Raw genomic sequence first — 72,089 nt, forward strand, 5'->3', positions numbered from 1 at the left:
AGCAAAAAAAGCTCAGGATTTGTTTTTGGTACCTTTGCATTCTGCCTAAAACTTGTTGAATACTGTACTCATATATTATAATATCAGAATTATTATTTTATGAGAATATTATTCATTTGACATGGTTGGGTTTCTCATAGATTCCTTTTATTTTTATCCTTCTCCCAATTCTTATTGATTTAACATTTTTAAAATACATTCAATATTAACATTTCTCAAAATTCAAATGAGATAAAAACCATAGATTTAGAAAAATGTCACTTCCTCTTACTTTACAGATGTCTTCCTCTTTGTGGGTTTCACATCCACAATTCAAGCAACCATGGACTGAAAATACTCAAAGTCAAAAAACAATAAAAGTAACTACAATAATAATAAACAAAACCAGAGTACAACATCTATTTACATATTATTTACATTGTATTAGGTATTACGAATAATCTAAAGATGATTTAAAGTGTATGAGATGTGTGTATGTTATATGCAAATGCTATGCCATTTTATGTAAGGGACTACAGCATTTGCAGATTTCAGTATCCTCAGGGGTACCTGTAAATTGGTCCTGGAACAAATCCCCCATAGATACTGTAGAATGAATATTTTCATCTTTCTCCATCCGACCCCTTGTAAATGACCAACTTCATTGTCTTCTGGTTTCCTAAGTTTCTTCTATAGAGATAAGCAGATATGTATATTTCTTTATTTCTCCTTTTTTTTTTACACCAAAGTAGCATACTATATATGCTATTTTGCACTTTGGTTTTTCTCCTTAATATTTTCTGTAAGTAATTTCATATCAATTTATAAAGTGCTTCCTCAATTTTTTTCAACTGCATAATTATTCCATTGTGTTTAAGTATCATTATTTCTACAATAATCTCTTATGTTTGAACATTAGGGTATTTTCCAGTATTTTACAATTACATATAATATTATCATTTTTTAAAAAAAATTTATTCCTTTTTGGTGTTTCTATGTGTGTTTTTGGCCCATTTTCTATAGGATTTTTCTGTTTTTATTTCTCAATTTTTTCAAAAGCTATTTTATAGTAAGGATATTAGCCCTTTATTTATTCCAACCACTTTTCTTTTGATTTTACTTATGATTTTCATTTGTTTTGAAAATCATGCAGATAGTTTAAAAATCAATTTTTGTAGTCAAATTAGAAAATCTTTTCCAACACCCAGTTTATTGAGGAACTCACCTGTGTTTTCTAGTACTTGCGTAGTTTTGAGTTTTACATTTATAATAAAAGGAGGGTAGAATTGAAGGAGAAATTTCAAGTTCACTTTTGGCATATTGAGCTTCAAATGCCTATGAGACTGTGATGGTTAATTTCATGTTAGCTTGATTGGACCACATAATGCCCAGATATCTGGTTAAACACTATTTTTAGGTGTGTCTGTGAAAGTGTTTCTGGAAGAAATTAGCATTTGAATCAGTAGACTGGTAAAGTAGATTGCCCTCCCAATGTGGATGGGCATTATCCATTCCACTGAGGGCCTGAACAGAACAAAAAGGTAGAGGAAGGGAGAATTCACTTTCTCTGCCTGACTGGCCTGGGACATGAGTCTTCACCTGCCCTCAGACTGGCACTTATTCCATCAGTGCTCCTTGTTCTCAGGCCTTTGGACTTGGACTTGAACTACACCATCGGCTTTTCTGGGCCTTCTGCTCACAGATGGCAAATCATGGGACCTCAGGCTCCATAATCATATTGGCCAATACTTCATAATAAATGTCTCTCTTTGTCTTTCTCACTGTCTTCATTTCTCATTTCTCTCCTTCTTTCTCTCTCTCTCTCTCTCTGTGTGTGTGTGTGTGTGTGTGTGTGTGTGTGTGTGTGTGTGGTTTGGCTCTGTGTCTCCACCTAAATTTCATCTTGCAGCTCCCGTAATTCCCACATGTTGTGGGAGGGACCCTGTTGGAGATAATTGAATCATGGGGCAAGTCTGTTTTTCCCATGCTGTTCTCCTGACAGTGGATGGGTCTCACGAGATCTGATGGTTTTAAAAAGAGGAGTTTCCCTGAACAAGCTCTCTTTTTGCCTGCCACCATCCACATAAGATGTGACTTGCTCCTCCTTGCCTTCTGCCATGATTGTGAGGACTCCCCAGCCACATGGAACAATGAGTCCAGTTAAATCCTTTTCTTTTGTAAATTGCCCAATCTCGGGTATGTTTTTTTTCAGCAGAGTGAAAATGGACTAATATATAGATACACACACACACACACATATATGCATATATGTATTGGGTTCTCTTTCTCTGGAGAACTCTCACTAACACACAGATACACACCTTGAAATGCTCCAGCTGCAAGGCCTCCTTTGTGCTGCCTCAGGCTTTTACCCTTAGCATTCCCTCCTCCTGGAAAGCTGTCCTTCTAGGTATTAGCATGGCTCACTTATCCTCATTATTTGGCTTACTGCCCAAATGTCAGGGCATCAGACAGGATATTCCTAATCATCTAATGAAAAAACAGCAGTTAGTCATTCTCTACCCCAAACCTTGCTTTTACCCTTGAGGATTTAATGTTATCTAACATTCTAATACATAGCTGCATGCTTGTTATCTGTCTACAGACATAGAAATGTAATTCTGAGTCAATGATGTGACCTTTTAAATATTTGACAGCTCCAAATATTTCTCCTTATAAAAGTATTTTTCCTAATTTCTGCCTCCATCAACAGCGTATGAGAGTGGCTGTTTTTCCCATGTTTGTGCCAAAACAAAGTTTAGAGTGTTTTAATCTTTGTCAATCTGATGTGTTGAAAATGTAGTTTCAGTTTCAATTATGAGTAAGATGTTTAAAATTCTATCCAACCATCTCTCAATAAATCGTTTATTCATGTTCTTTCCCAATTTTTCTTATTGAATTTATAGCATTTACAATCTATGTTGTGACTATAATGCCATTCATGGACTACTACCTTGGCATTAAAAAGTGGCGAAACCTTGCCTCTTAATTCTTCCTTACCTTTTTAATGCTCATGACTTTTTATACTTTGTTGAGATTCTGTTGTAGTTCTCAATGTGAGGTCTACTGCTACTAGAAGTCCTAAATTTTATTATTATTATTATTATTATTATTATTATTGAGACAGAATCTCATTCTGTCACCCAGGCTGGAGTGCAGTGGCATGATCACTGCATACTGCAACCTCTGACTCCCAGATTCAAGCAATTCTCATGCCTCAGCCTCCCAAGCAGCTGAGATTACAGGCATGCACCACCACACATGAATAATTGTTTGTATTTTTAGTAGAGATGAGGGCTCACCATGTTGGCCAGGCTGGTCTTGAACTCCTGGCCTCAAGCGATCTGTGTGTCTCAGCCTCCCAAAGTGCTGGGATTACACGCATGAGCCACCGCACCTGGCTAAATTTTATACGCTTGTAATTTGGTGTTCACTTTCAAACCTTTGATACTAATAGCAGTACCTAAATTCTGAACTTATTATTGCTTTATCTCTACTTTGGATAGATTTAATTAACACATTTTTTTAAGAAACGCCATAAATTGTAATCCTCATATTCTTATATGGCTGGGTAGTTTTTCTATTGCTTTTACCTTTTAATTGCAATGTGGCTAAGTTGAAACTCTTTGTTTAGGTATTATTTTGTTGTTCTTGTTAGGATAAATGCTGTTGTGAAGATGTCCAAGTTTATCCTAACTTTTCATGGACTTCTTGGTAAATTTCCTTAAGTTAAAGCAGCTTTATTAGACCTCAGTTCAGTGTTGATTTTTTCCAAGTAGATACTTATTTATTCAAGTTTATATTCAATTTATCATTAATGCATTTAACAAATCTCTTCTAGGTGATTTCTTTTTATCAGGCATTTTTCTAGGCACTTAAAATATATAAGGACAATATCTCTAATAGAAATTGGCATCTAGTTGATTGAGATAACTAGTTGGTATTTTCAGTCAATACACAACAGTCATCTTTTCTTTGCAAACTAAAGAACCAGTTGCTTTAAAGTTTACTTCTGTTATATATGTTTGTATTTTCTCTACTGTTTAGTTTTCTTATTCAGAAACCATAATTAGATGCATTTTTAATTTGTTTTTTAGTCTAGATCTATAATTTCTTGCCAATTGTGTTTATATCTAAGTTCCATTTCTATTTTACTTTTCTTGATTTTTTTCAAGCCTGGTCTTCACATTTATGTCTATGTTTCTTAAGGATTTATTTTAATTTATAATGATAATGTGAAAATTTTTAACATTGTTTTCTTTTCCTTTTTTTCTGAGATCTACCAACTTCTTCATCACATCTTTCAGTTAATATTATTGTTTTTGATTCAATCTCATGTATCTTTTCAATGAGGCTGTTCAATGACACTGTGATCTTCAATTCCTGAGAGCTTTAAAACAAATCATTGGCTCAACGTTTCTGTTGCTTTTCTGTATAATTATTTCTCTGGGTCTTTTGGATATTCTCTCTTTTTGTTTTTCAATTCCGCTAACTATGATCATTGCTTCCTATTTTTACTTTTGCTAATGAAGAAGTTCTATCTAGTCCAAATAATTGTTTTAAAAAATGTATGGTGGAGGCTGGGGACAGTGGTTCACGCCTGTAATCCCATCACTTTGGGAGGTCGAGGTGGATGGGTCATGAGGTTAGGAGATCGAGACCAACTTGGCCAACATGGTGAAAACCCATCTCTACTAAAATACAAAAATTAGCCGGGCATGGTGGCGCGTGCCTGTAATCCCAGCTACTTGGGAGGCTGAGGCAGGGGAATAGCTTGAACCTGGGAGGCGGAGGTTGCAGTGAGCTGGGATGGCACCACTGCACTCCAGCCTGAAGACAGATCAAGATTTAGTCTCAAAAAAAAAAAAAAATGGTGGAATGGCAAGGGCCAAGACAATGAATTTGGTTATGGGGTGCTTGAAGGCAGCTATATGGTTATAGAATTATATATGTACTTTCTTACGAAATTTGGTATATTCCTCATCTAAGTTATGTTGAGGAATAGAAATATAAAAAATGTTATTTTCTATATGGAAATTTAAAGTTTATCTTCCTATAAATGACTTGCTTAGCAGCCACCATATTAACTGTCAGGAAATTTTCACCTCTAACATTCTACTCATTTTGTCTCTTTATTGAAAAGGGGATAAGTTCATATGCCTTCTCCTTCAGCCCAGTTAGTCTGATGTGCTGTGGTATGAAATCAGGTGTAGAGATGTTTTTGTTGCTCAGGCATACCCTAGATCTTACTTTTCTAATAAAGGCATTATTGGTTAGGCTCTTCCTAACCTTACGTCTATTTTGAGAGTACTTTGAACCCTGCATTAATTAAATCTGTAAAATGTTTTGCTTTTCCCTATTTTTACCTCCCAATTTGATACATTCTCCACTTTTTCTTTTTCAGCTAGTCTATGAGCTTGGGATATAGGGTTCTGACTGAAGTAAGGTTTAATCATAATAATGAAATCTGTTTCTTTATACTAACTTTCTGTGGATTTTAGTTCTGGAAAAATGTAAAGATAATTTTGTACAGTCCTTTCTTCCTTTATCACAGGAGGTAATATTTTAAAACAAATTTGATTAATACATATTTTGGGTATAGTTACTACTCAAAGACATTCAAAAAGAATGGTTCTCCAAGTGATTAAATTCTAGTATTGGAGATGACATGTTTGCAAGTAGAAATAATAGCATTATAAGTTCATATAAAATGGGTTCCTTAAGAATGGTACAAATCACAGCTGGGCGCAGTGGCTCACGCCTATAATCCCAGCACTTTGGGAGGCCAAGGCGGGCAGATCACCTGAGGTCAGGAGTTCGAGACCAGCCTGACCAACATGGAGAAACCCTGTCTCTACTAAAAAATACAAAATTAGCCAGACGTGGGGGCACATGCCTGTAATCCCAGCTATTTGGAAGGCTGAGGCAGGAGAATCATTTGAACCCGGGAGTTGGAGATTGCCATGAGCCGAGATTGTGCCATTGCACTTCAGCCTGGGCAACAAGAGCGAAACTCCGTAAAAAAAAAAAAAAAAAAAAAAAAAAAAAAAAAAAAAGAATGATACAGGTCACAATTACCATGTAACTGGGAAGAGTTGATATTTTGACCAGCTTGACTGATTACAGAGCTTTTATGGAGGAGAGAACATTTGACCCGGATTGGGGGAAATGAGCAGAGTTGTAACAGACAGAAGAAAATTATTTGAGCTAAAGAGTATTGTATTACTCCTTTTCTATACTGGGATGTGAAGAATCTTACTGGACACATTTTGAGTGTGACCCTTGAAAGATATCTGTCAGGTATGCATGATGCTTTTTGAGAGTGCACTTAACTTTCTTGCTTTGCTATGCTCAAAATAATAGCTGTGTTTCATGAGCTAGAATCCTAATTTAAAAGAAAACACTAATACAAATGATGCATACATAATAAAATCGTGATGTCTGAAATTTTGAGGAGCAAAATAAGCATGTGCAATGATTTATTTTTCCCCCTAACAAAGTTTCACATGCAAAGCACATATCAAGATTTTTAGTTTGAGATATTTTGATACACGGCCACTTTATTTTTATGTTGGGTATTGTCAGCAATATCATTGCAAATGAAAAATACATGCTTTATTACGGTGGTAGACTGAATAATGTCCCTTCAACCATGTTCTTATTCTAATTCTTGGAACCCCAAAATGTGTTACCTTACATGGCAAAAGAGATTTTGTGATGGTGAGAGTAGCCTGGACTATACAGGTGGAACCAATCTAATCATGAGTCCTTAGAAATGGAAGACCTTTCTTACTTGAAGTCAACAGGAGATGTGACTACAGTGGAGAACCAGAGAGACAAAAATGTGAAAAGGACAGAACCTGCAATAGGTGGCTTTGAAGATGGAGGAAGGGGGCCACGAGCCAATGAATGCAGATAAGGTGGAAAAGACCAGGAAATGGGCTCTCCCCGCAGAGTTCAGAAAGAAATGCAGTCTAACTAACACCTCAATTTTAGTCAGTTAGACCCATGTGAACTATAGAATTTGCAATAATGTTATGGTAGTAATAGAAAACTAATACACCACCTTCTGTAACCTGTCGCTTGACACTTCCATATTGGTCCTTCTTAGGATCCAATGGCCCTGAAAAGGCAAAGAAACATTCTCCATTGCTATGCTGTAAGTCAATCTTCAAAGCTAAGTTACTTTTTTTAAGACAATAAAAAATGGTTTTACCAATCAGTATGCTTTCAGGTACAAGTAAGAGAAAATCCTGCTTCAAGCTGTCTTTAAGTAACAAAATTTATTACTTACATATTAATATGACAAATATTAATTGAGTATCTACCATGCACCCAAACACTAATCCAGGCTTTGTAGATACAGCTGTGAACAACACAATGTCTTTGCTTCATAGAGTTACATTCTAGTGGGGAGGGAGTCAATGTATAAATGAGATAAATGAGTGTAATACTATATTATGTAACAGGAAATCCAGTGTAGAGTAATTGCTTGAGTTGGTTAATTGAGCTGTCAACAATGTCTTCACTTCCCTTAATCTGCTCTGTGATCCTTGGTACTGGCTTTGAATTCAGGCAATAGAAAGATGGATACGGAAGTTTCTGGTGCCTATTCTTCCAGAGGAAAAAGACAGTGTTTCTCTTTGTTGCTGTCATTTGAGAGAAAACTTTTCTCAGATCCCTCAGTTGACTTTTCATTACTTGAGAGATCTACAAGACTTAGTCACACTTCCATTCTAAACTAATTATTGGTGAGGAAAAAGAAGAAATAGTCATGATTAGCTCAGGAAAATAATTTGGGATGGAATAGATGTCTGAGTTCACTACAATGGCTTGACAGTAACATGTGAATAGTAAACATTTTAAATATAAAGTTTGTTTTAATTAAATGGCTTATTAAAAATATTTTCTGTATTTTCAAAGTCCCTAGAGAAGAAACAAAAAGGGTTCAGAAGGTTTCATTACTCTCTTTTATTCATGATAGGCAAAAATTAAATAGTTCTCTTTGAGAAGCTTATTTGTGTCTTATTTTATTACACCCTTCCTGGAAAATTTTGTCTTCCAATTCCAATTAATTTGAAGCAATCTAGGCATAAATTTATTGTGAGCAGAAGTCATAGATTCAACTAATTATATAATATATTTCAAATATTAGAATTAGATGAAAAATACATTCATGTAAGGGAAGTCATTTAATTTCTAATATGTAGACCAAAAGGCAAACTAATTATATTCAGTCTGATAAACCTGAAATATAGCTGTTTTGTAGTAGAAATGAGTAAGTTTTCTGTATTTCTTGCTGACAGTATATCATTTTTTATAGTTGTTTATTAGAGTTCATACCAATTGAAATAGTTGAAACTTCACTTATTTTCCTTAAGCCCAGTCTTCATAAATATCAGAGTTAGTTTCCATCAAATATATTCATTACTAAAAGTAGTGAATATTTTTAGGTAACACTACATAGTTGCTTCTAAGTAATGCTACACTGCTGTTGATTTGGAAGAGAATCAAAGAAAATGTTACTAGTGTTGTCTAAAAACAAAGTAATTAAATTTTCACTCTTTAAAAGAGGGTATCTAGCATAGATATTTAACATTGCCTAGATGTCGCATTTTTAGTTCTGGATTTTAAGTTCATAAAATATGCTGGTAGGCTCAGCTCTAAGTAACATACACATTTAAGATTTGAGAAAAGAAGTAAGGTTGCAGACTATTTCTGTTTCACTTACTAATTATATGCCTTTCAAATGCTATGAGTGAGGGATAGAAATAGACAGCATTTGAGTTCTAAAGGATTACATGAACTATGTATTTCTTTTTAAAATCAGTGGACAAACTGAAAACCAAGATGAGAATTACGTAAGATACAGTCTTCAATGCCAGTAACATTCAACTATCTTTGTTTTATCTTTGCCCCAAGAAAACAAGTATTTCCTGGCTATTGAGTGATGTATTCATTGGTGTTGGACTCATATCCAAGAAATCTAAAAATGGAAAGTTCGAGCTACTGAGCAACATGTTGGTGATGGCCCGCATTTTCAGAGTTTGTTGGAGTAAAGGATACATGACTACCTCCCATAGAATAAAAGTGGGTCACTTGAGCAAGCACTGCAATCTCGGGCTATCTTGGGTCATGTCCATGAGAGGTCTGAGGAGACCCTGGCAGAAGGCAGTGGGGAGAAAGCTGCTGGGTGCCTCGGGGGTGAGCAGATATATACATGACCAATGAGAACAGACAATGCGATGCATTTCCAAGATCTGCAAAAGACAGATTTCCAGAATTCCGCAGTCTCTAGAAAACTCCCAAATCCAATCCAAAAATCAAGAAAAGGTGTTCGTTTTAAACCTCTGCCAGACTAAGAGCACTAACAGCTCACAAAAATCCTGGTCAAGTAAGAATATACCTGCCACTCACCTCTCCTGTGTCTCAGAGGAATTTGAGGGGTGAAATGGGGGCAAAATGCACCATAGGCAGGAAAATAATGATAAAGGCTACTAGGCCTTTCTTTTCCATCGCAGTTAGTACCCCTTATATAGCTATGTGCAACAAGTGGCCAGAAATCTAAGCATGAGTGATCAAATGTAAAAGTTATTTCCAGGAGAAGATAAAACCTCAAAGCTGAAATCAGGACATTAGTGGCAGGTAGCAAAATAGAAATGGAAGAAGACAACTTGTCAAAAATGCCTACTTTGTGCCAGTTTATATACATTATCTGATCTTTATGGTAATTGTAGGAAAAGGATGTTATAGTGCCCATTTTATTATTGATGACATCAGGCCTCAGAGAGGTTAAGTTCCACTTCTGAGGTCAAACATCTAGTGATACAGACAGGATTGAATCCAAATCTGTCAAACATCTATTGGTAGAGACAGGACTGAATCCAAATCTGTCCAACACTTTTTCTTTGAACCCTATAGAGGACCTGAGGCCACTTACTTAGCAAGTCTTGATGACCTTTTTTATTTTCTACATCTTCACCCAAGGTCCTCCTGCTATCTACCCATTCTACAGAATCAGACTTCTACTTTTCCCTCTTTTTAGATGTATTTGGAGAATGTAGTCTATCATCCTGGCCTTTTCCTTTTAGAACAAAAGAAAACAAAGCAATGCAGAAAAGGACATGAACACAGTGTAGGAAAAAAGAATGCCATGGAAAGTTAGCCCTCCCAGTATCTCTTTGACTTTGTATTCAGGTATCTTCTCCTTGATTCACTCTACTCCAGGCACACTGACCCTTACTTGTGAGCCAGTCAAGCATGGTTCCACTGCAGAGTCTTTGCATAGAAAGCCTTCTCTTTCTCCAAATGATCTGCATGCTAATTCTCTTATCTCTTGCCTTGAGGAAGGTGCTATCATCCTCATACCAACTGCTCTTTTAGCCCTTGACTGATCATCCTACTTAAAATTATAACTTGCTCCACACTCAGTTACTCTGATCCCTCTTGCTTTGCCCGATTTTTTTGTCTTATTTTTCCCATAACACTGATCACCTTCCCACAGTTACTTATTCTTTATGTTTTTTTACTTCCTGTTTCTTCCTATCATATGAATATAAGATCTTTCTGACTGTGGATCTGTCATTGTTTTACCTCAAGCATCTAAAAGAGTGCCTAGCACGTGGTAAGTACATGCCACAGATTTATTAAATAAATGAATGACTGAATACTGAGTTTTACTCCCTACCATGGCTGTCACATACTATTTTGACTTCCTGATATATTGCTTTTTGCATTGTTTGCTGGTCTTCCACTAATCATCTTGGAAGGGGGCATTCTTAAGTTTTATCCCATCATACAGGTCTGGGTTTCAGTGGCAGAGTCCTTGAGTTTGCCCACCCCAGCACTGACTGAGCTCCAGCTCTCATTGTAATAATGTTTGTCAAAGTCAAGTGACAAAAAAAAAAATCTTAATTTTTTATACCACTTCGATTGTCAACAAACTTTAGGGATTTATTAATTATGGCCACTGCTTTTGATAAGACACATAAAATTCAATGAAAAAATACTGTTTTACCACAATGAATTTTGATATGTGAGTAAATTCTAGTATTTATTAGGTAAGCTGTTTTCCAAGTTCTACATATTGATATTTGATTTCAATTTATAATATAGGCATAAACTAATGTTTGCATGTAATATATGGTAGCTGATTTTGCATAAAACTCAGAAATAAATGTGTGTCTGAGATTGAAATAAAATAAATTTAACATTGTCTATGGATGTGAAATTCATAATCCGTGATCCTACAATGAAAGATTTGTAGAGAAAATTATCTATTCAAGTCCATTCCCATGTGTATCCATTTAGTGAAACTTTACTTGCAAGAATCTGTAAAAATGCTAATAAACCACATCCTTCACCAGCTTAGGCCTAGCTCTTTATTTGTTTCTGGCTTTGAGATAACTTTGAATAGGCAATATGGTGTCACCATGGGTAATGAATGATGCATGTATAAAATAGTGACCTTAAAACAGCACATTTCTCTTAAAGGAATCAATTTACACACCATTGCTACTTAAATTTTGTGAGCAGTTATGTGTCATGTCTTTCCTATATAAATGATAGAAAATCTATTTTAATCAACATTAATTTCCACGAAATTGTAACTTTGCTAGTGTCCATTAACAAGAATGAACTATATATGGGAAATAGTTTTAAGAAAACAAAGATTAAGGAAAAATGCAGGAAAGATATAATAAAAAATGCATTTTGCTTCAAAGTTAAATGTTTTGGAAAAAATACAGAAAATCTCACCAAAGTGCCTGGGGCATAGTAATACTAGCAATCTCTAGCAGATTCTCCCAATGTAAGTACATTTAGAACAAATGGTTGTAAATTAGAAGAAACTCTAGTAAGTCTCCAATGAAGGCATAGTATTATAGCACAGGTAATTAGCCATGATGCATATTTTTTAGTTCCCTCCCTTTAAATACTTTCTTTCTTCCAATTTTAATATTACAGAATCACAATTTGATGAACTATTAATTTTTTGCTTACCCGTGTAATCTAGAAATTCCTAGTGAACAACGCTACAGGGGTAGATAAAATGTATACATTTAAATTTATACCCTGGATTTGCTATTGTTTGCAGATATCCTCAACTTTCTTACCAAAACAAAATAATGCCAGAAAGACTCTAGCCCTGAATGAACCCAACCATCTACTTTTTGTTTCTTTTGGATTCACATGGAATATTATGAAAGGGATCCAATCACAAAACCAGGTTAACTAGTACCACTATAAACATTGTCTCATAAAACTCAAATGAGTACTTACCACCACGTGAAAATTCCATTGTGTTTCTGTATTTTACTCTGTCATTATCCCTGGCCACTATTTTACTTATTCTTAACTCTCCTCTCATCTCCTTACCCACCACTATCGCTACACATTTCAGGTGATGCCTTACCTTATGCATCCTGTCAAAAGAAAAAATCAGAAAGGGGCTCACTTTCCCTTGCTCTGTACTGAGGCTCTTGGTCAAATCCCAATTCATCACTTACTAGCTATGAGACCTGTGCAAGTTGCTTATATTTTTGTGTCCCTCTATAAAATGCTGATGACAATAGCAGCCTTAAAAGTTATTAGAAAGATTAATAAATTACATTAAAATATTATTAAAATAAAATTAATATACACAAAAAACATATATCAGAAAAGAGTGCAGCACATAGCAAAAACAATGTGTAAGTTATCATCATCATTTATTATTCTTTTCCATTAGAACAGAAAAAGTGATCTTTTGTCAGAAATTCTCCACCTGTCCCCATCTTTTCCAAAAGTTTATGCTTCCTTTATTTATTTTTCCAGATAATCAACCTTCCCCACTTCATGTACCTTTCCCATTATTATATGAACAGGCTCTTCTATGTTCTTTCTCTAAAAAGTAGTTTCCCTAGATTCCAAGTCTTCAATTTTTACCCTCATTCTCAACAAACTTTGTCTGACACGATTTTGAACAGTAGAAAAGGCCTGAAAATTGTTCCTTGTGTTTGACCACATGGAGAACATCACAGCCCACTCTGAAGCAGTCACGACAGCCGACCATCCCATTCTTGAAACCTTCTCCTTTCTTGGCATCCATAACACTAAAACCACCTTTGCAAAAATTATAAAGGTGAGAAAATTATGGCAGTAAATGACATCTAATCTAACCCACCCCCACTGCATCTTCCCTTCCCTTAATCATTCTTGGGCTTAGGCTAACTAACTTTGGAAAACATTTAGTTTACAGTTTAAATGATTACAGGCTACATTTTCTTAATCCAGTCTATCATTGATGGACATTTGGGTTGGTTCCAAGTCTTTGCTATTGTGAATAGTGCAGCAATAAATATACGGGTGCATGTGTCTTTATAGCAGCATGATTTATAATCCTTTGGGTATATACCCAGTAATGGGATGGCTGGGTCAAATGGTATTTCTACTAGATCCCTTGAGGAATCGTCACACTGTCTTCCACAATGGTTGAACTAGTTTACAGTCCCACCAACAGTGTAAAATTGTTCCTATTTCTCCACATCCTCTCCAGCACCTGTTGTTTCCTGACTTTTTAATGATTGCCATTCTAACTGGTATGAGATGGTATCTCATTGTGGTTTTTATTTGCATTTCTCTAATGGCCAGTGATGCAATGTTCATCAGGGATACTGGTCTAAAATTCTCTTTTTTTGTTTCTCTGCCAGGCTTTGGTATCAGGATGATGCTGGCCTCATAAAATGAGTTAGGGAGCCTTCCATCTTTTTCTGTTGATTGGAATAATTTCAGAAGGAATGATACCAGCTCCTCCTTGTACCTCTGGTAGAATTCAGCTGTGAATCTGTCTGGTCCTGGACTTTTTTTGGTTGGTAAGCTATTAATTATTGCCTCAATTTCAGAGCCCATTATTGGTCTATTCAGGGATTCAACTTCTTCCTGGGTTAGTCTTGGGAGGGTGTATGCGTCCAGGAATTTATCCATTTCTTCTAGATTTTCTAGTTTATTTACCTAGAGGTGTTTATAGTATTCTCTGATGGTAGTTGGTATTTCTGTGGGATCGGTGGTGATATCCCCTTTATCATTTTTTATTGCATCTATTTGATTCTTCTCTCTTTTCTTCTTTATTAGTCTTGCTAGTGGTCTATCAATTTTATTGATCTTTTCAAAAAAACCAGCTCCTGGATTTATTGATTTTTTGAAGGGTTTTTTGTGTCTCTATCTCCTTCAGTTCTACTCTGATCTTAGTTATTTCTTGCCTTCTGCTAGCTTTTGAATGTGTTTGCTCTTGCTTCTCTAGTTCTTTTAATTGTGATGTTAGGGTGTCAACTTTAGATATTTCCTGCTTTCTCTTGTGGGCATTTAGTGCTATAAATTTCCCTCTACACACTGCTTTAAATGTGTCCCAGAGATTCTGGTATGTTGTGTCTTTGTTCTCATTGGTTTCAAAGAACATCTTTATTTCTGCCTTCATTTTGTTATGTACCCAGTAGTCATTCATGGAATACTATGCAGCCATAAAAAATGAGATGAGTTCATGTCCTTTGTAGGGACATGGATGAAGCTGGAAACCATCATTCTCAGCAAACTATTACAAGGACAAAAAACCAAACACCACATGTTCTCACTTATAGGTGGGAATTGAACAATGAGAACACTTGGACACAGGAAGGGGAACATCACACACTGGGGCCTGTTGTGGGGTGGGGAGACAGGGGAGGGATAGCATTAGGAGATATACCTAATGTTAAATGACGAGTTAATGGGTGCAGCACACCAACATGGCATATGTATACATATGTAACAAACCTGCACGTTGTGCACATGTACCCTAGAACTTAAAGTATAATAAAAATTAAAAAATTAATAAAAAAGCAAGGAGCATGAAAAAAAATAATTAAAAAAAATGATTACAGGCCTTCCCCAAAACTCAACTGCCTTTGTAAAGCTAATAAAAGGCCAGCAGGCTAGGGAGAGGAGAGGAATCCGAATTCTGCTAAAGTGTAGTCATAAAAGATTGCCAGCCATTCCTACAAATAAAATCAGTATTCTAGAACTTAATATTGGCCTTTTCAGATAACTTTTCAGGTTTTTTTGCATGTCTGAAACCCATGGCTCCACCTGAACCCACCAACTCCACTCCTATGGCCCCACCCAGAAGCAACTCAGCTCAAGAGGACAGCTTTGACCTCCTATGATTTCATCTCCACCACAACCAATCATCAGCAGACATCCATTTCTAGCCATCCCCCTTCCCCTAAACTGTCTTTGAAAATCTCCTAACCTATAGGCTTTAGAGGAGATTGACTTGAGTACTAACTCCATCCCCCACGTGGTATGGCCAGCCTCAAGTCAGTTTAAGTCTTTCTTTACTGTAATGCCATGGTCTTAATTGTGCAGTGGGCAGAAAGCACCTGTTGGGCGGTTACAACATCATCAGTCTGCTGATTTTCTTTCTATGTCTCTGGCTTCTAGTTCTCAGTTTCATTTCCTTTCTCATTTCCTGCTTTCACTGTTTCTCATTCTACACTTTCTCCTTAGGAGAGATCTTTTATTGCCATGGATACCATCTTTGTGCTCAAAGAGCCCACACACATACACACATATATATTTCCATCCAAGTTCTTCCTTTTGAATTTGAAACTGCTTCTCTATAGCATTCCTTTTCTCAGCATATGACCCTCTATTCTCTCCTCACCCAGTTGCTAAAGACAGAAAACTGAAATCGTTTTCATTATGGCTTTGTTCTGATGCCTCCTCTCTCCCTATCACCCAATATGAAGCTCAGACTATTCTGAATCCAAATTTATTTGTTAAATTGCCCTTCATTTCTACATTTTTGTTGCTACTCTTTTAGCTCTAACCATCTTTCTCATTTGGACTACTCCACAACCAAGCTTCTATAGCTATACAATGATCTTTTAAAATGCAAATTGGACTCTGTCTTTCTCTTTCATCTCTGTTTTAACATAGAATAATTACTAAGAATCTTTCATTTTAACATCAAAGACCTCAGAAATCTGGTCAGCTGAATCCAGTACCATGTGGTATCACTCTATCACTTGTTTTCTAAGCTGGCCACATTGGTTTTCTTTCAATTCTTAATAGTACCAAGCATTTTTGTGCCTCAAAGACTTTTCATATGTTAGTACCTTCACCTGGAATGCTTTTATTTCCACCCTTTACTTTGCTAATCTTACTTATACTTCACATCTTAGCTCAAATATCACTTCTGTACATAGGCTGTCTTTGAATCCCAGATCTAAATTAGATTTCTCTTGTTATTTTTGCTCTTATAGCACTTATCACAAATTATAGTGCAGATCAATTTATCTCTTTGTCTCTTAAACTAGTATGTGAACTCCATGAGAGCTGACACCAGGTGTGCTTTGTTCAATCTCAGGTTTCACCCTTTGTAGCCATTTACTATATCAATAAATGAATAATAAATATGTCAATAACTAAATAAATGAGTGTTTGCCAGTAAGTTACCTAAGATGTCTGACTCCCATCTATGAAGTTGATAGAAGAATTTCTTTCTTACCAGGTTGTTTTATTAACTGATAGAGCAAATACTTCTACCCAGCATAAATTCGCCACAAAAATTTGCTTCCTCTGCCCCACCCTTCACCCTATCCACGCCAGCAGCCTGATACAGCAGAAAAAGCTTTACAGTTTGACGTAACTGAATTTGGTTTTTTATTTTCTAGTTATTTCCTGTGTAACCCTAGTCAAGTTGCTTAACATCTTTGAGCCTGTTCTCTCATCTATAAAACTGATATAATAATATCTATCCTTATAGGATTGTGGCTAGGATTAAATAAAGTAACGTGTATAAAGCACCCAGCATGTGCACATTCCATAGATGTGAGTTCTCAGTCTCTGAATACCCAAGGTACTATATATAGCATAATTTTTCAACATTTTCATCTAAAATCACATGTGTTTTTCACAGGTTTAAGCTAAAATATTATTTTAGAAGGCAAATAAACCTGAGAAGCATGTCAAATTGCTGTCTTCAAAAGGCATATGAAGCATCTGGGGAGCTTAATCAAAATGCAAAAATTCTAGGCCCCCACTCATTGACATCTGATTCACTAGATCTGGAGTGAGCCCAGGAATTTGCATTTTGATAAAGCCCACAGAGTGAGTCAGGTGTTCCATTAACTTCATCTTGAAGACCAGTATTTTCATGTATCCAAGTTTGAGACATGGTGATATTTTCAACTCCAAACTCCAAAAGTTTGCATGAGCCACAGTTGATAAATGAGCCTATGTTTAGTCAAAGGGCACATTTATTTCTGTAAGAGTTGTCGATTTATTCATGCTGCTTTATGAAATAAACTTAATGTTGAACTTAGGAGATATAAGAGCAACTGCTTTCACAAAGGCACTGTTTATCAGACTATAAAATAAATTGTACATGAATCTTAACTCTCAAAGCTGTACAAATTCTCTTATGTCTAGCAAGGAACTCTATCTACCAATGAGAATAACAGGCATTATAGATGTACATATGCTTCGGAAACAATGCATTTTCTAGAAAAAAACCTGCTATTACACATTAGCCTGACAGGTAGGCTTGCATTTTATAAAGGACATACTTTAGAAGAATCATTACTATACAGTAGTAGTAATGAGATATAAAAATATCAGAAATAAAACAATGAGTGATATAAACAGAGTTTTTTGTGAATTTAAAAAGAAAAATTAAGAAAGTTACAAAGAACTCTTTATAATAATCAGTGTCAAATACACTACCTTATTTTTTCTCATAAAATGATTGATAGTAAACATTTTAGATCTCAATGGCTTCAAAAGCCATTTAGTTGTCTTTTTTTAAAACCAAAAGTGAAAAAGTAAATTGAGTACCAAGTTACTAAGACACTCAAGGCATGAAAGTCTGTAAAGACTATACAGAATATCCCCAGGCGCCATATGAATGCAACAAACATCCCAGAGTTGCTTCAGCTTTTTAATAACTATATGATTGATTTTTGTATATGCCATAAAATATTTTTTAAAAAATGATTAAAATGCATAAATGCATAATACTTACATTGATAAATATAAATTTACTTGCTAAGACATGAAAGATGAAATTTATATCCTTCCATCTTGCTATGTTGGTGCATTTTCCTCCAAATTTGTGTAAATACTGTTCTGAGTTTTGCATTTGTAACTGAGATGACTCAAAAACACATTGTCCTTAGTTCTTGAAATGTCATAATAAATATTTAAACTTTGAGAAGCTATCTTAGAGTCCTGCTTCTTGCTGTTGAAACCAGGGTAAATTTTCTTTTATCTAAATTGAAGAAATTGAAAAGTAGAGCTGAAAAGAATCTCAGTCATTGAAGTGCCTGCTCCTTTCCACAAAGTCTGGCTTCGGAAATTTACCTGTTTATCAGGATCCAATTTAATCATTCCCGTCTACGAAATTAATCCAGTCAAGAGTATCTCTGACAATATTTTGAACCTTACAAATGCTAACGCATTGTCCTAAATAACCTAAATCACCCTGCCTCCTTCACATACCGTATTAAATTGATCATTGAATCTCAAAATCTCAAAAACATCTCAGTAGCTCATTCTCCCCTTCTCACTGGTGTGACTTTGGCATCAACCCCTTCCATCAGTCTGAAATATTGCAAGAGTCTCTTACAGGATCCCTAGGTTTGGGGTCTCTCATATTGTCTCCTCTGTTCTCCACATTCCAAAGTTGTGTTTAACTTATATTAAAATATAAAAATTGTCATAAAATACAGAATTATGATCCAACCCCTGCTTCATCCATCTCCTAATGTGTTCACATACACCAACCTATTTTGTCATCTCACAGAGCTTCCTGTCTCACAAAAAATCAAGACTTTTTGTTTGTGTTAATTTTTTTTATGAATGACTTCACACATTATATTTATGTTCCTGGAATGCTTTTATTTACATTTTCTTTATCAGCTGCCCCCAACTCCTTGGGAGGTTACAAGTAATATTTCAAGGCAAATTAGTCACATGCCTTCTGAGAAAAGTCAAGGGACACTGTTCAATTAGGCTTATAAACCAGTTGTATCTATACATGTGTGACATTATATTAGAGCTTACCTATTTCTTGCCCAAAAGACCCTAAATTCTCCAAAGATAGAGCAATATTTGATTCATCTTTAGATCTTCATAACCCATCTAGGTAGTGGTATTAATAATAATAATAATAATAAACACTTCTATAATACTGTGTGAGGCACTGTTTAATTTGCAAACTTAGATATGTACAATCGTATGATGTAAATAATTTTATTAGCCAATTTTATAGAAGGTAAAATAAGGTACAGTGTGGTTAAATAACTTTTTCAATGTCACATACCTAGTAAGTTAAAACACCAGAGTTTGAATCTAGTAAGTTAAAACATTAGAGCTTAGTCTGGCTTCAGAACTCATATTCTTGTCTTGTTGCTAACTAAAATATGCCAAATTGCTCAATAAAAAAATGAAACAAAAAAAATTCATCTCACTCTCCATTACTCTGGCCATGGGAAAATCTGACTCTAGGTTTCTCAAAGTGAACCTCAAAGATAGATCCTGGTTAATAAAAGTTGCAAAATATTTGAAGTTACTAGTGAAGATCTAAAAATGGATACTTCTTTGAATATATCACAGAACATGTCAGTGTGCAGATGATGTTGGTAAAATTTTAGGTAATGGAGTTCCAAATATGAACCAATAATGCATAGTATCATGAAATAAAATAATTTAAAACAACAGAAGAATTTCATCTATGAAATGTAAACAGAGGAAAAACTGCATGTTTGAATGTATTGTGGTGATGAAGGGAAAGGATCCTTGACAGAAGGATCACACATTCACTTATATGAGCAACACACAGGTATCATTCTCATTCAAGATCCTGCATCATTTCTACAACTAAGCTTTAAATAGTTAATTCAGATGCCTCTAGAAAAATCAACTCAGAAGAAACTAACACTGTTGTTCGAGTAATTTACCTCATAATGTGCAAAACAAATAAACACTAGCAAATATGTATTAATTCTGCAGCTGGTTAGAGTATAAAGGGTCATAACCCATCCTTGTTCCCCCAGAAATCACTAAAAAATAATAAACTAAAAATTATATATAGACATACACACATTTGTGTATATAGATTTGTAGGTTATAGTTCGATGGTTGGATGGAGAGAGAGAGAAGAGAGGAAAAAGAAAGAAAGAAAGAAAGAGAAGAGATATAGATAGATAGATAATGTTGACACAATGAGGTCTAAAGGAGCTAAATTTCAAATAGGAATAAGGTTTTCCTATATAAATAGAGATCTGTGGCTATCAGGGTCACAGAGATAAATCAGTCAATAGAAGAAGACACATACAGAAGTGTGAATTAACACTTTATGAATTAACATAACAGAATTAACATAACAAGTTAGAATTAACAAAAACTTTAAAGTAAACATAAATATGTGAAACCAATTATTTGAAAAGCTGAACAAAATGAATGGAAAGAAGGATAACATAAACCATGTATAGAATTTTAATAAAAAAATAAACATACAACTAAAACATGCAATATTTAAGAATTTATTGGAGCACTTTAGAGCTCAATAAAAATGGGCAAAAACCATTGTGAAAATTGATTTTATAACTTGGGTCATTCTCGTCATACCAAACTAAATCAGATTTGAGGGTCCAGGGGAAAAAACACTTAGGGGACATAGATAGCACCTGCTGCAAAAATTAAATTTTCCATAAGCCCAGCTGCTAAAACTGCTTGTTATAAGCTGAAGACAGTTTCACCTAATAGCTACTAAAGCATTTGGGTATAACTCTAAGACTAGTTTTACTCACTTTTGTCATTCAGCAATCAGAGTTTGTCAGCTCCCCAAAACATTGCTAGTGTCAATGAACTTTTTTCAAAGCAATACATAACATTTCTCTTTTTTAGAAAACCTCCAACCTTCTCTTTATTTTTCAGACATAACAAAGACCACCTAGTCTTGTATATACGCCATGAAATGAATCTTTGCTGCACAAATACAACTTTCAAATTTTAAAATTTGTCTTTATACATTGTTCGACTTTGACAACCTGTCCAAGCTCAATGGGCCATTAATATGTAAATAGATGCTCAGAATCATTATTCAGCAGAAACTGGAAATTAAAACCCTAATAAGTTACAAGACTGAAAATAGCAAATATGGTTGAGATTGCGGAGCAAGTTAGGCTTTTATACAATGCCATAGATGTGAAAAGCAGTACTATCTCTTTGGAAAACCCTTTTGCAGTTTCTAACAAAATTAAGAATTACTCTTCTAGATATATATCCAAAATAAATGAGTGCTTATTTTTACAAAAATGCTTCTATAATAATACCCATATTAGTTTAATAGCAATATAACAATTATAACAGATAAAATCCGTTAACACCCCAAATACTCATCAACAGGAGAAAGGATAAATAAATCATGGTATAATCACAAAATAAAATATTTAGCAAAAGGGAGAATAAAAAATGAGCTTGTGATATACTCAACAAAATGAATAAACATCATAAACAGTATATTGAGCAAAAGAAAGTAGACATAAATGAATACATACTGTTCAACTGAAATAAGGTTTAGGAATGGACAAATTAACCCATGGCACAAGAAGTTAAGAATAGTAGTTATGGAGAGGGTTATATTGTCAGTCCAGGCAGATAAGGCAACTTTCTAGCCAAGGGATGAAAACGTTTTTTATTTATATCTGTTTGGGTTGCATGTGGGTTGCATGCATATATAAATTATTAAACAAGTCTCTTTAAATGTGTGTGTTTTGCTTCATAAAGTGTACACTCCAATTCAAAATAGCTTTTTTTTTTTTTTTGAGACGTAGTTTTGCTCCTGTTGCCCAGGCTGGAGTGCAATGGCGCAATCTTGGCTCATCGCAACCTCTGCCTCCCAGGTTCAAGCACATCTACTGCCTCGGCCTCCCCAGCAGCTGGGATTACAGGCACCCACCACCACGCCTGGCTAATTTTTTTTTTTTTTTTTAGTAAAGACAGGGTTTCACCATGTTGGCCAGGCTGATCTCTAGATCCTGACCTCAGGTGATCCACCCACCTTGGCCTCCCAAAGTGTTGGGATTACAGGAATAAGCCACAGTGCCTGGTCCAAAATAGCTTTTTTAAAGTCATACTTAATTTTTAAAAAATAATCTTGTGTACTTCTGATGAAGGAAATGTCTGTCAAAACTAGTTGATTGAAATCTTCTTTATTAAAAAATTTAATACGCATAATTTAAATGAATACATCTATGCACCCAAGTTTACTTGTTTGTTGTTATTGTTGTTTTTAAGATAGGGGTCTTGTTCTGTTGCCCAGGCTGGAGTGGTGTCACAATCACAGCTCACTGCCCTCTCCAACTCCCAGGCTCAAGCAATCATCCTTCTGCAGCCTCCCAATTAGCTGGATCTGCAGGTACATGCCACCACACCTGGCTAATTTCTGTGTGTGTGTGTGTGTGTGTGTGTGTATGTCTGTGTGTGTGTGTATGTCTGTGTGTGTGTGTGTGTATGTCTGTGTGTGTGTGTGTGTGTGTGTGTGTGTAGAGATGAGGTCTCACTAAGTTGCCCGAGCTGATCTCCAACTCCTAAGCTCAATTGATCCTCCTGTCTCAGCCTCCTAAAGTGTTGAGATTACAAGCATGAGACAATGCGCCTGGCCTTGATACTAAGTTTAAATCTAATATCTTACATTCTCTTGGGAGGTTTTAGTACTTTTATTTTCAGTCATTCAAAACACTTTTCTTCATTTATTAATTTATCCTGAATGATTATTTATTGGGTTCTATTATGTGGCAGAAGCTGTTATGTAAACAAGACAAATTTTTCCCTTCATGTAGTTTATATTTTAGTAAATAGACTTTAGAAAAATCAGTCACATATAAACTAATATGAAACAAACAACACATAAACTAATAAAAAATTAGATAACATAGTGTTATTTTCCCTAAGTTAGGAAGAAAGATGTTATATAAATGTATTCTAGACATACACTTTAAATAGGATTATTTGTAGAAAAAGAAGGTTTTCGTATAAGTGTAAATGCTGAGAAGGGGTCAGACTAGGGGAAGAAAAAAAGAATAATTCAGTATATGAGAAAGCAGGAGCAAAGAGTCTGAAACAGGGATTTAACATCTTCAAAAGTAAAGAAAGAAGGCTGGTAACACTATTTAATAATAGTGAGCGTGGGTGAGAGTGGGAGGAGGAGTGGGGCAGAAATGACATTTGAAGGAGTAACTGAGTATTGAATACATAGTTTTGCAAATCACTATTTTATTTTTTGATGTATAGAATATTATTACAGACATACCTCATTTTACTTTGCTTCATTTTATTGCACTTTGCACATTATTTTTTCACAACTTGGTTTGTGGCAACCCTACAACAAGCAAGACTATTGGCACCATTTTTCCAACAGTATGTCCTCACTTCAAGTCTCTGTATTAGCCTTTTTCAATAATAAAATATTTTTAATTAAGGTATGTACTTTTTTGACACAATGCTACTGCACACTTAATAGACTGCACTATAATGTGAACATAATTTTTATATATACTGAGAAACCACAAAATTTGTGTAATTTGCTTTAGTGCAGCATTCACTTTACTGAAGTTAGCTAGAACTGAACCTACAATATCCAAGTTATGGGTGTATTATTCTAGGAAACAAGAAGGAGTTGGAGGATTTAAAGTTAGGTAATAATGTGATATATTTGCATATGAAAAGACTAATGTAAATGCTGTGTGTAGGCCTGGTGCAGTGGCTCACACCTGTAATCTTAGCATTTCCAGAGGCTAAGGCAAGGAGATTGTTGAGGCCAGGAGTTCAAGACCAGCCTGAGCAATGTAGGGAGACACTGTCCTAAAAAATAATAGATAGCTGGTCATGGTGGTGCTTGCCTGTGATCCCAGTGACTCAGGAGGATGGGGCAGCAGATCCCTTGAGGCTGGGAGGTCAAAGCTGCAGTGAGCCATGATTGCATCACTGCACTCCAACCTGGGTGACATAACGAGACTCTGTTTCTAAAAAATAAATAAATAAATACTCTGCATAGAATAGATTTTAGGAAACATAGAGGATTGTCAGTGATGAAAAAGGAGAAATCAACAAATAATTATAATTTACGTTATTCATCAATGTCACAGTAGGTTCCAAACTTATCTACAGAAAGGAGACAATTTGGTTATTCAAAACAACAATAGCAAATGAAAAAGTTGTTGCTCTACATCACCAGGTATTACAAAAATGCAAATCAAAACCATAATGACATATCACCTCACAACAGTTAGGATGACTACTATCAAGATGTCAAAAGATAAGTGTGGAGAAAAAAAGGAACCCTTATACATTGCTGATAGGAAAGCAAATTGGTACAACTGTCATGGAAAACAGTATGGAGATACTTCAAAAAAAAAAAAAAACAGAACTCCTATATGATTCAGTAATCATACCTTTGCATATATATACTAAGAAAATAAAATAATCTCAGAGATACCTGCACTTTCACATTTATTGCAGCATTATTCACAATAGCCACAATAAGAAAACAAGGAATCCCATTTACGATAGGTATAAATTAAAATACAACATCTAAGAATAAACTTAATCAAAGAGGTGAAAGATTTCCACAACAAAAACTATAAAACACTGATGCAAGTAATCGAAGAGGACACAAAAAAACAAAAAGATATTCCATGTTCATGGACTGGAATAATCAATATTGTTGAAATGTCCATATTACCCAAGACAATTTACAGATTCAATGCAATTCCTATCAAAATACCAATGAGATTCTTCAGAAAAATAAAAACAATCCTAAAATTTATATGAAACCACAAAACACCCAGAGTAGCCAAAGCCACTCTGAGCAAAAAGAACAAAACTGGAGGAATCATATTACCTGACTTCATATTATACTAGAGTTACTGTAACCAAAATAGCATGATGCTCTCCCCAGTTAAAATGGCTTTTATCCAAAAGACAGGCAATAATGAATGCTGGCAAGGATGTAGAGAAAAGGGAACTCTCATACACTGTTGGTGGGAGTATAAATTAGTACATCTACTATGGAGAACAGTATGGAGGTTCCTCAAAAAACTAAAAATAGAACTACAATATGATCCAGCAAATCCTACTGCTGGATATACACCCAAAAGACAGGAAATCAGTATGCCAAAGAGATATCTGCACTCCCGTATTTATTGTAGTACTATTCACAAAAGCCAAGATTTGGAATCAACTTAAGTGTCCGTCAACACATGAATGGACAAGGAAACTGTGGTATATATACACAAGGGAGTATTATTCAGCCATAAAAAAGAATGAGATCCATTCATTTGCAACAACATGGATGGAAATGGAGGACATTATGTTAATTGAAATAACCCATATAGAGAAAGTCAAACTTCACAGGTTCTCACTCATTTGTGGGAGTTAATAATTGAACTCATGAAGACAGAGAGTTGAAAGATGGTTACCAGAGGCTGGGAGGAGTATTACAGGTGGGGGGAAAGTGGGAGTGGTTACTGAGTACAAAAATATGAGTTAGATAGAATGAATAAGATCTAGTATTTGATAGCACAACAGGGTGATTATAGTTAACAATAATTTACTGTATAGCTAAAAATAACTAAAAGATTCTAGCTGGAATTTTTGTAATACACAAAAAAATGACAAAAGCTTGAGGTGATGGATACCCTATTTACCATGATGTGATTATTATGCATTGTATGCCTATATCAAAATATCTCATATATCCCATACATATGTACAACTACTATGTGCCCATAAAAATTGAAAATGAAAAACAAAACAAAGTACGAAAACAATCTCACTGTCCATCAATGAATAAATAAATACAGGAAATATCACATATATGAACAGACACTGTTCAAAAGAAGACATACACATGACTGACAAGCATATGAAATAATGCTCAACATCACTAATCATTAGAGAAATACAAATCAAACCACAGTGAGACACCCTCTCACACCAATCAGAATGGCTACTATTAAAAAGTAAAAAAGAACAGATCCTGGTGAGATTGCAGAGAAAAGGGAATGATTGTACACTGTTGGTGGGAATGTAAATTAGTTCAGCCATTGTGGGAAGCAGTTTGGTGATTTCTCAACTTAAAACAGAACTACTGTTCAACCCAGCAATCCCACTATTGGACATATACCCAAAGGAATATAAATCATTCTACCATAAAGACACACACACGCATATGTTCACTGTAGCACTATTCACAATAGAAAAGACGTGAAATCAACCTAGCTATGATAGATGGGATAAAGAAAACATGTGACATATACACCATGGAATACTACATAGCCATAAAAAAGAACAAGATCCTGTCCTTTGCAGTGACATGGATGAAGATGGAGACCGCTATCCTAACGCAAGAACAGAAAACCAAATACTGCAAATTCTTACTTATAATTGGGAGCTAAAATTGAGTACACATGAACACAAAGAAGGGAACAATAGACACGAAGGCCTACTTGAGGGTGGAGGGTGGGAAGAGGATGACTATAGAGAAGCTACCTATTGGGTACCATGCTTATTACCTAGTGACAAAATAATCTGTACACCAAACCCCCATTGCATGCAACTTACCCATATTACAAATCTGCACATGTACACCTGAAACAAAAAGTTTTTTTAAAAAAAATCATGTTTGTGTTACACACACTCACACATGCAAGTATACATACACACAAAGGAATCATATTCAACCTTAAAAAAGAGGGAAATCTACCATTTGCAATGACACGGATGAACCTAAAAGATAGCATGCTAAGTGAAATAAAACAGACACAGAAAGACAAATATACGTGATCTCATGTATATATGGAGTGTAAAACATGGAACTCATAGAAATAAAGGGTAGAGGTGAGGTTACCATGTACCACTAGGTGAGGAAAAGGGGGAGATGTTGGTCATAGGGTACAAACTTGCAGCTATAAAGTGAATAAGTTCTGGAGATCTAGGGTACAGCATGGTCACTATAGTAATAATCATGTGTCATATACTTGAAATTTGCTAAGAGTAGATCTTAAGTATTTTCACAACACCACCAACAGCAAAGCCAACTATGTGAGATGGTTAATTAGCTTTCCTGTGGTAATCATTTTACATTGTAGAGTTGTATCAAAGCATCACTTGTACACCTTGAATATATACTATCTTTGTCTGTTATAACTCAATGAAGATAAAAATAAAATGCATTGTTCTAGTATCCTTTTACTCTTTTAATAAAAGTCCTTAAATAATTTTTGTTTTACTTATTTATGTTGGCAGATGGCAGCTACTTCATCTTCAATTAGGATTTCATGAATTCTCACTTGGTGCATGGTTTTGCCCTGGAGTTTCATATAAAAAAATTGTGTGTTTTTTATTGAGTATGTTTCCGAATTATACAATCCAGGGGTAAATTCAGTATTTTTTAAATTTCTAAGTTATGTGGAATTATGAGTTATGAACTTTTTGTCGATTTTGGGAAGCATCTACTTTATTAGCCACTAAGATCTTCTCTAAGGAAAATAAAAGAATTTTTGAGTGAATTCATGTTTTATGGCCAAAACCTTTAAATTGTTCCATGGGGGACTCTGAATAAGTTAGCAGTTTAGGTAAGCAGCCTTTGTGTTTTCAAGCTTAAATTTTTTTTTATTGAGTAAGAAAAATGTAAAGATTTTACATGGTTATTTTCACTAACTTTGAGCTTTCTTTATTTGTACAGCCACTCACTCTTACTTCACCACATTTAGCCCAGTACAAAAAAGCTAGAGAACAAATGCCAGAAATTCTTGGCTTTATGTTTAAAAGTCCTGATTCAGGTTTGAAAAAGAAAAGATTCTGAAAGATATATGATACACTTAGTTTATGTGCTTCCTCACACACTCATATTTAAAAATTTATTATGTATGTGTGTGTTTTTGCTATACCACACAGAAAAAAATGTCTCTCTTTGTATAATGTTATAGTCTACTGTGGCTAAAAATATTGTCACCTTTGTACTGTCTTCCTGCAGACATTATTTTTTCTCCAAATTTCATACTTCATTATGCTCTAGATGACATTCAATTGCCATTATCTGCATGATGTTGCCCCAGAGCTTTCTTAGAAGCCATAAAAGACAATTTTAAACCCCTAACCACAGACCTGAAGTGCCAGGGATTAATACACTTGGAGCAACCCTCAAGCTACAACAATCTAAAATCAGTCATCTGTCATCTTTCAGGTGGGACAGCTCTAAGAACGATGCTACTCGCCTTTTCCCAGACAGTCCTGCAATTGCCCCAATGATAGACTAGCTTGATAAGATGTTTTTTTACATCTTATCAGGAAGGAAGATGGCTTCCTTCCCTTCCCTGTCTCACTATCTCACACCACTACTGAACATACATTAACTTCCTCCAACTACTTAAATTTAAATTCTTTTCCCAGGGTCTATTTTAGGGAAAAACAAGCTATAATACCTACTATATTTTAAGTCTTTTAGAGTTAGGGACATTACAATATTATATTATTCTTCATATCCACAACACACTCACATGAAAGTCTCCTAAACATAGCAAATACTTCAATAAATAATCAATCAAATTGAATGTATGGTTACAATTGCAAATATTCTCATAATGTTGAGAAAATATGTAATCTATCTTTCATAAATCTACTGCACCTTTTATGAACCCCGACCTTCACCTTTTACTGTTCCAAAGAATCTGAATAAGGTTATTTGATACATGTTTTAAAAATGAAATAAGTTCATTAAACACATTTTTGAAGTAAATAAAAAGTAAAAATAATTTGTAATTCCATAATTCTAAAGTAGCCATTGTCAACATTGTATAGCTTCTGTCAGTAGTTTTTAAAATGTGTGCTGAAGTCAAGTTTGGAATCATATGTTTATTATCTTTTGATCACAATAATACCACATAAAAATAGATGGAATTTTGCTTCCAAACAAGGTGGTTAACAGGGACTATCTTCATCCTGCCTCCTGAGAAAAATGAAAAGAACAAAGTACATGAGACAATGGTTTCAACACAGTAGCATTAGACATCAATTAACAAAAGATAATGATGCCTGAGAGTCAGGAAACAATAGAGGTGGGCCCTATGATTGCCCCCATATTATTGTCTAAGGAGAGATTTGAGGCTTCATTTCAGGAAAGAACTTATGCAGAGAAATGCAGTCATTCTAAGTAGTGGAGATACAGCTGTAAGCTCAGGAAGATCAAGAAAGCTGGAATAAACAGAGAAGGGTGCCAGAGAGAAGAGAAGAGAAAAAGCGGGCGGAGAGAGAGAGAGAGAGAGAGAGAGAGAGAGACTGAGAATATAGCCATCTGCAGAGGTGCCCCTCAAGACTTAGCTGTGTATTAATCATTGCATGTGTGTGAATAATCTACTGAGGCTGGTAAAAGGATGACCAGAAAGGATTTGAGAGAACAGCCCCTGGATATCCCATAGGATATAGTAGAAAAGCTCTAGCCAAAATGGCAAACCTTATAATTATGGAATATTAGGGAAAGTATTCAGAAGGGTTTTCCCTCAATAGTGGGAAAAATTAGTTTTACATTAAATATTATTCTTGCCTTGCCTAACAAAGTTTAAAAGTGAGAACTGGGCCTGGTGCAGTGCCTTACACCTGTAATCCTAACACCCTGGGAGGCTGAGGCATGAGGATTGCTTGACCCCAGGAATTTGAGACCAGTCTGGGCAATGTGGAGAGATTCTGTCTCTATAAAACTTAAAATAAAAATAGTAAAAAGCCGAGAGTAGTGGCATGCACCTGTGGTCCCAGCTTCACTGAATGTAGAGGAGGGAAGGGCACGTGAGCTGGGAGGTCTAGGCTGCAGTGAGCCAAGATCCTGCCACTGTGCTGCAGCCTGGACAAAAGAGGGAGACCCTATCTCAAAGAAAAAAAAGAAAAAAGTGAGAAATGAAAGGATTAAACTCTTCCAGATAGCTTATCCCCAAAAATAAGCTCAAATATTATTTATAGGGACTACCTTTACACAATAAGGAGAAATTTACAACATCTGGCTTCCAATTTAAAAAGTAGCAGATATGCAAAGAAGCAAGAAAGTGTGACTTATTATGAAGACAAAGATGAATTCATGAAATTAGACCTATAAATGACTCTGATAATAAAATTAATGGAAAAGGACAATAAATCATCTCTTATAACTGGAAACCATAGGTGAACTTTTTTTAAATAATAGTTTTAGCCTTTGTCTTTCATATTGGCAGGTAAAAAATCAACCACCAAATTTGAAGCATAGAAGAAAATAGTTGCTAAGGTTGCTTATAATCGTTCCTACTCTCTGTATTCCCTTAGATACTCCTATAGTGCTTAATGTGAAGAGTTTGTTAATATTGCTGTGAAGTATTATATTGTATAATTTGAAGACAGACTATACTATTTTATTATACTCCATCAATCTATAATATATTATTAGACTGATGCCCTATCAAAAATGCTTTGTTTGTATAATATATTTTGACAAATTTTACTATCATGTGTTCTGTAATAAGTATGTATTTTTGTACGTGCAGAAACTGCTGCTAACTTTTAAAGTTGTTTGGTTTTCAAGGCACTGATAATGGATATGTATGAAGTCCATGCTGTCTGCAGAATTAACCATCACACCAGAGCAATATTGCTTTTTGTAGAATTGTCCTAGTTAATGAGCCCAAACTCTGCCTGACATTGGAAATTTCATAGAGCGTAATTAATGTTGAATTGAATTTTGAGCTTTTAGTCAGAACCTATGGTCAAGTTCTTTTAGGAACAGTGTTTTGTTTTGTTTTTTTTTAAATTTTTTTTTGTTTTAAGTTCTGGGATACATGTGCAGAACATGCAGATTTGTTACATAAGTATACATTTGCCATGGTGGTTTGCTGCACCTATCAACCCGTCATCTAGGTTTTAAGCCCCGCATGCATTAGGTATTTGTCCTAATGTTCTCCCTCCCCTTACCCCCACCCCCTCAGGTGAACATCTAAAAATAGAGATGAAAATCAAACTTCATCTGTAGTACAAAAAATGTTAAAGGAATCCCTTCAGGCAGAAGGAAAATGATGCAATTGAAAAGCTGGATGGTCACAAAAGAACATGAGAAATGATAACTATATGGGTAAATATAAAAGATTTTTTGTTATTATTCACATCTCTTAAAAATATATAAAGCAAAAATAATACAACATATATGGAAATAAAATGTATGGCAACTATAACACAAATGTCAGAGGGGGAAGAATGAAAACATAATTTTGAAGGTCATTGTATTTATGGTGAACTGTATATCTTAAACGTAGGGTGTGATAAGGTCAAGATATATACAATAACACTGAAGCAACTACTGAAAGCACTAGTAAGCCAAAGAAGGATATAAAATGAATTTATAAATAATACTCAATTCAAAACACAACAGAAAAAGAAGAAAAATGGATTTAACAAAATATAATATAAATAGAAAATAGCAATATATCAGATTTTAACTCTATATTATCAATAATCACATTAAATTTAAATGGTCTAAACACACTAATTAACAGATATTGTCAGAATGGATTTTAAAAGTCAAGAGCCATCTAAGTAGTTTCTATAAGATGTCCACTTTATAAAGACACAACTAGATTAAAGGTTAAAAAAATAGAAAATATACACCATACTAACATTAATCAAAAGAAATCAGGAGCATCTATATTAACATCAGACAAGCAGTATTTTAAAATGATATGTGGGTCAATTCATCCAGAGAATATAACCATTCTAAACATGTATACATCTAATAAAATGCATGAAACAAAAACTGAGAAATCTGTAAAGAAAAATAGGCATATCCATAATTATAGTAGAAGACATCAACACTCCTCTCTCAACAACTCATATAAGTAGTCATAGAAATCAGTAAGAATATAGGAGACTTTAAAAGTATTCTCAACCAACTTTATCTTCTTGATAATTACTGAATGCTGCACCCAAGAAAAAGTAAAATATACATTTGCTGGAAGTGCATTAAGAACAATTACCAAATAAGACCATATTCTATGCCATAAAACAAAATTCAATAAATATAAAAGCTTTCATAAAAAGTTCAAACATGTACAGACCATATGTCATAGCTATTACACTCCTAGATATTTACCCAAGAGAAATAGCAGCATTTCCATACAAAGAACTATACACAGATGCTGATACCATTTATTTCTTAATAGACCCAAACTGGAAGGAACCCAAATGTCATCAACAGGTGAATAAATAAATAAATTGCAGTGTATCCATAAAATGGAATACTTTCTGCAATAAAAAGTAATGAGTCATTGTCACTCACGAAGAAACGGGTAGATCTGAAAATAATTACGATGAGGGAATGAAGCCAGATTCCAGGTCTGCAAAATTCTAGAAAATTCAAACTAATTTATAGTGGCAGAAATCGGATCAGTGTTTGCTTGGGGAAGAAGAAAGGGAGCAGTAAGGAGAGACTATAAAGAGGCCCAAGAGATCTAAACTTTTGAGTGTAGTTAATATTCTCATTTTTCTGACTTTGCTAATAATTTTATGAATGTATACATCTATCAAAATATTGAACTATACACTTTAAGTATGTGCAATTTATTGCATGTCAATTACAGCCTCAATAAAGCTATTTTAATACAATAGTCATTGTATTAGTCAGGATTCTCTAGAGGGACAGAACTAATGGAATATATATATTTATTATATATATGGAATATATATATTTATAAATATCTATATATTTATTTATATTTATTAAGTATTAACTCATATGATCACATGATCACAATAGGCCGTCTGCAAGCTGAGGAGCAAGGAAAGCCAGCCCGAGTTCCAAAACTGAAGAACCTGGAGTCCAGCGTTCAAGGGCAGGAAGCATGCAGCACTGGAGAAAGATGTAGGCTGGCAGGCTAGGCCAAGCTCTCTTTCCACATTTTTCTGCCTGCTTATATTCTAGGCTCGCTGGCAGCTAATTAGATTGTGCCCACCCAGACTAAGGGTGAATCTGCCTTTCCCAGTTCACTGACTCAAATGTTAATCTCCTTTGGCAACACTCTCACAGACACACCCAGGATCAATACTTTGTATCCTTCAATGCAATCAAGTTGACACTCATCACAAGCCCACCCCTTGTCAACTTGAGCACATAAACATCTCCTGAGATCATACATAATTTTCAAATGAGAACAATAATAAGGTCATAATTATGCCTAACATAATGTAACTATCCTTTGTACCACCAGAAACACACCAATCCCAACCCAAATACTATTACATAAAGTTAACAATACTTAAATGCTGATGTGAAGTCAATAAATCTTATGTCACATGATAAAGGAGAAAGGAAATAAAATAAGATTTTTTTTAGTACAAGTGTATACATGCACAATATGTTTTTAACAAAAGAAGGAGGAAATACTCATGACAATTGCAGTCCTCGTTTCTGCATCTGATTACATGATCATCACTGGTATTGAAGACTACCTTCTTCTGCTACCCATTCTGTATTCCCTTTGCCTTCAGAAACAACGTCAGGAGGTCACTTTTTTTTTTCCTAGTGGAGTGACTCAAAGCTTCATTTGTGAACGGTCTGGGTCATTTGTAGTCCTGTCTGGATTGGGTTGTTATACATTCCCATTGACCTTAATCACAGGGCGTGGTAATAGTAAGAGACACCCTAATGGGTCTCCTGTATTCCATGCATACTCTTCCTTTCCTCCATTGAAGTAGTAGTACAGAGTAGTAGAATGATTTCATCTTGATAGTCCAGGTCAATAACCCTACCAGTCAGGGAGCCAATGTGGGCATTCTGCTAACTGCTAAGTATGTCTATGCCAATTATGCATTCTGGCACTGGAGAAATGACCCCAGGATAAGTCTGGGGACCCACTGGACCCACTTTAAGTCAGACCTGAGCTAAAACTCCATTAATCACTTGATCTCCAAAAGCCCCGACTTTAACTGGGGGACCACAGTGACGTTTTGGATCCCCTGGAGTCAACGTCGGCTCAGAGCCAGTGTCCAGTAGTCACTGAAAAGTCAGATAATTTCCCTTTCCTCAATGCACAGTTACTCTGGTAAAAGCCCAGCGGTCTCCTTGGGGAAGGATGGGAGAAAGATTTACTGCATAAATTGTCAGTAATGTAGTGGGGTCCTTCCTAAGGGGACCCAGCCTCCCCTTTATTCAAGGGGTTATCAGTCTGTAAACTGGAAATTGATTGAGGGGCAGTGATTCTCTGTTTTTATAATTCAATTTAGTCTTTTGTCCATTTGACTTAGAAATTTGACCTAGCAGTTTTCTGCTTATATTAATTAAGTAGGAATGCAGTAGGCTCCCTATCAATTTCACTTCTAGGAACGCTGTGATTAATTAGCCAATGCCACAGCTCTACATGAGTCAGACTATTCTGATTGCCACTTTGCCTCTGCTGTTCATTACGGTAGCTATGCCTACCTTGCGTTTGATAGTTGAGTGCTGCCACTTGGCCTCTGCCACCTCAGGATTCAATTATTCCCATTGTATTTAAGCTTTGTAGTTGAGTGACTGCAGTTCCCACTGTTAGATCTGACATACGGAGAAGAGCAATTACAGGGTTCTTCAAAGATGCGGTGCTGACTTCACAAATCTATTTCACAAGGCATTAGTCAAGGGTATATTTTCTGGATCCTCCCAGCTGGGATAAGTAGGTCTAAAATGACTGATCCACTCCACCATCCCAATCTCCCTAAGCCTTTGGATCTCTTCCTTTACATTAAACCAAGGGAGATCAGGCATTTCCAGCTTGCTCACAGTGGGCCATCTTTTAACCCATATTTCAGCTAACCATGCAAATAAACTATCAGAAACTTTCTTTTAAATCCCGTAGTTGCAACATTAAATGCAGAATCCCTACTTAGTGGGCCCAAATCAATAAATTCAGCCAGATCCAACTCTATGTTCCTTCCACCATTATCCCACACCCTTAATATCCATTCCCATGCCTGTTCTTCAGTTTTTGGTTTATAGAAATTAGAAAATCAAGCAGCTCTTTTCTAGTGTAGTGTACCTCCTCATGGGTCACACTCTCAACCTCTCCTCTAGGGGCCTGCTGAGACTTTAGTCTAGTTATAGGTCTAGAAGCAAACAGGGGTGTTGGGGGTGGCTCCTGAGGAGAATCAACATTATCTTGCCTGGCAAATGTCTCAGGGGAGGCCATCACTGTTGCCTCAGGCAGCACAGGGTTTTCTCCTCAGACAAAGGTGGAAAGGCTGATGGCAGCATGGGTTGGGAGAGGGGATATTGGCATTTCTGGGGGTGGGGAAACTGTTTCTTCTGGCAAAAAAAGGTTCATTGGACTTTACAAATTCAGTATTTCCAGCTTCATCAGGGTCCTCCCACCTATCACCATTCCAAGTTGCAGGGTCCCATTCTTTTCTAATCAATGCCCTCACTTTAACAGTAGACACCTGATGAGGCTGTGCATGCACCTTTCGTTGCAGGTCAGCCACTCGCATGATAACAGCTTGTTTCTGTTTTTCCATAATTTCAGCTCTTTCTCTACAGGAGATAAGACTCACTCAGGGCAATCTCAGCAGACTTCAGGCTCAGTATCTGCTTCTGAAGCTGGGAGATAGAATCCCTGAGTTCATCATTTTCTTTCATCACTTTGTCCACTAAACTTAGGAGCAAACAACCAGCTTCATTATGTTTCTTGGTTCTTCATATATAGTAAAAGGTATTTTGTAGAGTCACTAAACTCCTTGCCTCTCATGAACGATGAGTCGGGAGTGTCAAATGCATTTATTTTGCGTAACTCTCTAAACAGTTCAAGCCAAGGACTATCAGTGTTCTCCATAGTATTAGAAGTAGAGTTCTTAGAATTTTTCAGTCTAATCATATTAAAGAGCCAACTCCAGAAACCCCAAAACCAACGAAAGAATTCCATCCTTAATATTCTGTTCCTCTAGAACCACTCCTGGTACCAAAATCTGTATGAGTCAGGGTTCTCTAGAGGGATAGAACTACTATATATTTTATATACATATATATATGTATATAATATATATTTTATGTAAGTATATATATATATGTATATAAAATGGGGAGCTTATTAAGTATTAACTCACATGATCACAAAGTCCCACAATAGGCTGTCTGCAGGCTGAGGAGCAAGGAGAGCCAGTCCAAGTTCCAAAACCGAAGAACTTGGAGCCCAATGTTCGAGGGCAGGAAGCATGCAGCAGGGGATGCTAGGCCAGTCTCTCTTTTCACATTTTTCTGCCTGCTTATATTCTAGCTGTGCTGGCAGCTGATTAGATTGTGCTCACCCAGATTAATGGTGGATCTGCCCTTCCCAGCCCACTGTCTCAAATGTCAGTCTCCTTTGGCAACACCCTCACAGACACACTCGGGTTCAATACTTTGTATCCTTCAATCCAATCAAATTGATACTCAGTATTAACCATCACAGTCATACATATGACTTCCAGAAAATCATCATTGAGCTCTTTGAAATATACACATGGAAACCTAAAGAGTACTGTGGTTATAAGAAATGGTCAACAAGAACTAGGCTCCCTTATGTTCTTTCATTAATCCAGAAGAAACAAACCTACTAGCAGGATTTTATCATAATGTCTAAAAAATATTCCCTGGGAGTAATTCAGTCCTATAGGAATAGCTTTCATGGTTTAAACCTCTAGTTATATTAAGTGCAGAGCAGAAGTAATGCATTAAATGTTTCCTCAGTTACCAAAAGGAATGAATACATCTGCCAATGTTTCTAAGCAAGTCCTATGCCAGGAGAAGAAAACTGATTGGCAAAAAATAATATTTTATTTTTTAAAAAATGTAACTGTCCCCAAATTACAAAGGCATATCAATCCAGTATAGCTTGAGATTTACATTGCTTACATACAGATTAATAGTGCTTATGTTTATTTTCATGACTTGCTCCACCAAATTATTTGTTTGGAAGATCAATACATATTTTGCATTGCTTATAAGTAATTAAACATGGCTTTCTTTTCCCCTTAGATTACCAATGTAGTTTGGATCTTTTATTCTAATAAACTTGTTAACTTTTTCTTCTTTAACTTTCATGGTGCCAAATACTAAATTCTCTAATAGAAAAATAATGATAGAAAATAAACTTACCTTTTAACAATAAATTAAACAGTTCATCTTTCACATTTCATGTTTTGATTTGAGCTATCAACAAATAATCTTATCCACAATATATCTAAATCTAAATGTCCTGGAAAAAATATTTTGTTTGATTTTCACCATTTCGTCATATCACAGAAGTTGAAAGGTTTATTTTGGCCATATCTACAAGAAGAAATTGTGTTACATAGCTACAGGAATAGACGGGATGGAGGATAGATGGTAGAATGAGAAAGAGACCTTCAGAAGTCACTCAGGTTATTTTCATTTGCAACACACTCTTTAACAGAAAATAATGACAAAGTATGGTAATATGTAATTTATTCGGCACTTAATATTTTAAAAACACTTCCTTGTACTTTGTTTTATGTGCACAAAATTTGATTTATACTAAGTCACCAGGTATCAAATACCGATATGGCAAGTGACAGACAAGGCAATGGACTGAGATACAAAACTATTAGTTGGATAGATGGGTAGGTAGATTAGAGAGATTAGATAGATAGATAGATAGATAGATAGATAGATAGATAGATAGATAGATAGCTTTTAGAAATAAAGACTTATTTTAGAAATAAGATAGATTGATAATGGTACTAAGGTATACAAAATTGTTTTCTCTGTATCATGAATTACAATTCCTTTTATAAAGTGTACCAGGTCATAAACAGCTGATTTTCTGTATTATCTTTTAATACTTTACACTCACAAAAAAAGTTATTTTCTTAAAAAATAAACTAGACTACGCTTGGCATTAATCATGTGTCATTAAACAAAGCAATCTGACACAAATACAGCATAACCTAGTCTTCAAAATTAAACACCAAATTCAAAAAGACTATTTGTGATTGATTCTAGAATATATTACAGCATTTTTCCATCCATGCAATTTATCATACATATCTAAGAATTTTTAAAAATTCCTTGAGAGATTGACTTTGAGAGAAGAATAAGCAAAATATTTTTTCACTCAGGAACATAGCATATTTTCCAAGTTTTCAAAATAAGAGTATTATTTTAATAATTTCTGCATTTCATAGATTTAACATTTGTATTGTTACTTTTCTAGAGGCTGTAGTCATTTTGCTTGGCCCATTAGAAATCTTATTCGAGAACTTGAAAACTTACATTAATTTGATTAACCAAAGGTCTTGATACATCATTTTTCTATGATGTCCCACTGACCTTTAGAAAAGTTGTGTTATTTTCTTTATGATGTCTTATCTGATTTCAGAAAGAATGTGAACAAAAGACAGTAAGCCTTTGCACTCTGAATCTCAAGGTGAGATTTAAGACTGACACCCAGCTAGCAAAAGTACATCTCAAAATTTATTCTTGTCCCATGGAGATAAGCAAATCATTAATATAAGAAGGTATCAGGCCATTAAGTGCTTTAAACGTCAACAATAAAACTTTAAAATCAATGCAGACCTTGACAGGAAGCCAATATGAAAACTAGAGGACAAAAGTGATGTACTTTGAACAGGTAAGTAGCCTCACACTGTGAATGAGCTGAACCTTGGAGACTGATTTATCAAAAAAATCGAAACATCTAGATGTTGAACCAGTCCAGTCTCCTCTCCGTGATTATCACATTGCAGTCGTTTCAGTACTACTTGCATGTCTTTACTCAAAAGATGTGCTGTAGAAGATAACTGTTAACAAGAGCAGCATTTTACACTGAAACCAATAACTAGGTTCAAATTAATAGGAACACCAACTTTTGTACAATACTGTAGAGTTCACAACATGCTTTTTCAAATAGCATTCCACAAGATCTAGGAACAAGGACATTCACAATTGAAAGAATATATTTATGTGCTTACTTTTGTGATACTAATATTCCAATAATAAACTTAAAATTGTTGAATAAAATAATAAAAAGTGAGAGTTATTTGGTTCTAAATCTTACTTCTAATTGGCAAAGTTTGCAATACATGGGGAACAGTTCTAATTCTTTTTCAATATACTTCTGCCCATTTGATGACTTTCATAAAGATAATGATAATAATAATAGCTAACAGTAACTGAGCACTTATGAACCATGCATGGTCTGATATAAGCTACTACTGCTATTCACATTTTATGGATGAGGAAACTGAGGCACAGATAGACAACAAGAAGTGACTAAAATTCCGCAACTTTTAAATGTCAGAACTAGGAAGGACATTGACCCCAGAAACTGCTATGTAACATAAGTCTTATATATTTGGTCATATATTTATGTGTGTGTGTATATATACATATATATATAAAATAGTATATATACTATTTTAACGCATGTGCTATTTTAATCATTCATATCTTTGTGTGCATATGTGTATATGTAATTGGAAATATTGTGATACTGTTGTCACATTACAAATAGCAAAAAAGTAAAGTGAGAGGTAAATGTAGTCTTCAAATAATTATCACCCTTTCTTTAGTGAATAAAATCTTTGTATGCCAGTGTTTATTGGCAAGTGACTATTTCAAACCTCAGTGATTGGAAAAATTGTTCTGTATGCTCTTTTTTTCCCCTTTCCCTTAAAGGAATCCTACAGAGGGTGACTTTGCTTTGATTACACAGGATTGGATAATTACAATGACAAACGACTCCCCAAGGTATACTCACATAAGTCTTTATTAAAAGAAAAGGGTATGGTACGACAGGAGAAGGACAGTACAGGCAATCAGTGGTGGTTTCCAGCCCCTAGGATCCCATCTCAGTCACATAGAATGTGCTTTGTTTTCAGATTATGAACCACAAGGATACACACAAACTGTCTTGATTTGAAGGGAGCCTGGGCAAAACTTTACCTCAGGGTCTTTTGTATCCCATTACTCACCTAAGTAAAGCCAGCTGTGTAACCAGTTAAGTAAGGAGTAAAACATTAATCTGAACATTTCTAAACAATGTAAAAAAGCATGCTCCAAGCTGCAATAAGCCAAGAGTCAGTTTCAGTTGTACAGACACGGTGTTCATTATTGAGTGAAGCAATTTATTGAGCAGGTACTCAGTAAGTATTAGTGGACTCTTTGGACACTCACCTAAAACTTGATACTTCTCTCTTTGTTGAACAGAGAAAAAATATACCAGCCTCCTCTGGAAGCAGCGAGGGAAAATTTAAGAAGTTGGTATTTACTGTACATCTTAAAAAAATCCAAAACATCCACCCACAATTTTTTTAAAACATGAATGACAAAATTATAGCCGTCAAATAAAGAGGAAAAAATGGTGAGAACATGGGACTGAACATCCTTCTCTGGGGCTGGGAGATGCAATGGTAGTGTTCTCATTCTTCAGGTCTTTAGCAGATAAAAACAAAAAACTGGAAGATGAGAATATTAGTAGGAAGCAATAAAGAATGAGACAACTCATTTGAGCAGCTAGAAACAGAATACCCACCTGTGGCTCAGAAACAATAATGTATAATTCATGTGCTTCCAATTTGATTGGTGCCAACCTGAATCATGAACGGCAGCTCAGATTAGTTGTTCCTGGGTCAGAAGAGAGGTTTCAAGTCAGAATGTTGCTATGTTCACTATTGTTCCTGCACTGTGAGTAATAAATCACCTTATTATCACCACAACCCCTACATCATAATGGTTGCATATTGACTTCTAACTTATGTATTTATTGTTGCTCTGGTAACATTATGCATCTAATAAATGTTGTAACATATATTTTTTTACTTTTAAATAAATGTTAAGAAACAAAATCCAAAGACACCAAGTTTTTCTCTTGTCTTCAGGGTTGGGAGACTACATAAGTGTTCAAGTCTATTGGTCAAGCAGGTGAGAGTAGATGCAGGTGGTGGAAATAGGTAGGTGGTATGTGCGGAGAAACTAAGATGAAGCCATAGAATTTTTTTTTTTTTTTTTTTTTTTTTTGAGATGGGGTCTTGCTCGTCGCCCTGGCTGGAGTTCAGTGGCACAATTACGACTCACTCAAGCCTTGTTCTCCTGGGCTCAAGTGATCCTCCTGCCTTAGCCTCCCTAGTAGCCAGAACTACAGGTGTGCACCACCACTCCTGGCTATTTTTTTTTTTTTTTTCCCAGTAGAGATGAGGTCTTGCTGTGTTGCCAAGGCTTGAACTCCTGAACTCAAGTGATCTTCCCACCTCAGCCTCCCAAAGTACTGGGATTACAGATATGTATGAACCACCGTGCCCAGCCATTTGATTCTTTAAAAAGAGTGAACTGTGGAGTCAGATTCTCATCACTTATCATATAAGATTTTTTAGCTTTTTTGTCATATCTTCCAATGACCTTCTTATATCTTAAAGTAAGCTGAAAATGTTAATACCAAAACTCATACTGACCAAGACAGGTATGGCAGAATCAGTAAATTGTCTTTACTGCTATAAAATTTTCATATGCCCATTTATATCAAAAGTCAATGTGAAACAGCAGGACATCAAATTACTTTGGATTTCCTGTAGCCACACGTGTAGTTTATGAAAAAACATGAATTCTGATAATGCTTTAGGGCATGTGGAGAAATGAGACTTCTAAAATAGTGCTTAGAATCAGTGAGCTAAATCATTAACTATCATCTATTCATGCTGATATCTTCTTGGTAAGCAATTTTCTATTTTTTCCCCTAGAGGAAACTGACTTTTGTCCATTGTTCCAGCTGTTAGAGTGCACATCTTTCAATTCAAATGCAAATTGTATCAAAAGTCTTATACATGCTTCTTAATCTAAATTTGACAATGTTTATTAATAGAGAAATAGACTACAAAATACTTACCTTTCAGCAAGGATTATCAATATTACTAAGTTGTGTAACAAATGCATTTAATATTTCATTGGCTCACTCATAAATTTTTGACTTTTGATAGGATAATAACAGCCCTGTAGAAAGACATTGCTATTTCTCAGCAGGAGAAGCTAATCATTTCCTGAAAACGGAAAATATGAACATAGTAGGTATTCGTGTTCATTACAGGAAACCCTGGTTCTGTGTGACCTCCAAGCTAATTTCAGCAGAAATTCATCAAAAGGGTTAAAGACCATTCCCTTATTTAGGAAATGCTCTCTTTACTGAATTCAGATTTAATAGTATGACATAAATAATAACACAGGCAAAGAGGAAAGTTGTGTAAAGTATATCCTAATAAAAATGAGATCTCTGGCATAGCTGGACTATAGGTGTTTCAAGCTATTGATTATTTATATTTGCTTCTCACATAGGGTGCAAGACTCATAACTTACTTGTACTCAATTCTCTTAGAACCAGCTTGAACACCACACTCCTTTCTGGTAGAAAAGCCAGTGTCAAATGCTGGCTCCCCTTGATCATACAAGTAATTCAGAAGCTGATATCATGGGAAATGGATGCCCAGCAGGCCATCTTTTTTTTTTTTTTTTTTTTTTAGATGGAATCTCCTCTGTTGCCCAGGCTGGAGTGCAGAGGCGCAATCTCGGCTCACTGCAGGCTCCGCCTCCCAGGTTCACGCCATTCTCCTGCCTCAGCCTCCCGAGTAGCTGGGACTACAGGCACCAGCCACGAAGCCCGGCTAATTTTTTTTTTTTTTTTTTTTTTTTGTATTTTTAGTAGAGACGGGGTTTCACCGTGTTAGCCAGGATGGTCTCGATCTCCTGACGTCGTGATCCACCCGCCTCGGCCTCCCAAAGTGCTGGGATTACAAGCGTGAGCCACCGCGCCCAGCCACAGGCCACCATTTCTAAGCAGTGAGGAGTGCTCAAGTTTGGCAGCCCTTGCCTGCTGCTATGGCTGTCTTTGCTCCTTGCTGCCACATAGCCCTGCTATAAAAAACTGGTTCTCGCCCAGCTGTCCAATGATGCTGTTTGCACTGCAGTCAAGTCTTACTTTTCGTTAGCTTATGCTAAAGGGTTCTTCTCTTAGAAGAAGGATACGTCAACAAGGGAAGCCCTCTCCTTTTGCGCTTCATTCACCCCATGCTGACATCTAGTGTAACCTGTAATCCTCCATCCTTTACAGGCTTCACTACTGGCAGTCACTTTCCTCTAAAGTCTTACTGCCTGGGAGATTCTCTGCCCGTATAAATTTGGACCTAATAACATCTTCAACCACCATTCCTCCTTCCCAGAGATATCACCAAGGAATCTGCTTTCTTTTCAACCTCTGAAACACGGAGTTCTTTCTGCCTCCCTTCCTTTGACAATACACTGTCCATAGAGAAAGCTAACCTTTCTTGATAGTAAGGAAGATCCAGAACTTAAAAGTAGGGAAAGTTCTATTTACCTTGGAAGTAAGCAAGAAGTGGTCCTTTTCTTTCTTCATATGCTGCCACTGTCCTCAAATACTCAGAAAATAATTAATACATAATCCTTAATACTATCATACTCTGATGGAAGTATTATAGATAGTGGTAACACAAGTTAAGGGCCTTGAAGCTAGAATAAAGTTAGCAAATTTTGTAATAATAAGATCAGTGTACCTGGGGCAAAGTAAGCAAGAGGGAAGTTAGAAGACAATTTTGGAGAAAAATTCATGAGCTAGATTTGTATAACCCAGGAGCTACAGGGAGGGGGTTTGAAATTCAATTGAGTGTTTTGAGCTGAGGCATAATGTGATCTCATGTGTTGTTTTTAAGATAAGTACTTAAGATTGTTATTTTGAAATATTTCAGACATAAAAATTATGTACAAAGAATTATACAATATTCGTCTTATATTGTTCAAGGAATAAAAGAGCAATATAGTTGATGTATCCTGTACTTTTCTTGATCATCATGATCATCATCTTTCTATTCCATTATCCTCAAACACTGGTAACTATTATTCTAAATTTGGTGGAGGTAATTTCCATTAGTTTATACTTTCAGAGCATATTAAATATTTATGTATATGGCATTATATCGTACACATTACTTTGTATTTTATCATCTAGCAATCATCCATGTTGATATGAGTAGCTTTGGGTCATTGATTTTTGCTGCTATGTATTATTCCAAACGATACAGTTGGGCGTACTCCATGTGTGTAGACCCCTGTGATATTATTTATAATACACGGGCAAGATGTTACATTTAGTGTCACAGTGGGTGTACACCCTGTGATATTATTCATAATATCCTAGGGGGATGTTATACCTTATGTCACAGTGGGTGTACACCATGTGTGTATGCCTTGTGATGTTATTCATAATATTCTAGGGAATGTTTCTCCTAATGTCACAGTGGGTGTACACACATGGTGTACATACACCCTGTGATATTATTTGTAATTTCCTAGGGGAATGTTACTCCTAATGTCACAGTGGGTGTACACTATGTGTATACATTCTGTGATATTATTCGTAATATCCTAGGGGGATGTTACTTCTAATGTCACAGTTGGTGTACACCATGTGTATTCACCCTGTGGTATTATATGTAAAATCCTAAGGGGATGTTACTCCTAAATTCATAGTAAATGTATACCATGTGTGTACACCCTGTGATATGATTCATATAATTATAGGGGGATGTTACTTCTAATGTCACAGTGGGTGTATACCATATATGTACACCTGTGGTAATCTTCATAATATTTTAGGGGGATTTTATTTCTAATATCACAGTGGTTGTACAGCCTGTGTGTACAACCTGGGATATTATTCATAATATACTAGAAAGATATTACTTCTAATATCACAGTGGGTGTACAGCTTGTGATATTATTCATAAAATCCTAGGGAGATATTACTCCTAATATCAAAGTGGGTGTACAACCTATGATATTAGCAGTAATATCCTAAGGAAATATTATGCCTAATATCACAGGGTGTGTACTTACTCTCAATATCGCAATTTTACTCTCAATATTGCAAGGTGTGTACAACCCTCCCTGAGATGTTGTTCCTAATATCCAGGGGGCGAGAGGATGACATTACTCCCAATATCACAGGGGCAGTACAACTGCCTGTGATACTGTTGCTAATATGAAGAGGGAAAGAGGATAATATTACTCCCAATATCACAAGGGGTGTACACACACACACCCGCGATATTATTTCTAATATTCAGGTGTGTACACCCTGTGATATTACTCATAATATCCTAAAGGAATGTTACTCCAAATGTCACAGTGTGTGTACACCCTGTGATATTATTTGTGATATCCTAAGGAAATGTTACTCCCAATGTCATGATGGGGGAGTACATCCTGTGATATCAATCGTAATTTCCTAGGAGGATGTTACTTTTCATTTCACAGAGGGTGTACACCTAGTAATATTATTTGTAGTACTTTAGGGAAATGTTACTCCTAATGTTACAAGGAGTGTACGCCCTGTGATATTATTTGTAATATCCTAGAAGGATGTTACTCCTAATGTCATAGGTGGTGTAGATTCTGTGATATTATTTTTAACATCCTGGGTGGATGTTACTTCTAATGTCAAAGAGGGTGTACACCCTGTGATATTACTGGTAATACCCTCGGGGGATGTTACTCCTAACATCACAATGAATGATTACACCATGTACACGTCATGCGTGTACACCCACTGTGATATTTTTCATAATATCCAAGGGAGATATTACTCCTAATATCACCATAAGTGTATACCCTGTGATATTATTTGTAATATTCTAGGAAATATATTATTCTTAACATCACAGTGGGTGCACACCGTGTGATATTATTCATACTACACTAGGGGGATGGTACTCCTAATATCACAATGGATGTACATCCTGTAATATTTTTGGTAATATCCTAAGGAGGATGTTACTCCTAATATCACGGGAGTTGTACACCCCCGTGATATTATTCGTAATATTCTAGAAGGATGTTTTACCTAATGTCACAGGGGATGTATGCCCTGTGATATTTTTCATAACAGCCTAGGAGGATGTTATTCTTAATGTGTACACACTGTGGTTTTATTTGTAATATCCTAGGGAGATGTTAATGTCACTGTATGTGCACCCTGTGAAATTATTCATAATATCCTAGAAGGATATTGCTACTAATGTCACAGTGGGTGTACCCGCTGTGATATTATTCATAATATCATAGGAAGATAGGACTCCCAATAGCACAGTGGGTGTGCTCTGTGTAATATTATTCGTAATATTCTAGAAAAATATAACTTCTAATATCACAATGGGTGTACACCCTGTGGTATTATTCCTGATATCCTAGGGAGAAATCACTTCTAAAACCACAGGGAATGAACACCCCGCATGTCATATTGTTCCTAAAGTCCGCGGGGGAAAAATGACATTACTTCCAATATCGCAGGAGGTGTACAACCCTTCTGCTGTATTGTTCCTTATATCCAGAGAGAAAGAGGATGATATTACTCCCAATATTACAGAGGGTGTACACCGCCCTTGGGATATTGTTCCTAATATCCAGGAGGGGAGAGAATGATATTACTCCCAATATCGTAGGGGTGGACACCCGTTCTGTGATATATTTCCTAATATCCAGTGGGGGAGAGAATGATATTACTCCAAATACCACATGACGGGTACACACTTTCTGTGTTATTGTTCATAATATCCCCGGAAGAGAGGGTGATATTACTCCCAATATCGCAGGGGGTGCACAACCTCCCTGTGATATTGTTCCTAATATCCAGAAGAAAACACGATGGTATTAGTGCCAATACCACCCACCTGTGATATTGTTTCTAATATCCAGGTAGGGGGGAGAGATATTATGGCTAACATCGCTGAAGGTGTACAGCCCTTTTGTGATGTGTTTCCTAATATCCAGCGGGGGAGGGGATGATCTTACAATCAATAACACAGGTGAGTGTACACCCCCCTGTGATATTGTTCCTAATATCACGAGGAACAGAGGATAATATTACTCCCAATTTCACAGGGGTTGCACACCTGCCCTAAGATATTGTATTTAACATCCAAGGGGCAGAGGATGATATTATTCCCAATATCGCTGGGTGTGTACATCCCCCCGTGATATTGTTTTTAATATCAAGGGCGGAAGATGATATATTCCCAATATCGCAGGGGGTGTACACCCCCTTTATGATATTGTTCCTAATATTCAGCCGGGGAGAGGATGATATTACTCCCAATATTACAGAGGGTGTACACCACCCTTGTGATATTGTTGCTAATATCCGGGGGGAAGAGGACGATATTACTCCCTACATCACAGGGAGTGTACACCAACCCTGTGACATTGTTCCTAATATCCTTGAAGGGAGAGAATGATATTACTCCGGATATCGCATGGGGGTGTACACACCCTATGTGATATTATTTTTAATATCCATACAAGAAGAGGATAATATTAGTCCCAATATCGCATGGGGTGCACATCACCCCTATGATATAGTTTCTAATCTCCAGGGCAGGGGATGGGATGATTTTACTCTCAATATCGCAAGGTGTGTACACCCCTCCCTGCGATGTTGTTCCTAATATCCAGGGGGCGAAAGGATGACATTACTCCCAATATCGCAGGGGCAGTACAACCCCTTGTGATACTGTTGCTAATATGAAGAGGGAAAGAGGATAATATTACTCCCAATATCACAAGGGGTGTACACACACACACCCGTGATATTATTTCTAATATTCAGGGTGGACAAATATGATATTACTCCCAATACCGCAGAAGGTGTTCACCATTCTGGGATATTGTTCCTAATATCCAGGGAAGGAGAGGATGATATCCCTCCCCAAATCGCAGTGTGTGTACACCTCCCTGGGATATTGCTAGTAATGTCCGGTGGGGGAGATCACATTAATCCCAATATCGTAAATACGCTGTGTGTATACCACCTGTGATATGGTTCACAATATCCAGGGAAGGAGAGGGTGATATTACTCCCCATATCGCCAAAGGTGTACTTTTCCTTGTGATCTGTGTAATAACCGGGGGTCGGGGGAGAGGGTGATATTACTCCCCATTTCTTGGGGGGTGTACCTCCATGTGAAATAGTTCGTCATATCCAGGGATGCAGAGGGTGATGTTACACCTAATATAGTGGGGGTGTTCACTCCCCTGTGATCTGGTTTGTAATATCCATAGAAGGAGAGGGTGACATTACTATCCATATCCTGGTGGGTGTACACCTTCCTGTGATTTGGTTTCTAATATCCAGGGGGGCAGAGAGTGACTTTACTCCCCATATCTCTGTGATCTGGTTCGTAATATCCAGAGCAGGAGAGGGTGACGTTACTCCCCATATCGCGGGGTGTGTACGCCCCTCTGTGAACTGATTCGTAATATCCAGGGGGGAGAGGGTGACATAACTGCCATACTGCTGTGATCTGGCTCGTAATATCCAGCGGGGGAGAGGGTGAAATTACTCCCTATACCTCGGGGTTTGTTCACCCCCCTGTGATCTGGTTCATAATATCCAGAAAGGGAGGTGTGACATTACTCCCCATACCACGGGGAGTGTACACCTCGCTGTGATCTGGTTTGTAACATCCACAGAGGAAGAGGTTGAAGTTATTGCCCATATCCCGGGGAGTGTACACCCCCATGTGTTCTGGTTCCTAATATCCAGAAGGTGAGAGAATGAAACTACTCCCATTATCGCGGGGGCATGTACACCCCACTGTGATCTGGTTCGTAATATTCGGCGGGGAAGAGGGTGACATTACTCCCCATATCGCGGGAGGTTTACACACTCCTGTGATATACTTCATAATATCCAGTGGGGGAGAGGGTGATATTACTCTCCATATCGCGGGGGGTATACGCCCCCCTGTGATACCCATGGTGGGAGAGTGTGATTTTACTCAGCATATCACGGTGGGCATACGCTCTGCTTTGATATGGTTCATAATATCTGGGGGTAGGGGTGGGAGAAGGTGATATTACTCCCCATATCGCGGGATGTATACACCACCCTGTGATATGGTTCATAATATCCAGGGGAAGAGAGGGTGATATTACTCCTCATATAGCAGGGGGTTTAATCCCCCTGTGAAATGGTTCGTAATATCCAGATGGGGAGAGGTTGATATTACTCCCCATATCGCGGAGGGTGTACACCCTACATGATATGGTTTGCAATACCCAGAGTGGGAGAAAGCGATATTGCTCCCCGTATCACAAAGGATGTACACTGCACGGTGATCTAGTTACTAATATCGCGAAGTGAAGAAAATGATATTACATCCAATATTGCAGGGGTTGTATATCCCCCTGTGATATTGGCCATAATATTCAAGTACAGAGAGGATGATATTACTCTTCGTATTGCAGCGGGTGTACCCCCCCTCGTGTAATATTGCTCGTAATATCCAGGGAGGAAGAGAATAATATTACTTTTAATATTGAAGGGGGTGTACACCCCCCTGTGATATTGTGCTTTATATCCAGGGGAAGAGAGGATATTATTCCCAATATCACAGGGTTTGTAAACCCTCCTGTGATAGTGTTCATAATATTCAGGGTGGGAGAGGATGATATTACTCCCAATATCACAGGAGGTGTACATCCTGCTGTGATAATGTTCACAATATCCAGAGACAGAAAGGATGATTTTACTCCAAACATTGCAGGGGTGTACACACCCCTTTGATATTGTCCATAATATCCAAAGGAAGAGATGATGATATTATTTCTAATATCGCTGGAGGTGTACAACACCCTGTGATATTGTTGGTAATATCCAGGGACTGAAAGGATGATATTACTCCCAACATCGTAGAGAGTTTACGTACACACCACCCTGTGATGTTGTTCATAATATCCAGGCTGGGAGAGGATGAAATTACTCCCAACATTGGAGAAGGTGTACACCCTTCTATGTTACTGTTTATAATATCCAGATATAGAGAGAGTAATATTATTTCTAATATCACTGGAGGGTATACACCTCCAGTGATATTATTCTTAACATCCAGGGGAGCAGAGGATGATATTACTCCCAATATCGCAGGGGGTGTTCACCTGCCTCTGATATTGTTCCTATTATCCAGGAAGTTAGAGAATGATACTACTCCCAATATCACAGCAAGTGTACGTCTTTTCCGTGATATTGTTCCTAATATCCAGAAGTAGAGAGGATAATATTACTCTTAGTATAGCAGAAGGTATACAAAACCCCTGGGATATTGTTAGTAATATATAGGAGAATAGAGAATGATATTACTCCCAATATCACAGGAAATGTACACCCCCCTGTGATTTTGTTTGTAATATCCAAGGGGGCAGAGGATGATATTACTCCTAATATTTCAGTTGGTGTACACCCCCTCTGTGATATTGTCCCTAATATCCACTAGAGGAGAGGAAAATATTGCTTCTCATTATTGCAGTGGGTGTACACCTTCTTTGTGATACTATTCCTAATATCCTTGCGATATTGTTCCCTATATCCAGGGGAAGAGGCGATGATATTATTGTCAATATCACAAAAGATGAACACTCCCCCTGTGATATTGTTCCTAATATTTAGGGGGAGAGAGAATATTACTCCCAATATCGCAGGGGGTGTACAACCACTATGATATTTTATCTGCTATCCAGTTGGGTAGAGGATAATATTACTTGAAATGTCAAGGCATGTACACCCAACTGTAATTTTGTTCCCAATATCCAGGTGGAGAGATTATATTACTGTCAATATCACAGGGGGTAGACACCCCAAAATATTTTCTTAATATCTGGAGGGGGGATATAATATTACTCCAAATATATCAGGAAGCATACACACTCCCTCTGATATTGTTCTTAATTTTCCAGGGAAAAGAAATGCCATTACTCCCAATATCACAAGGGGTGTACACTACCCCTGTGGTAATGTTTCTAAATCCAGGTAGGGAGAGAATGACATCACACCTATTTGGCAGGGGGTGTACAGCCCCACAGTGATATTGTTCCTAATCTCCAGGAAGGGAGAGGATGATTTTACACTTAGTATCACAGGGGCTGTTCACCATTCCTGTGATATTGTTCCTAATATCCTGGGTGGAAGAGGATGTTATTACTCCCAATATCGCAGGGGGTGTACACCCACCCTATAGTATTGTTTCTAATATCCATTGAGAGAGAGAATGCTATTACTCCCAATATCGCAGGAGGTGTACACAACCCCTGTGATATTGTTCCTAAAATCTAGTGGAGGAGAGAATGATATTACTCTAATGTCGCAGGAGGTTTACACCGCCCCCCGTGATACTGTTCTTAATATCCATTGAGGGAGAAAATGATACTAATCCCAATATCGCAAGGAGTGTAAACTCTTCCTGTGATATTTTTCCTAATATCCAGGGAGGGAGAAAATGATATTACTCCCATGGGGCATACACTGACCCTGTGATATTACGTCCCATGGGGTGTACACTGACCCTGTGATATTGTTCCTAATATCCAGGGAGAGACATTATAATATTACTTCCTATATTTCAGGGGGTGTACACCCCCCTATGATATTTTTCAAAATATCCAGGGAAGGAGAGTATAATTTTACTTCCAATATGACAGGGTGTGTACACTCGTCTGTGATATTGCTCCTAACATTTAAGGGCAAGAGAATGACATTACTCCCATTATCGCAACAGCTGTACACCCCCTGGTGATACGGTTCCTAATATCCAGGGGGAAAGAGGATGATATTACTCCCAATATAGTAGGGGGTGGATACCCCCCGTGAAAAGAGGATGATACTACTTTCAATATCGCAGGAGTTGTACACCCTCCGTAATATTGTTCCTAATATCCAAGGGGAAAGAGGATGACATTACTCCCTATATTGCAGGGAGCGTACACCACCCCCCCACCCCGTGATATTTTTCCTAATATCTAAAGGGGGAGAGGATGATGTTACTCCCAATATCGAAGGGGGTGTACACCCACCCTGTGATATTGTTCCTAATATCCAGAGGGGGAGAATATAATATTACTTCGAATATTGCAGTGTGTGTACATGCCCCCTGTGGTATTCTTCCTTATATCCACAGGGTGAGAGGATGACATTATTCCCAATATTGCAGTGAATATACACCTTTTCTGTGATATTGTTCCTAATATCCGGGGGGCAAATGATGATATTACTTTCAATATTGCAGGGGTTGTACACTTCCCATGATATTGTTTCTAATATCACACGGGGGAGATGATGATATTACATTCAATATCACCGGTGCTGTACACTCTCCCTGTGATATTATTTCTAATATCCAGTGGGCAGATGATGGTATTACTCCCAATATCACAGGATGTGTACACCTTCCAGTGATATTGTTCCTAATGTCCACAGAGGGACAAGATAGTATTACTCAAAATATCTCAGGAAGTGTACAGCCCCCTTTGATATTGTTTCTAATATCCAGAGTTGAAGAGAATGATATTACTCCCATTATCACAGGGATTGCACACGCACCCTGTGATATTGTTTTTAATATCCACAGGGGAAGAGAATATTGCTCCCAATATCGCATGAAGGGTACACCCACCCTGTGACGTTGTTCCTAATATCCAGGAGAGAAGAGAATAATATTACACCCAATATCTCTAGCGGTGTACACCCACCCCCGTGATATTGTTCCTAATATCCACAGAGGAAGGATGATATTACTCTCAATATCGCAGGGGGTGTACACCTTCGCTGTGATATTGTTCCTAATATCCAAGTCGGAGAGAATAATATTATTCCTGATATCTCAGGGGGGTGTACACTCCCCAGTGATATACTTCCTAATATCCAGGGGGTAAGAGGATGATATTATTCCCATTATCGCAGCAGGTGTACAAACACCTGTGATTTTTTCAAATATCAATGTAGGGAGAGGATGATGTTGCTCCCAATATAGCTAGGGGTGTACACCACTTCTGTTAAATTGTTCTTAATATCCAGAACGCAAGTGGATGATATTACTCCCAATATCGCAGGGATGTACAACCCCCTGCGATATTGTTCCTAATATGCAGGTGGGGAGAAGATTTTGTTACATTCAGTATCGCAGGGTGTGGACACCTTCCCTGTGATACTGTTCCTATTATCCACGGGGACGTCTGATGACATTACTCCCAATATTTCAAGGACTGTACACCCCACCTGTGGTATTGTTCCTAATACCTAGGAAAGAAGAGAATAATATTACTTCCAATATCTCAGGGGGTGTACACCTCTCCTGTGATATTGTTCCTAATATCCATGAGGGAGAAGATGATATTACTTCCAAAATCACAGGGAATATACACCCCCCCCTTTGATATTGTTCCTAATATCCAAAAGAAGACAAGCTGATATTACTCCCAATATCGCAGGGGGTGTAAACCTACCCTGTGATATTTCTTCTAATATTCGGGGGGAGAGAGGGTGATATTACTGCCAATATCCCAGATGGTGTACATTCCCCCTGAGATATTGTTCCTAATATCCAAACAGGGAGAGGTTGATTTACTCCCAATATTTCAGGGGGTGTACACCACCCCTGTGATATTGTTTCTAATATTTCGAGGGAAAGAGGATGATGTTACTTCCCATATTGCAGGGGGTATACAACCTCCTTGTGATGTTGTTCCTAATATTCAGGGATGGAGAGGATATTACTTCCAATATCTCAGGTGGCGTACATCACCCGTGTGATATCGTTTGTAATATCAAGGGGTGAAAGAATGATATTACTCTCAATACTGCAGGGGGTGTACACCCCTCCGTGATATTGTTCCTAATATCCAGGTGGGAACAGGATGATATTACTCCCAATATCGAAGGGGATGTACATCACCACTGTGATGTGAGAGGATGATATTACTCCCCACATCACAAGGGGTGTATACCCCCCATCCCCGTGATATGGTTTCTAATGTCCAGGGCAGAAGATGATATTACTCCCAACATCACAGAGGGCATACACCCCAGTGTAATATTGTTTTTAATATTTAGGGGGAGAAAGGAAGTAATGACTCCCAATATTTCAGATGGTGAACATCCCTTCCATGACACTTTTCTTAATTTCCAGTGGGGGAGAGGGTGACATTACCTTTAGTATTGCAGGGGGCGTACACCCTTCTGTAATATTTTTCGTAATACTCAAAGTTAGAGAGAATGATATTACTCCAAACTTTTCTAATATTCTGGGACGGAGAGGATGATATTACTCCCAATATCGCAGGGGGTGTACAACCCCTGAGATATTCTTTCTAATATCCAGGTGGGGAGAGGATAATATTACTCAAAATATCACAGGGGCTGTACATTTCTCCTGTAATATTGTTCCTTATATCCAGTTTGAAAGAAGATGATATTACATGCAATATTGCACTGGGTAGACATCCCCCCACCCGGTTATGTTGTTTCTAATATCCAGGTTGAGAGAAGATGATATTATTCCCAGTATATCAGGGAGTGTACATCTCCCCTTTGATATTGTTCCTGATATCCTGGAAGAAAGAAAATGACATTAGTCCCAATATCACAAGGGGTGTACACCCCCCTGTGATATTGTTCCTAATATCCAGGGGGGGAGAAGATGATATTACACCCAATTTCGCAGGAACTGTACACCCCCACAGTGATATTGTTTCCATTCTCCAGGGGGAGAGGATGATATTACTCCCAATATCTCAGGGGATGTACACTCACCCTGTGATATTGTTCCTAATATTCATGGGGAGAGAGAATATTGCTCCCAATATCACATGGGGTGTACAACCACCCTGTGACATTGTTCCTAATTTCCAGTGGTAAAGATGATAATATCACATCCAATATCACAGGGGGTGTACACCCTTTCTGTGACATTCTTCCTAATTTCCAGGTGGGTGCAGGATGATATTACTCTCAATGTCGCAGAGTGTGTACAACTCCGCTGTGATATTGTTTCTAATTTTTAAGGAGGGAGAGAATGATATTACCACCAATATCGCAGGGGGTGTACAACACTACAGTAACATAGTTCTTGATATCCAGGGGATCAGAGGATGATATTACTCCCAATGTCACAGCTGGTATAAAATCCCCTTGGATATTTTCCTAATATCCAAGGAGGGAGAGGATGATGTGACTCCCAATATCGCTGGAAGCATACAACCTCTCTGTCATATTGTTTCTAATATCCAGAGCCTGAGAGGATGACATTATCCCTAATATCACAGGGGTTGTACGCACCCTTTGTGATATTGTTTTTAATATCTAAGGGGAGAGAGGATAATATTAGCCTCAATATCACAGGTGGTGTACGCTCCTCCTGAGATATTGTTCATAATATGCGGGGGGGGAAGGATTTTGTTACATTGAATATCGCAGGGGGTGGACACCTCCCATTTGATATTGTTCCTAATATCCAGAGGGGTCAGGATGACATTACTCCCAATGTCGCAGGGACTGAACCCCCACCTGTGATATTGTTCCTAATATCCAAGAGCAGGAGAGGATAATATTACTCCCAATATTGCAGAGGGTGTACAACCCCCCCCCATGATATTGTTTCTAATATTCAGGGGGGGAGAAGATGATATTACTCCAAATATCTCAGGGGTGTACAAGGCCTGCATAATATTGTTTCTAATATCCAGAAGGAGGTGTAATATCCAATATTGAAGGGGGTATACACCCACCCTGTAATATTGTTTTTAATATCCAGGGCTGGAAAGGATGATATTACTCCCAATATCGCAGGGGGTGAACACCCCCCCTGTGATGCTGTTCCTAATATCCACCTGGGGAAAGGATAATATTGATCCCAGTATCGCAAGGGGTGTACACTTTCCCTGTGATACTTTTCCTAATAACCGGGGGGGAGGATAGAGTCATATTACTCCCAACATAATGAGGATATACACCCTCCCCTGTGATATTGTTAATAATATCCAGGTGGTGTAAAGGCTGATATTACTCCCATATTAGCAGGTGGTGTACACCCCCATCCCCGTGATACTGTTTCTAATATCCTGGTAGGTAGAAAATGATATTACTCCAAATATCTCAGAGGGCGTATACACCCCCTGTGATATTGTTCCTAATATAGAAGAGAAAAGAGGAATATATTAATGCCAATATCACAGGGGGTGTAAACCCAGCCTTTGATATTGTTTCTTATATCCTTGCGGCCAGAGGGTATTACTCCCAATATCACAAGGAGTGTACACTCACCCTGTGATATTATTCCTAATATCCGGGGGGAAGAGAATAAAATTACTCCGAATATTCCAGGGGTTGTACGCCTACCCTGGGATATTGTTCCTAATATCCAGAAAGGAGAGGATGATATTACTCCCAACTTCTCAGAGGTGTATACCCCCTTCGTGTTATTGTTTCTAGTATCGGGGGTGGGGAGATGATATTACTCCGAATGTGACAAAGGGTGTACACCACCCCTTGCGATATTGTTCCAAATATCCAGCATGGGAGAGAATAGTATTACTCCCAAAATCGCTGTGGGTGTACACACCCTCTGTGATATTTTTCCTAATATTCGGGGGAGGGGGAGAGGAAGATATTACTCCCAATATCACAGGGGACGTAGACCTCCCCTGTGACATTGTTTCTAATATCCACGGGAGGAGAGAATGATATTACTCCCAATATATCAGGGGGTATACAGCCCCCATGTAATATTGTTTTTAATATCCAAAAGAGAGCATATTACTCCAAATATTTCAGGGGGTGTACAACCCCTATATATTGTTCCTAATATCCAGGGGGGAGAGGATGATGTTAATTCCAACATTGCAGGGTGTGTACACTCCCTCTGTGGTATTGTTCCCAACATTCAGGAGTAAGAGGGAAATATTACTTGCAATATCACAGGGGGTGTACAACCCCCTGTGATATTGTTCTTAATATTCAGTGGGAAAGAGGATTATATTACTTCCAATATCTCAGGGAATGTACACCCCTGCTGTGATATTGTTTCTAATATCCAGGTGGGAAGAGGGTTATATTACTCTTCATATCTTGGAAAGTGTACACCCCCCTGTTATCTGGTTTGTAATATGCAGGAGTGATGGGGGTGAAGTTACTCCCCATATCGTGGGATGTTTACTCCCTCTATGATCTGGTTCGTGATATCCAGTGGGGAAGAGGATGATATTACACCCAATATAGCATAGGGTGTGCAGCCTTATATGATATTGTTCATAATATCCACGAAGGAAAGGATGGTATTATTCCCAATATTGCAGGAAGTGTACAAACCCCTGTGATACTGTTGCTAATGTTGGGGGTGGGGGAGTATGATACAACTCCCAATATCGCAGGGGTGTACAACACCCTGATATATTATTCCTAATACCCACTTGGGGAGAGGATGACATTACTTTCAATATCGCAGTGGGTGTACACCTCCCCTGTGATATCGTTCATAATATCCAGGGGGAAAGAGGGTGATATTACTCCCAATATTGCAGGTGCCGTACTCCACCCATGTGTATTTTACCTATCATCCATGGGGGAGAGGATGATATTACTCTCAATATCACAGGAAGTGTACACTCTCTCTGTGATATTGTTTTTAATATTTAGGGGGAGGAGAGTATAATATAATTCTCATTATCACAGGAGGTGTGCACCTACCCTGTGATATTTTTCCTAATATCCAGGGGGCGGAGAGAATGATGTTACTCCCAATATCGCAGGGGTGGTAGACCTTCCCTGTGATATTGTTCCTAATATCCAGGGAAGAAGAGGATGATATTATTCCCAATATCTCAGGAGTTCTGCACCCCTTCTGTGATATTGTTTTTAATATCCAGGTGGAGATTATGATATTACACCAAATACTGCAAGGGGTGAACACCTTCTCTGTGATATTGTTCCCAGTATCAAAGTGGGGAAAATACATTATTCCTAATATCGCAGGAAGTTTCCACCTCCCTTGTGATATTGTTTCTAATATCCAGAGACGGAGAGGATGACATTACTCTTAGTATCACAGGGGGTGTACACCCCCGCTGTGATATTGTTTTTAATATCTAGGCAGGGAGAAGATAATACTACTTTTAATATTGCTGAGGGTGTACAACCCCCTGATGATATTGTCCCTAATATTCAGGGCTGTAGAAAATAATAATAAGTCCAATACTGAAGCAGGTGTCCACACTTCTGTGATATTGTTTTTAATATCCAGGTGGAGATTACGATATTACATCAAATACCACAAGGGGTGAACACCTCCTCTGTGATACTGTTCCTAAGATCAAGGTGGGGAAAATACATTATTCCCAATATTGCAGGAAGTGTCCACCTCCCTCGTGATATTGTCTCTAATATCCAGAGACGGAGAAGATGACATTACTCTCAGTATCACAGGGGGTGTATGCTCCAGCCATGATATTGTTTTCAATATCCAAGCAGGTAGAAGATAATACTACTTTTAATATTGCTGAGGGTGTACAACCCCCTTATGATATGTTCCTAATATTCAGGGCGGTAGAAAATAATAATTACCCCAATACTGAAGCGGGTATACACCCCTTCTGTGATATTGTTTCTAATATGCAAGCGGGGGGAGGGTGATATTACTCCCAATGTGGCAATGGGTGTACAACACCCCTGTGATATTATTCCTAATATTTAGGGGGGCAAGGATAATATTACTTCTAATATCACAGGGGAGTGTTAACTCCCCTGTGATATTGTTCCTAATATTTAGGAGTAAGGTGATGATATTACTCCCAATATCGTAGGGGCTGTATACCCTTCCTGTGATATTGTTCCCAATATACGGGAGGGGGAGTGGGGGAGGATGATGTTACTCCCAATATTGCAGGGGATGTGCACCCTAACTGTAATATTTTTTCTAATATCCAGGGAGCGAGAGGATAATATTACCTCCAATATCGCTGGCATGTACACCTCCCCTGTGATATTGTTCCAAATACCCAGAGGGGAAGAGAATGATATTACTACCAATATCGTAGCAGCTGTGGAACCCCTTGTGATATTGTTTCTAAATCCAGAGGGTAAGAAGATGACATTGCTCCCAATATTGCAGGGGGTGTATACCCCCAATGTGATATTGTTCCTAATATCCAGGTGGGGAGAGGATAATATTACTCACAACATCGCAAATGGGGTATACACCCCTTCTGTGATATTGTTTCCAATATCCAGGGGGGAGAGGATGATTTTACTCCCAATATCACAGGGTGTTTGCACCCCCGCTGTAATGTTATTCCTAATATCAAGGGAAGGAGAGGATGATATTACTCCCAATATCGCGGCAAGTGTACATCCCCCATGTAATATTGTTTCTAAATCTAGGGGGTGATATTGCTTCTAATATCGAGAAGGGGAAAGAATATTACTTTCAGTATCGCATGCTGTGTACACCCCCTCTGTGATATTGTTAATAATATCCAGGGGAAAGAGCATGATGTTACTCCCACTATTGCAGGGGCTGTACAACTGCCCTGTGATATTTTTCCTTATATCCAAAAAGTGAGAGGTTGATATTACTCCCAATATAGCGGGGGGTGAACACCCCCCATGTGATATTGTTCCTAATATCCAGGGGGAAAGAATAATATTACTCCCAATATCACAGAAGTGGTACAGCCCCCCCCCACTGTGATCTTGTTCTTAGTATCCAAAAAGGGAGAGGCTGATATTACTCCCAATATCGAAGGGTGTGTAAACACCTCATGTGAAAGTGTTAATAACATCCAGAGAAAAAGAGGATAATATTGCTGCCGATATCGCAGCTGGTGTACTTCCTTCCTGTGATATTGTTCCTAATATCCAGTGGGAGAGAAAAATATATACTTCCAATATCGCAGGTGCTGTAGACTTTCTTTGTAATATTGTTCCTAGTATTCAGAGGGGGAGAAAATGATATTATTCCCAATATTGCAGGGGGTGTACACTCCCTTTGTGATATATTTGCTAATATCCAGGGGTGAAAATCTGATATTACTCTCAATATCGCAGGGGGTGTACACCACCCCTGTGATATTGTTCCTAATATCCAGGAGGGGAGAGGATGATGTTACTTCCAATATCCAAGGGGTTACACAGCTCCTGTAATATTTTTAATATCCAAATGAGAAGAGGTTGATATTACTGATTATCGTGGTGGGTGTATACCAACCCTGTGATATTGTTCCTAATATCCAAGCAGGGAGAGGAAGATGTTACTCTCAATGTCGCAGGGGGTACACACTCCCCCTGTGATATTGTTCCTAACGTCCAGGAAGGGAGAGGATGATATTACTGCTAATATCGCAGGGGGTAAACACCCTTCCTGTGATATTGTTTCCAATGTTTCAAGGGTGAGGATGATATTACTTCCAATATCACAGGGGGTGTACATTTCCCCTGTGATATTTTTCCTAATATTAAGGGGGGTAAAGGATAATATTACTTCCAGCATCGAAAAGGGTGTACTCTCTTCCCCCCACCGTGATATTGTTCACAATGTCCAGATGGGTAGAGAATGATATTACTCCTAATATTGCAGGGGGTGTACGCCCCCACAGTGATATTGTTTCTAATATCCAGAAGACGATCAAATGATATTACTCCTAATATCACAGGGAGTGTACACCACCCCTGTGATATTGTTCGTAAAATCCAGGGAGGTGAGGGAAGACATTACTCTCAATATCGCAGGGGTTCTACAACCGTCTGTGATATTGTATCTAATTAGGAGTAATATAATATTTAAATGTAATGTTGTTCCTAATATACAAGTGGGAAGAGGGTATTATTCGAAGCATTGCAGGAAGTGTACCCACGCCTCATGATATTGTCTCTAATATCTAGGTGTGAGGATTATATTACCCCCAAAATCGCAAGGGTATACACAACTTCCCTGTGATTTTTTTCTAATATTCAGGCGGGGAGAGGATAATATTACTCCCATGATCGCAGGGGGGAGATATTGATATTAATAGAAATATCGCTGGGGTTGTACACCCAAGCTGTGATATTGTTTCTAATATCTGGAGTGGGGAGAAGGATATTACTCCTAATATAGAAGGACGTGTACATCCCCGCTGTGATATTGTCCCTAATATCCAGGGGAGAACAGGATGATATTATTCCCAATATCGCAGGGGGTACTCCCTCTGTGATATCGTTCCTAACATCAAGGGAGGAAAAGGATGATATTACTCCCAATATCGCAGGGAATGTACACGTCCCCTGTGATATTATTTCTAATATCCATTGGGGGAGAGGATGATATTACTCCCTATATCATGGGAGCTGTACAACCCCCAAGTGATATTGTTTCTAATATCCAGGGGGAAAGAGCATATTATTCCCAATGTACCAGGGATTGTACATCCCACGTGTGATATTGCTTCTAATATCCGGGGGTGGGGGGAGGATATTATTACTCCCAATATCGCAGAAAGTGTAAACACGCCCTGTGATATTGTTTCCATTCTACAGGGAGGGAGAGGATGATATTACTCCCAATATCGCAGGGGCTGTATACCCCCTTGTGATATTGTCTGTAATATCCAGGAAGGGAGATAATATTACTCCCAATATAGTAAATACCCTGTGCTTACACTCCCCTGTGTTCGTAATATCCAAGGGGGAAGGAGGTGATATTATTCCCCATATCACGGGGATGTACACCGCGTCGTGATATGGTTCGTAATATCCCAGGGGAGAGGGGGTGATATTACTACTCATATCACGAGGGATGTACATCCCTCTGTAATATGCTTTGTAATATCTAGGGAGGGAGAGGATGATATTACATCTCATATCGCTGGAGATGTACATCCCCTTGTGATAGTTTTCATAATATCCAGGGTGAAAGACGATGATATTAATTCCATTTTCGTATGAAGTATAAAGTCCCCTGTGCTATTGTTTGTAAGATACCAGGGGGAAGAGAATGATATTACTCCCAGATCACAGGAGATGTACATCCTTCTGTGATACTGTTTGTAATATCCAGAGTTGGAAAGGATGATATTACTCCAAACATCGCAGGGGGTGTACATGCCCCTTTGATATTGTTCGTAATATTCAAAGGAAGAGAGAATTATATTATTCCTAATATCGGGGGAGGTGTACACCATGCTGTGATATTGTTGGTAATATCCAGGGATGGAAAGGATGATATTACTCCTAACACTGCAGAGGGTGTACACTCTTTTGTGATATTTTTTCTAGTATCTGGGGAAAAGAGGATGATATTACTCCCAATATCACAGGGGGTGTGATATTGTTCGTAGTATTCATGGGGAGAGAAGATGAAATTACCCCCAATATAGCAGCAAGTGTACACCTCTTCAGTGGTATTGTTCCTAATATCCAGAAGGGGAGATAATAATATAACTCTTAATATCGCAGAGGGTGTACACCCCTCCTGTGATATTGTTTGTAATACTGAGGGAGAAAGAGGACAATATTGCTCCCAATATCACAGGAAGTGTACACGACCCAGTGTTTTTTTAATAATATTTAGCAACACAGAGGATAGTATTACTCCCAATATCGCAGGGAATGTACACACCCCTGTGATTTTGTTTGTAATATCTAGCGGGGCAGAGGATGATATTACTCCTAATATCGCAGTTGGTGTACACACCCCCTGTGATATTGTCCCTAATATCCATGAAAGGAAAGGATAATATTACTTTCAGTATCACAGTGGGTGTACACCTTCCTCATGATATTGTTCCTAATATCCATGGGAAGAGATGATATTAATGTCAAAATCTCAAAAGCTGTACACTTCCCCTGTGATATTTTTCCTAATATTTAGTGGGAGAAAGAATAGTATTACTCCCAATATTGCAGGGGTGTACAACCCCTGCGATATTGTATTTAATATCCAGGTGAGTAGAGGATGATATTACTGAAAATATCACAAGGCATGTACCCTCCTACTGTGATACTGTTTCTAATATCCAGATGGAGAGACTATATTACTCCCAGTATCAAAGGGGCTAGACACCCACACCATGATAGTGTTTTTAATATCCAGGGGGAGAAATATATTATCGAAATACATCAAAGATATACACCCCCTTTGGTATTGTTCCTTATACCCTGGGGGAAAGAAAATAATATTACTCACAATATCACAGGAGGTGTACACCACCCCAATGATATTGTTTCTAATATCTAGGTGGGGAGAGAATATTACACCCAATTTCACATAGGGTGTACACACCCACTGTGATATTGTTCCTTATCTCCAGGAGGGAGAGAATATTACAATTAGTATAACAGGAGCTGTACAGCACTCCTGTGATACAGTTCCTAACATCCTTGGTGGAAGAGGATGCTGTTACTCCCAACGTTGCAGGGGGTGTACACCCACTCTGTGGTATTGTTCTTAATATCCATTAAGGGAGAGGATGATATTACTCCCAATATCACAGAAGATGTACACCCCACCCACCGTGATATTCTTCTTAAAATCCAGTGGAAGAGAGGATGACATTACTCTCGATATCACAGGGGGTTTACACCCCCCTGTGATATTGTGCCTAATATCCAATGGCAGAGAAAATAATATTAATCCCAATATCACAGGGAGTGTACAATCTTCCTGTGATATTGTTCCTAATATCCAGGAAGAGATAGAATAATATTACTTCCAATATCTCAGGGGTTGTACACCCCTGCTGTGATATTGTTCAAAATATCTAGGGAAGGAGAATATGATATTACTTCCAATATAGCAGGGTGTGTACACCTCCACCCCCCCATGATATTGCTCCTAATATTTAGGGGGAAAGAGAATAATATTACTCCCAATATTGCAGTGGGTGTATGTTGCGGGAAGTCTGGGACCCCAAATGGAGGGACTGGCTGAAGCCATGGGAGAAGAACGTGGATTGTGAAGATTTCATGGACATTTATTAGTTCCCCGAATTAATACTTTCGTGATTTCCTATGCCTGTCTTTACTTTAATCTCTTAATCCTGTCAGCTGAGGAGGATGTATATCACCTCAGGACCCTGTAATAATTGCATTAACTGCACAAATTGTACAGCATGTGTGTTTGAGCAATATGAAATGTGGGCAACTTGAAAAAAGAACAGGATAATAGCAATTGTTCAGGGAATAAGAGAGATAACCTTAAACTCTGACCGCCGGTGAGCCAGGCAGAACAGAGCCATATTTCTCTTCTTTCAAAAGCGAATGGGAGAAATATTGCTGAATTCTTTTTCTCAGCATGGAACATCCCTAAGAAAGAGAATGCGCACCTGGAGGTGGGTCTCTGAACTGGCCCCCCGAGCGTGGTTGTCTCTTATGATCGAGACTGCAGAGGTGAAACAGACTCCAGTCTCCCATAGCGTTCCCAGGCTTATTAGGAAGAGGAAATTCCCGCCTAATAAATTTTGGTCAGACGGGTTGATCTCAAAACCCTGTCTCCTGATAAGATGTTATCAATGACAATGGTGCCCAAAACTTCATTAGCAATTTTAATTTCACCTCAGTCCTGTGGTCCTGTGATCTCGCCCTGCCTCCACTTGCCTTGTGATATTCTATTACCTTGTAAAGTAGTTGATGTCTGTGACCCATACCTATTTGCACACTCCCTCCCCTTTTAAAACTCCCTAATAAAAACTTGCTGTTTTTTGCGGCTTGTGGGGCATCACGGAACCTACCGACATGTGATGTCTCCCCTGGAAGCCCGGCTTTAAAATTTCTCTCTTTTGTACTCTGTTCCTTTATTTCTCAAGCTGGCCAATGCTTAGGGAAAATAGAAAAGAACCTACATGAATATCGGGGCAGGTTCCCCGATAGGTGTATACCTCCTTGTGATGTTTTTCCTAATATCAAGGGGAAAAGAGGATGATATTACTCCCAATATCACAGGGGGTGTATACACCCTTGTGATTTTTTTTTTTTAATATCAAGGGGAAAAGAGGATGATATTACTCTCCATATCTCAGGGGGTGTACAACCTCCATGATATTGTTTCTGATAGTCAAGGAGAGAGAGGATGACATTACTCCCTATATTGCAGGGAGCGGACACCCACCTGTAATATTGTTCCTAATATCAAAAGAGGGTGAGGATAATATTACTTGCACAATCGCAGGGGATGTACACCCACTCTATTATACTGTTCTTAATATCCGGGGGGGGGAGAAAATGATATTACTTCCAATATCACAGAATATGTACACCCCCACTGTGATATTCTTCCCAATATCCAGGGGGTGAGAGGATGACATTATCCCCAATATCACAGTGAATGTACACCTTTTTTGTGACATTGTTCCTAATATCCAGAAAAGCAGAGGATAATATTACTTTCAATACTGCTGGGGTTGTATACCTCCCCTGTGATATTGTTCCTAATATCCAGGTGGGAGAAGATGATATTACATTCAATATCACAGGCAGTTTGCACACTTCTTGTGATATTATTCCTAATATGTATGAAAAAGGATATGATATTACTCCAAATATCAATGGTAATGTACACCCTCCTTGTGATATTACACCTAATATCCAGGAGGCAACGATGATATTACTCATAATATCACAGGAACTATACACCTTCCAGCGATATTTTTTCTAATATCCACAATGGTAGAGTATAATATTATTCAAAATATCACAGGGGTTGAACACTCTTCCTGTGATACTGTTTCTAATACCCAGGGAGGGAGAGAATGATAATACTCCCGATGTCCCATGGGTTGTACACTGCCCCTGTGATATTCTCCCAAATATCAAGGGAGAGAGAGGAAGATATTACTTTCTATATCACAGGGGGTGTATACCCCCCATGATATTGTTCAAAATATCCAAGGAAGGAGAGTATGATACTACTCCCAATATCACGGGGTGTGTATCACACACCCCGTGATATTGCTCCTAACATTTAGGGCAAAAGAGAATGATATTACTCCCAATATTGCAGTGGGTGTACACCCTGCCCCGGTGACACTGTTTCTAATATCGAGGGGGAAAGAGCATGATATTACTCCCAATATCAAAGGAGGTGTATACCCTGTGATTTTTTTTAATACCAAGGGGAAAAGAGGATGATATAACTCTCAATATTGCAGGCAGTGTACACCCTCTGTGATATTGTTTCTAATATTCAAGGGAGGAGACAATGATACTACTACCGATATCGCAGGAGGGGTAAAACTTCAGGTGATATTGTTAATAATATCCAAAGGAGGAGAGGATGATATTACTCTCACTATGGCAGAGGATATACAGCCCCCCTTTGATATTTTTTCTAATATCCAGGGGTGGAGAGGATGATATTACTTTCAAAATCGCAGGGGTGTACATCCCCCTGTCATATTGTCTCTAATGTCCAAACGGAGACAGACTGATATTACTCCCAATATCACAGGGGTTGTACACCCATCCTCTGATATTCTTCCTAATATTGGGGGGTGGGGGAGAGGATGATATTAGTGCCAATATGGCAGACGGTGTATATCACCCATGTGATATTGTTCCTAATATCTAAACGGGGAAAGGCTAATATTGTTCCCAATATGGCAGGGAGTGTACACTACCCTGTGATATTGTTCCTAATACCTTAGGGGGAGAGGATGATGTTACTTCCAATATCTCAGGAAGTGTACAATTTCCCTGTGATATTGTTCCTAATATCCAGTGGGGGAGAGGATGTTGTTACGTCCAATATCGCAGGAAGTGTACACTCCCCTGGTGATATTGTTTCTCATATCCATGGGGGTACAGGATAACATTACTCCCAGTATTGCAGAGGGTATAACCCTCCCCCCCGTGATATCATTTCTAATGTCCAGGAAGGGAGACGATGATATTACTCCTAATATCGCAGGGGGTGAACACCCTCCCTGTGATATTGTTTCCAATGTTTCGAGGATGAGGATGGTATTACTCCCAATGTCAAAGGGGTTGTACACCCCTCCATGATATTGTTTCTAATATCCAGGTGGGTAGAGGATGATATTACAGTATCGCAGAGTGTGTACACCCACGCCGTGATGTTGTCCTTAATATCCAGGTGGGTAGAGGATGATATTGCTCCCAATATCGCAGGGGGTGTACACCCCCACAGTGATATTGTTTCTAATATCCAGAAGAGGATTAAATGATATTACTCCTGATATCGCAGGGAATGTACACCCCCCCGTGATATTGTTCGTAAAATCCAGGGAGGTGAGAGGAAGATATTACTCTCAATATCGCAGGAGTTCTACAATCCTCTGTGATATTGTATCCAACATCCAGGGGGGAGATTATTATATTAATCCTAACATTCCAGAGTGTGTACACGTCCCCTGTGATATTGTTCCCAAAATCCATGAGGGAAGAAGGTTATTTCTAGTATCGCAGGAAGTGTACGCCCGCCTCGTGGTAGTCTTTCTAATATCCAGGCTTGAGGATGATATTACTCCCATAACGCAAGGGATGTACACCCACCCTGTGATTTGTTCCTAATATTTAGGCGGGGAGAGGATAATATTACTTCTATTATCGCAGGGGGGCGTACACCCCCCATGTAATATTGTTCCTGATATCATGGGGGGAGAGTTTGCTGTTAATCACAATATTGCTGGAAGAGGACACCCACACTTTGATATGGTTCTTAATATCCAGGGAAGGAAATAATGCTACTCCCAATATCGTAGGGCGTGTACACCCCTGCTGTGATATTTTTTCTAATATCCAGGGGGGAAAAAGATGACATTATTCCCAATATCGCAGGAGGTGTACACTCCCTCTGTGATATTGTTCCTAATATCAAGGAAAGGAAATAATATTACTCCCAATATTGCAGAAAATATACACCTTCCCTGTGATATTGTTTCTAATATCCAGTGGGGGAGAAAATGATATTACTTCCTATATGGCAGGGGTGTACACCCCCCAAGTGATATGGTTCCTAATATCCAGGGGGAAACAGCATATAATTCCCAATATAGCAGGGAGTGTACACCCTTGTGTGATACTGTTCCTAATATCCAGGGAGGGAGAGAATGAGAGTTATAACTCCCAATATCTCAGGAGATTTACTCGCCCCCTGTGATACTGTTTCTATTCTACGGTGAGGGAGAGGATGCTATTATTCTCAATATTGCAGGGGGTGTATACCCCTTGTGATATTGTTTGTAATATCTAAGAAGGGAGATAATATTACTCCCAATATAGTAATTAACTTGTGTGTACACCCCCCGGTGATATGGTTCATAATATCCAGGGATGGGGGAGAGGGTGATATTACTCCCGCTATTGTGGGGGGTGTACACTCCCTGTAATGTGGTTCATAATATCCGGGGTGGGGGAGGAGATGATATTACAAACCACATCACAGGGGTGTGTACACACCCTGCGATATGGGAAGTAATATATTTGGGGGGAAGAGGGTGATATTACTCCCCATATCGCGGGGGGTGTATACCTCCCTGCGATGTGGTTTATAATATCCAGGGGGAAGAGAGGGTGATATACTCTTCATATCATCGGGGTTGTACGCCCACCTGTGATGTGGTTCGTATTATCCGTGGCGGGGGGAGAGGGTGATATTACTGCCCATATCGCAGGGGGTGTACACCTCCCTGTGATGTGTTTTGTAATAACTGGGGGTGGGGGGAAGGAGAGGGTGATATTACTCCCCATATGGCGGGGGATGTGCACCACACTGTGATGTGTTTCATTATATCCAGGAGGGGGAGAGGGTGATATTACTCCCTATATCGGAAGGGGTGTACACCCCCTTGTGATGTGGTTTATAATATCCAGTAGGGGGGAGAGGGTGATATAAACCCTCATGTCACGGGAGGTGTACACCCCCCTGTGATGTGGTTCGTAATATACAGCAGAGGGAGAGGGTGATATTACTGCCACTATCACAGGATGTGTACACCCACCCTGTGATATTGTTCCTAATATCCGGGGTAGGGGGGAGAAAAGGATATTACTTCCAATATCGCAGAATGTGTGCATCCGTCCCCCCACGATATTGTTTCTAATATCCAGGGGGTGAGAGGATGACATTACTCCCAATATCGCAGTGAATGTACGCCTGTTCTGTGATATTGTTCCTAATATCCAGGGGGGCAGAGGATGATATTACTCCCAATATCGCAGGGAATGTACGCCCCACCAGTGATATTGTTCCTAATATTCAGGGGTGAGAGGATGATATTATTTCTCATATTGCAGGGCATGTACACCCCTGCTGTGATATTGTTCCTAGTATCCAGGGAGGAAGAAGATATTAATATTAATCCCATTATCACAGAGGGTGTACACCCTCCTGTAATATTCTTTGTATTAATTCGAAGGAGAGACAATGATATGACTCCCAATATTTCAGGGGTTATACACCTTTTCCATGACATTGTTCTTATTTTCCAGTGGGGGAGAGGGTGACATTACTCCCAGTATTGCAGGGGGTGTACATTCTTCTGTAATATTTTTCCTTAATATTCAAAGATGGAGAGGATGATATTACTCCCAATATTGTGGGATTGTGCAATCCCTGTGATGTTGTTTCCAATATCCAGGACAGGAGATAATTATATTACTCAAAATATCACAGGGGGTGTACAGCAATCCTGAAATATTGTTCGTAATATCCAGGTTGAGAGATGATATTACTCCCAATATCTCACTGGGTAGACACCCCTCCTCTGATATTGTTTCTAATATCCAGGGAGAAGAAGATAATATTGCTCCCAATATATCAGGGAGTGTACACTCCTCTTTGATGTTTTTCCTAATATCCTAGGGGAAGAAAATAATATTACTACCAATACCGCATGGGGTGTACACCTCCCCTTTGATATTGTTTCTAACATCCGAGTCGGGGGATGAGAAGATGATATTACATGCAATTTCACAGGAAATGTACACCCCCACAGTGATCTTGTTCCTAATCTCCAGGGAGGAGAGGATTATATTACTTTCAATATCGCGTGGGGTGTACATCCACCCTGTGATATTGTTCCTAATATCCAGGAGTAAAGAGGATACTATCACACCCAATATCGTCAGGGATGTAGAACCCCCCTGTAATACTGTTCGTAATATCCAGGTGGGTGCAGGATGATATTACTCCGAAAATCGCAGGAGGTGTACACCCCTGCTGTGATTTTTTTAATTTCAGAGGAGGAAGAGAATGCTATTACTCCCAATATTGAAGGGGGTGTACACCCCCCCAGTGATATAGCTTTTTATATCCAGGACCTCAGAGTATGATACTACTTTCAATATCACAGCAGGTGTACAAGCCCCTGTGATTTTTTTCTAATATCCAAGGAGGGAGAAGATGATATTACTCCCAATATCACTGGAAGTGTCCATCCCCTCTGTGATATTTTTCCTAATATTCAGAGCCTGAGAGGATGATATTATCCCCACTATCACATGAGGTGTACACCCCTTGTGATATTGTTCCTAATATTCAAGGGGAGAGAGGATGATATTACTCCCAATGTCGCAGGGGGTGTACACTCCCTCTGAGATATTGTTTCTAATATGCAGGAAGGGGAAGGATTTTGTTGAATTCAGTATCACAGGGGGAGAACACCCTCCGTGTGATATTATTCCTAATATGCAGGGGGGTCAGGATGACATTATTCCCAATATCGCAGGGACCGTACACCCCACCTGTGATATTGTTTCTAATATCCAAGTGAGGAGAGAATGATATTACTCCCAATATCACAGGGGGTGTACATCCCTTCTGTAATATTGTTTCTAATATTCCAGCGGGGAGAGGACGTTATTACTCCAAATGTCCTAGGGGTGTACACGTCCTGCGTGATATTGTTTCAAATATCCAGAAGGGGTGAAGATGATATTACTCCCAATATTGCAGGGGGTGTACACTCACCCTGTAATATTGTTTTTGATATCCAGGGGCGGAAAGGGTGATATTACTCCCAATATCGCAGGAAGTGTACACGGCCCATGAGATATTGTTTCTAATATCCAACTGGAGACAGCATAATATTAATCCCAATATAGCAATATCACAAGGGGTGCACACATTCCCTGTGATATTGTTCCAATATCCAAGTGGGGAAAAGGCTGATATTACTTCCAAATTCGCAGGGAGTGTAAACCCTGCCTGTGATATTGTTTCTTATATCCAAGCATGGAGAGGATGATATTACTGCCAATATCACAGGGGGTGGGGTGTACACAAATGGTGTGCACACGCCTCATGATATTGTGCCTAATATTCAGGGTGGGAGAGGATGATATCACTTCCCAAATCGCAGGGGGTGTAAATACCCCTGCGATATTTTTCCTAATACCCAGGGGGCAAGAAGATGATATTACTCCCAATATCGCAATAGGTGTAGACTTCCCCTGTAACCGTTTTTCTAATATCCAAGGGGAGAGAGGGTGATATTACTCCCAATACCCCAGGGTGTGTACACCCCCCCGTAATATTGTTTTCAATATCCAGGTGAAGAGAGGATATCATTCCAAATATCTCGGGGCATGTACACCCCCATGTATATTGTTCCTAATATTTAGGGGGGAAAGGATGCTAATACTTCCTTTCACAGAGGGGTGCACACTCCCTCTGTGATATTGTTCCTAATATTCAGGAAAGGAAAGGATGATATTCCTTGTAATATCGCAGGGGTTGTACATCCCCCTGTGATATTGTTTCTAAAATTCAGTGGGGAAGAGGATGATATTACTCCCAATATCGCAAGGGATGTACACCACCGCTGTGATATTGTTACTAATATCCGGAGGGATAGGGAGAGGGTGATATTACTCCCCATGTCGCGGTGTACATCCCACTGTGATATTGTTCCTAATATTCAGTGGGGAAGAGGATGATATTACTTTCAAGGGGATGTACACCCCCGCTGTGATATTGTTGCTAATATCCAGGGAGGGAGAGGGTGAGGGTGATATTACTCCCAATCTTGTGGAAAGTGTACATCCCCCTGTTATCTGGTTCGTAATATGCAGGAGGGATGGGAGTGACGTTACTTTCCATATCGTCCATATCGCAGGGTGTGAAAAACCCCCTGTAATTTGTTTTGTTATATCCAGGAGGGAGAGGATGATATGACACCCAATATCACATGGGGTGCACACCCCTTTTGTGATATTATTCGTAATATTCAAAAAGAGACAGGATGATATTATTTC

The 72,089-nt window shown here is 38.1% G+C and overlaps 1 long non-coding RNA gene across 1 annotated transcript; it reads left to right on the forward strand.

Moving 5' to 3' along the window:
• Positions 1–22,359: 22,359 nt before the first annotated feature.
• On the forward strand, positions 22,360–40,382 carry LOC129049136 (uncharacterized). The gene is made up of 4 exons (XR_008511956.1): positions 22,360–22,414; positions 31,002–31,144; positions 39,707–39,778; positions 40,238–40,382. It is a non-coding gene; the product is annotated as an uncharacterized LOC129049136 (long non-coding RNA).
• Positions 40,383–72,089: the final 31,707 nt, after the last annotated feature.

This window comes from Pongo abelii, chromosome 10 (assembly GCF_028885655.2).
Source record: "Pongo abelii isolate AG06213 chromosome 10, NHGRI_mPonAbe1-v2.0_pri, whole genome shotgun sequence".
NCBI classification, from domain to species: Eukaryota; Metazoa; Chordata; class Mammalia; order Primates; family Hominidae; genus Pongo; species Pongo abelii.